The sequence below is a fragment of the Bombyx mori genome, chromosome W (assembly GCF_030269925.1).
Source record: "Bombyx mori chromosome W, ASM3026992v2".
NCBI classification, from domain to species: Eukaryota; Metazoa; Arthropoda; class Insecta; order Lepidoptera; family Bombycidae; genus Bombyx; species Bombyx mori.
The window spans coordinates 10,254,339-10,326,427 of NC_085135.1; the positions used below are offsets into that span (position 1 = coordinate 10,254,339).

Here is a 72,089-nt window from a genome sequence, read left to right on the forward strand (position 1 = left end):
GTAAATCGGATGTGACTGATCGGGTCCTTGCAGCGTCGACGGCGTAATAACTTGCGTTACACTTTGTACACTGAGACCGAGTAACACCTTTGGTACCACACCCGTAACACGAGGATACAGCTTGCGTATTTTCGTTGTCGAATTTAGTTTTTGACGCTAATTTTAAACACTCATCACGAATATGTCCGTACTTTTTGCAATAAACACAGAACAGTCTTTTAACAATCGACGTAGATGATACATTATCAGTGTTCGTGTAGCGAGGCGCGGGGACTCGAACGGTGCTCGGCGCAGCGCTGTCGTCGCGTGGCGGGCCGCCAGCGGCGCCCGAGTTGAATATTTTCCGCGGCGTCATCCGCGCGTATGTAGCTGCGAAGTCGAAGCACCGGTGGGAACTTCGCCTACGGTACTACCCGATGAACGTGGCGTCGCTCGCTGAGGATGATGAATAAATTCAGGCGGACTGGTCTCGTAGATGGAGTCCTCGATATGGCGCGTTTTCTTTAATAACGTGTCGTATGAAGTTATTTCGTCTCTTCTTAATCTTTTACGAACACGACGGTGTAGAAGGCCGTAAAGCATATCAATTTGAACTTTCTCACTAAGGTCACCAGGTGGGAGTCGAGCTAGTAGGGCTCGTGCTCTGGCAACGAAGATCTCCGTCTTCTCTCTTTGTCCTTGCGACATTTTGAAGAGCTCTAAGTAGACTCGATGGGGCGGTCTGCAATCACCGAAAGCGCTTCGTAACGATGATAAAGCGTCGTCCCAGGAAGTGATGCTAGCTTTAACGCCTTGCCACCACACGGCTGCATTTCCGGTTAGTAACATCGAGAGTCCTCGTAACGCGATGGCGTGTCCTACGTCAGCACAATCTTTGTATGATTCGACCGCGTCAAGGAAACCGTCGAGTGAGTCGCCGGGCGCTCCGCTGAACCGCGCCGTGCATGACGCGAAGTTCCCAGAATGGTGAGCGGGCGTCGAGGAAGGCGGCGATGTCGGCTCCGACGTCGGTGTTGCTGATGATTCGAGTTGAGTTTTATGCTCAAAAACTCGGTCGAGTAGGCGTTCGAATGCTGCCATTTGACTTTCTTGTAATGACGCCATGTTGTTTGCGGTAAATGTTGGCGTCGGTCCCGCGGTTGAACCAATTTCTTCTTCAACGTCTTGAAAATCGGATTGACGCCGTGACTGACGACGAGTACGTGTCGTAATTACGTAGATTCACTCCGAAATACTAGTTAAAGGGCCCGCGCTTGGGCTGCCAGTTTAATGTTAGGTGCCCGACTGGCATGAGACTCTCTGGTTGTCAGTTCCGGTATCGACCGGGGACGCGTGTATTCCGCTTCAAAGTCTGGCGCGCACTAATTGGGGGTACGAATGATGCAACAGATGCGCGGGCGCGGGTAGCGCGGGGTGGGTCGTCGCGGCACGGACCTGAGTCACATTCCCTTTGGCTGCTGTTGCCCCGCGAAACGGAACGCTGCGTTACAATGTAATAATAATCAACATCAACTTTTACAAATTTAAACCGAATTAAATTTTGTTTCAAATGTGAAGGGTAGATGACGCTGTTCTTAATTATTTCAGAATTTAAAATTAAAATCTGAAAGCCTTGAAACATCAATCCACATAAATGTAATTTAAAAACTACAGTAAGAGGCTTAAATAAAAAGCTGAACTTAACTCAGCCTTAACTAGAATTTTCTTCGGAATTCAATAGTAAAGTTCAAGTTATTTTGATGAAATCAAAACCGAAATATTCATAGCATCTTAAACAATCACCTACGAATAAATATTAGTTATTATATTATTTATTATTCGTAGACAATCACAACGGTTTTATAGTTTTGGGAAGGGATTTTTTGTAACGCCATCTCGTAAAGTATTTCGGTATTACATTACAAAACAAAATTGTTTCTCCAACAGTAACAACAGTACTTGCTTCGGCAGTACTTAAACTAAAATACTAACAGTAACAACATTAACGTTATTTAATGTATAAACCGTTCAATAAGAACTGCAAACTATCCCCTTGAAGCTACAGTTTATGTAGGAATAATGACTTTTTGGCGGGAACGCGAGGTGTGAAGTTGTGTGATTTGTTTTAATTTGTCTATTTAGTGTTTCTTCGGGTTTAAATGTGTAATAATAGTGGTTTATTAACTGTTTAATATCTGTGAAAGTGCACAAATGTGGGAAAATTAAACAAAGACGCTGTACGTAACTTCTCGGTTTCCTCCAAAAAGTCCACTGAGATCTTAGTAAACGACCACCACCATTTTACTGAGATTATATTTCATTCCATATCATCTCATCTCATTTCATTTCATCCCATTTGATTAATGTCTCAAATTAATCATCTTCATTTCATTTCACTCCATAATATCACATTTCATTTCACTCCATAATATCATTTTTCATAAAAATATGAATATAAATTAAAATAAGACATGACTTAAAGGTCTCAGTTACCAGGTCATAAAATCCATTACAAATAGGAATAATTCCAGCGCACCCTGGCGGCCGTAGATTACCATTCTCGAATATTTATAGTCTGTGGCATGTCACTTTTTACATCGAAAAAAGTCAGGATCGAAATTTTTGAGCGAGCCATAGTTTGTGGTGATAAAATTAATAATTTCAAGTAGATTAATTGTTGTAATTGATATAACTAGTTAATATGAGTAAAATAAAGTTGTGAGTGATTGATATAATATACAATTTAGGAACCAGAAGTACCGTAGAATTAAATAAAATTTCGCAACCTCAAACAACTGTTCTGCTCACAGTAAACACAGTCGGTAGTCTGGCGCTCCGTTTACAACGGGATTTTTGAACGGAACTTGGCGCCAGATTCTACCGAATCTGTGGATGAATTGAATGTGCGACTTTTTGGCGGGAACGCGAGGAGTGAAGTTGTGTGATTTGTTTTATTTTGTCTATTTAGTGTTTCTTCAGGTTTAAATGTGTAATAATGGTGGTTTATTAACTGTTTAATATCTGTGAAAGTGCACAAATGTGGGAAAATGAAACAAAGCTGCTGGACGTAACTTCTCGGGTTCCTCCAAAAAGTCCACTGAAAAAATCTCAGTAAATGACCACCATTTTACTGCGATTATATTTCATCCCATATCATCTCATTTCATTAAATTTCATCCCAGTTGATTAATGTCTCAAATTAATCATCTTCATTTCATTTCACTCCATATTATCATTTTTCATAAAATTAAGAAAATAAAGTAAAATAAGACATGACTTAAAGGTCTTAGTTACCAGGTCATAAAATCTCTTAAAAAAAATAAAAAAAATTTAATGTGCAGTCTGTATATAATTGCAACTCGTTGTTATTCGCTTAGAGCGAGACGGCACTACCAACTACTTGAATGATTGATTAATTAAAGTCTTAACTACTTAACTATTTACGATTATGAATAAGGAATCTGAACTGAATTAAAGCTAGTAATATGAAATATAAAGAGAAAACAATTATATACAATCTACACTAAACTTAAGCTAAGACCTACTTGTAAGGGCTCCGACGCGGCAGACCTGTGGAGGATTGACCTTCGGGTGTTGGTAACAGCCCCTCCTAACCCCGAAGGGTAGGGGAGGACTGGAAACAGACACGGGCGGCCAGACTCAATGGAGCTCACGAACACCAATTTTATTAAAAAATAAAATGGTTACGCAGCTTTCACAGGCTGATCGACACCTACCCGCTATTGACCAATGTTAAGAATAAAAGTGTCAATCAACTCACCTGTTCCCGGGTCCTGCGTTACGCTGCTCGGAATGTCTCCAACCCGAAGCAGCACCGCTAGAAAGAACACTCGCACTTTGGGCACACACTGACTGCACAGCACAACAAAGCAAGGGGCCACTTAGCCTGGTGTACCGGGGAAAAGAGCTCGAGAGACAACAACGGAGCGTTTTTATAACAAGGTATCGTGGTGGGACGATGTTGTTTACGACTTTTATCTTGCTCGTGTTGTTTTCGATGAATGCTTGCACCTGTTGTTTGTCGTCCTATCTTTATAAGTCATGAACTAATGGCTTATAAAAAAACACGCGCCGACACGGCCATCCTGCTCAAGACGCGTCCCTGCGTCAAAATGATATACTTCACATAAATCATCTCACTTCACTGTTACACTAAATTACTATCGAGTTCGACTTTTAGTGTCCTGGTCTCGACTCCTTTATTTGAGATACCAAGCCTCGACGCTGGCACTCAAATTTCAGATCTCAAAACCCTAGAATACCAGAAGTACCAAGCCTCGGCGCTTGTGTTCAGATTACAGGCCCGGAAGCCTTAATAATCTAGAGCTACCAAGCCTCGACGCTGGCAGCTAGATTCCAGGCTCCAAGGCCCTAAGATGTCAGAAGAGCTACCAAGCCTCGACGCTGGCACTCAAATTTCAGGTCTCAATACCCTAGAATACCAGAACAACCAAGCCTCGACGCTGGTGTTCAAACTTAGGCCTACACGCCATTACTAATATTGCAACAACCAAGCCTACACGCTGGTGTTCAAAGTCTGGCCTACACGGCATCAACAACCAAGCCCAAGCACTGGTGTTCAGACTTAGGCCTACACGCCATTACTCATATTGCAACAACCAAGCCTACACGCTGGTGTTCAATTTTCAGCGGCTTGGCTCTGCCCCTGGCATTGCGTGCGTGGGCGACGGTGACCACTCACCATCAGGTGGGCCGTATGCCCGTCTGCCTACAAAGGCAATAAAAAAATAAAAAAAAGGTCTAAACGAACATTGCATATTACCTAAATTGAGATAAATTGGGATATACTTAACTTGGGTATCGACACCATACATTGCAACAACCAAGCCTGCACGCATCTCTTCTAATGGAAATTCATACGCTGACACGGCAATCTCATTCTGTTTTCCATAGTTTGGATTACGTCATTAGGCCGTTTTTCGTCACGTGGTGATCCCACTTCTGATGTTGGAGTATCCACAGATTCGGTAGAATCTGGCGCCAAGTTCCGTTCAAAAATCCCGTTGTAAACGGAGCGCCAGACTACCCACTGTGTTTACTGTAAGCAGAACGGTTTTTTGAGGTTGCGAAATTTTATTTAATTTTACGGTACTTCTGGTTCCTAAATTGTACATTATATCAATCACTCACAACTTTATTTTACTGATATTAACTAGTTATATCAATTACAACAATTAATCTACTTGAAATTATTAATTTTATCACCACAAACTATAGCTCGCTCAAAAATTTCGATCCTGACTTTTTTCGACGTAAAAAGTGACATGCCACAGATTATAAATATTCGGGAATACATGGTAATCTACGGCCGCCAGGGTGCGCTGGAATTATTCCTACATTTGTAATGGATTTTATGACCTGGTAACTGAGACCTTTAAGTCATGTCTTATTTTAATTTATATTCATATTTTTATGAAAAATGATATTATGGAATTGTTATGTTTAAAATAAAAGTTAGTGTGTCACTGGCCGTCTTGAGTATCACTTGTCCCCATACACGCTAACACAACATTGGCGACGAGGTACCCACACCAAAAAAAATAAAATAATGTCTTTCGGAAATTTAAGTAATTTCGATCATAACACGCAAACTTGGAAGACTTGGAGATGCAGACTCACACAGTGGTTCATCGCGAACGATATTAACGTGGTGAAAGATCCAGCAGGAGTCAAAAGACGGGCCATATTGCTTAGCACACTCAGCGAATCTACCTACAAACTGGCAGCTGATCTCGTGCTGCCTAAAGAAGTTCAAGAAGTACCATACGAAGATATAGTTAGTGCCTTGGATAACCATTTCACTCCAAAATCAGTAGGATTTGGCGAGCGTCATCATTTTTATGCCGCCACACAACTACCCCAGGAGACACCATCACAGTGGGCTGCGAGGTTACGAGGTCTCACTTCTCAGTGTAACTTCAGCAATGTAGAAGAAGCATTAAGAGATCGATTCATTATGGGTATGCTGCCGGGCGTGGAGAAAGAAAAAATGTACGTGCAGGAGCTGGCCGGGCTGACCTTCGCCAGGGCTGTGGAGCTGACCGAGAGCTTGCGCAGCGCCCGCGCGGCTGCTGCTGCAAGCGCTGCTACCGAGGCTGTCGTTACAGAGCTGTACAAAATAGGCAAACGTTCTCCGACTAGTGTACCTCAAAGTGCAAAAGTAAAGTGTTCCGTGTGTGGTTTTTCGAATCACAAAGCCGCGGAGTGTCGTTTTGCGAGTTACACTTGTAGGAAGTGCAACGAAAAAGGACATTTGCGTAGAATGTGCAAAAGAATCAATTATGTTGTAAGGGAGGAGAACGATGAAGGTGACGGTGACGACGGTAAAATATGTAACATTCGATCTTTGCGAGGTGAACCATTAATCGAAGCCGTGTGTGTCAATGGTATCAGAATGAACTTTGAGATTGATAGTGGGTCAGCTGTTACCGTTATGTCCGTAGATACATATAACCAACATTTTAAAAACATTCCCTTATTAAGCACAAATAAGAAGTTATTAAGTTACTCGGGTGACGTGTTAGGTTGCGCCGGTCGCGCTCAGTTGTTAGTGGAGTGGCGGGGTCGCACGCGCCAGCTCGACGTGTACGTGGTGCGCGATGGCGGACCGCCTTTACTGGGCCGCGACTTCATCGCACAATTTGAACTGCAGCTAGCGCCCGTATATAAATGTGCCACTACCCGTGACACGTTGAAATTAATACAGGAACAATATCCCGCCGTGTTCTCGGACAAGCTAGGTAAATTCAACAAATATAAAGTTAATTTGAAATTAAAAGAAAGTGCTCATCCTATATTTTTTAAACCACGGCCGGTCGCATTTGCTCTGCGTGAAAAAGTAGAAAAAGAGATAAACCGTTTAGTGGGACTGGGAGTACTCCGACCAGTCGAGCATTCCGACTACGCGTCACCAATAGTTCCGGTATTGAAACGTGATGGTTCGGTCCGTATCTGCGCGGACTACTCTGTCACTATAAACAAGCAGTTAGTTGTAGAACAGTATCCGTTGCCTACCGTAAACGAGTTGTTTTCTAAACTATACGGGGGCCAGAAATTTACTAAATTAGATTTGTCTATGGCCTACGGACAGTTTTGTCTGGATGAAGAATCCCAAAAGTTAACTTGTATCAATACGCATAAAGGGATCTTCGCGTATACGCGTTTGGTGTTCGGGTTAGCTAGTGGGCCGTCAATTTTCCAGCGAGCCATGGATACAGTGCTAGCGGGCCTGGACGGCACGCTGTGTTTATTGGACGATGTGCTCATAACGGGTCGCAATGACTCTGAACATCTTGAGAGACTGCATCAGGTCCTACAACGGTTGCAAGACGCAGGATTTGTTCTACAAAAGTCTAAATGTCAGTTCTTTCAAGATGAGATTAATTATTTAGGGTCTACCATTAATAAAGAGGGGCTAAGGAAATCACCCGATAAAATAAAAGCGATATTAAAGGCACCGGCGCCTACGAATGTTAGTCAACTACGATCTTTCTTAGGCTTAGTAAATTATTATAGGAATTTTGTACCGAATGCATCTTGTATTCTCGGGCCATTATACGAACTTTTAAAAAAAGAAACAAAGTGGCGTTGGTCTAAGTTACATGATAAGGCGTTTAATGAAATAAAAAAAATGTTAGCATCCGATAATGTATTGGCCCATTTTAATCCTAATGCAAATATAATTCTCACTGTAGACGCGTCGCCAAATGGATTAGGTGCTATTCTATCACAGGTGAGTTCCGATGGCCAGGAAAAACCTATCTCTTTCGCTTCGCGCACGCTCAACGACGCCGAGAAAAGGTACTCACAAATCCAAAAGGAAGCAACCGCGATTATATTTGGTGTTCGTCGATTTCATCAATATTTGTACGGCAGGTCAAATCCATTTATACTAAGGACGGACCACAAACCGCTGCTCTCGATATTTGGCCCACAACGAGGCATCCCAGAAGTCTCGGCAAACAGACTTCAAAGATATGCAATTTTTCTTAGTGGTTATAATTATGTAATCGAGTACGTGAAGAGTGCAGATAATAGTGCGGACTATCTGTCTCGTGCGAGTCTACCGGCCGGCGCGGGCGCGTGCGGTGGTCGAGGCGAGGGGACGAGGCGCGGAGCGGGAGCGGTCGATGTCGATGCATTCGACAGCGCCTCTTATGTTTGCTTCGTAGTGCAAGGCGCACTCCCGATATCGGTGACTGAATTACGTAACGCAACCAGCAATGATAGCATATTACGTGAAGTCATCAAATATATTCAAAACGGATGACCTAAAAAAAATATTAACGCAGAAGTTAAGCCTTCAGGGGTCTGTCCTGGGCCCCCTGCTGTGGAACATCGGCTACGACTGGGTCCTGCGGGGCGTCATACGGGGTCCCCTGCCCGGGCTGAGCGTAATTTGTTACGCGGACGACACGTTGGTCGTGGCTCCGGGGAGGGACTACCGGGAGTCTGCCCGTCTGGCGTGCGCAGGCGTGGCACACGTCGTCACTAGGATCCGACGGTTGGGGCTCGAGGTGGCGCTCGACAAAACCCAGGCCCTGTTATTTCACGGGCCGGGACGAGCGCCGCCACTGGGTGCCCACCTCGTGATCGGAGGCGTCCGCGTCGGGGTCGGGGTGGCCGGTCTTCGGTACCTCGGCCTCGAACTGGATGGTCGGTGGAATTTCCGCGCTCACTTTGAGAAGTTGGGCCCTCGACTGATGGCGACGGCCGGCTCTTTGAGCCGGCTGCTTCCAAACGTCGGGGGTCCCGATCAGGTGGCGCGCCGCCTCTACATGGGGGTGGTGCGGTCGATGGCACTATACGGCGCGCCCGTATGGTGCCACGCCCTGACCCGCCAGAACGTCGCCGCGCTGTGACGTCCGCAGCGCGCGATCGCGGTCAGGGCGATCCGAGGATACCGCACCGTCTCCTTCGAGGCGGCGTGCTTGCTCGCTGGGGCGCCACCCTGGGACCTGGAGGCGGAGGCGCTCGCTGCCGATTACAGGTGGCGTAGCGACCTCCGATCTAGGGGGGAAGGGCGCCCCGGCGAAGGTGTAGTTCGAGCACGGAGGCTCCAATCTCGGCGGTCCGTGCTGGAGGCGTGGTCTCGCCGCTTGGCGGACCCGTCGGCCGGCATCCGTACCGTCGAGGCGGTCCGCCCGGTTCTCGCGGACTGGGTGGGCCGCGACCGCGGATGCCTCACCTTCCGGCTGACGCAAATGTTGACCGGCCATGGATGTTTTGGCCGGTACCTTTTCAAAATAGTCGGAAGGGAACCGACGGCGCAGTGCCACCACTGCGCGGACCGCGACGAGGAAGATACAGCGGAACACACGCTGGCGCGTTGCTCTGGATTCGACGAGCAACGCGCCGCCCTCGTCGCGGTCATTGGAGAGGACCTCTCGCTGCCGCGCGTCGTGGCTACGATGCTCGGCAGCGACGCGTCCTGGAAGGCGATGCTCGACTTTTGCGAGTCCACCATATCGCAGAAGGAGGCGGCGGAGCGAGAGAGGGAGAGCTCTTCCCTTTCCGCACCGATCCGTCGCCGTCGAGCCGGGGGCCGGAGGCGGGAATACGCCCGTACGTCCCGGCCCCTGTAGGTGGCGGCCTCCCCCCGGTGAAGGTCAAGGGGCGACCTGAGGGGGTGAGGCCGCGCGGCGCGCTACCAGCACTCTAGCGCGCTGCCGTGGAGTGAATAGAGCGACCGGTCGACGGTGTATCGCGTCCCGACCCGGCAGGCTGGTTCTGGTCCAGCGGGGTATTCCGGGACACCAGCGGCACCGTCTGGGCGGCCCGACGGGCTGCCGTACCGACAGTGCCGTACAGACGGCCGACGTTCCAGAGCCTTCGATTCGCCTCGAAGGCTCCGTCGGCTGGGCGTCCTTGGGGTGAGCCGCGCCGTCTGGTTGTAGTGTTGACCGTGGTAGCCCCCCTACCTCATCCGGGTTCTGACCTCGGAGGGGATCGGACGTCGGGTGTAAGAGTGCAGGGGAGTCGTTTAGTGGGTGGGTCCTAAACTCCTTGGGCCCGCGGTCTGCTCACAACACCATGCAGACCGTTGAGTCTCACATACCCCGCGCGCCCCTTTTGCGCGGGGACCTCGTAGGAGGTTCGGCCCTCTACCCGAAAAAAAAAAAAAAAAAAAAAAAAGAAGTTAAGCCTTACTACTTATGTAGATTGCAACTGTCCGTTGAAAATGGTTGCGTTATGAGGGGTCATAAAGTGGTGATACCAGGGAGTTTGCGTCACCGTATTTTAACAGAGTTGCATACCTCACACATGGGCATAGTTAAAACAAAGGCTGAAGCTCGATCTCGATGTTGGTTTCCAGGCTTAGACGACGCCCTAGAAAATATGATTAGCTCATGTGAGGTGTGTATGCAGCTATGACCGACTCCGCCACGCACTCCGGTGTGCCCGTGGGAATACCCCCACAACCCTTTTACCGTGTACACTTAGACTTTCTAGGTCCGCTGAATGGTCGGATGTACCTCGTCCTAGTAGACGCGTACTCCAAGTGGCTTGAGGTGTACGAGATGGCTTCCACAACTACTAGTGCGGTCATTGAAAGAATGTATGAGTACATGTCCAGATACGGATTGCCTCATACGGTAGTTACGGATAACGGTACTAATTTTTGTTCTCAGGAGTTTCTTAATTTTTGTACACTAAACGGTATATCTCATATGACTTCGCCGGCATACCACCCGGCAAGCAACGGACAAGCCGAAGCTTTTGTGAAAATAGTCAAAAGGGGTATCAAAACTTGTTTGTTGAGTAGTACAAATGCTAGGGAAAGCAAACTGCGACTATACAAATACGTTTTCGATTATAGAAACTCAATTCACTCAACAACAGGAATGTCTCCGGCACAGTTAGTGTTTGGTCGCAAATTACGTTCACGTTTAGATTTAATGAACCCGCGTTCGCCGCCGTCACCTTCATCTGCTTCGTTGACTGATTATGTTGCATCTAAACAGTGTACGCAAAGTAAAACAAAAGGAGGGAAAGTCAGAAATTTTGAGCAAGGCCAATTAATTATGTACAAAAAATATCTTGTTAATAATAAATATACGTGGTGTAAAGGTGTTTACGTATACATTGTAAAAGACTTTAAATCTTCAATACAACTCAAGAGGCACTCTGAACAGCTGTTTTCGTGCAAAACCAAATGTGGTGCCAGTCAAACCTGGGCGGATGACTTGAGCGGTTCTATTGCTCCAACCGTTGCTAGTCCGGCAACGGGGATGATGTCGTCGCCTTGTGATGATAGTAGCGGCATCGGACCTTACACACACGACGAAGAGAGTGCAACTGAGGAGAGGGAAGAGGAGAGCGGCCGCACAGGAATCTCTAGTGCATGTGACAACCAGCCGAATCGGGAGTCACCGGAACCGAGCCACGTAACTGTCACACGAGGAGTGCGTCGACCCGCGCAGTCTGAAGACTCTGAAGAAGGGGATCTGTTCTTCGAGGCAGAGGAGGCGAGCTTGGAGCCCCAAAAGATTAGGGAGCCCAGGTTTCCTAATCGTAACCGTCCTAGGGTTAATTATAGACAGTTTTATTAAATGTGTAGCTTGTAATTTTGTTTGTCTTAATAGTGTTAATGTGTCTTAATAGTTAATGTGTCTGGAACTGATAAGGGAGGAAATGTTATGTTTAAAGTAAAAGTTAGTGTGTCACTGGCCGTCTTGAGTATCACTTGTCCCCATACACGCTAACACAACAGGAATGAAATGAAATGAAGATGATTAATTTGATCCACAGATTCGGTAGAATCTGGCGCCAAGTTCCGTTCAAAAATCTCGTTGGAAACGGAGCGCCAGACTACCCACTGTGTTTACTGTAAGCAGAACGGTTTTTTGAGGTTGCGAAATTTTATTTAATTTTACGGTACTTCTGGTTCCTAAATTGTAGATTATATCAATCACTCATAACTTTATTTTACTGATATTAACCAGTTATATCAATTACACTTAGGAACAGTTATTTAGCGAGGCAAGACGTGTTGTTTGTGAAGAGTGTGTCGATCTTTTTCGCAGATATTGAGAACATTTGGTCGCCTTTAATTTATTATTTATCAGACAATGAAGAATTGTAACCTGTGCAAAATCCAATTCAGTGATGGTGTTCAATGCGGTACGTGCAAGAAGCATTTTGACTTCGGATGCGCTAATATTACAGAAGCTGGATATAGAAAACTGGGCCCCGAAAGAAGGGCGGCATGGAAGTGTTCTGCTTGCAGAAACCCTTCGCAAGCGGTTGCTTCACAGGCCAGCCCAGTCTCTCCAGTTCAGGGCTTAGTGACGCTAGAAATGATCCACGCTGAATTATGCGGCGTCAAAACGAAACTAAATAGTTTATCTCTGCTGCATCAGGAAGTAATAAATATACGTGAAGAACTGTCATTGCTGCGTGAGTCCGTCACTCAAAACATAGAAAAGGTATCTGAGTGTGACGCTAGGCTTATTGAGATTGAAAGCAAGCTCCCAGTGATTGAGCGTACTCAGTCGTCTGTTGAATGTCTCGAATCAGCGATGCGGAAAATGCAGGGAAAGATCGATGCTTTGGAGCAGAGAGCTAGGCTTAATAATGTCGAGATCAAGGGCGTTCCTGTAAGGAAGAACGAAAACCTTTTTACAATCGTCGAGAACATCTCCCAGAGGCTGGGCGTGTCCTTTTCCAGGGCTGACATCAACCATGTTACGAGGGTACCTACATTTGGATCGGCTGACAAACTCATCATACTAAACTTCCACAATAGGTACACAAAGGAAGATTTTGTCGCCGCTGCTCGTGCACTAAAATTTCTTAATGCCCAGGACATTGGTTTTACTGTTTCTAATCGTATCTTCGTGAATGACCACCTGACTCGTGATTCAAAGCAACTGCTCACAAAAGTGAAAACATGGGCCAAAAACAAGAATTTGAAGTACATTTGGGTTAAGTTCTGTAAGATCCATGTGCGAAGATCTGACTCGTCTCCGGTTATTATAGTACATACAGAGGCAGATTTAAACAAATTGACTTAGCTTGTGTCTTATTATTACTTTTTGTATTCTGTATTAGTTTCTATAGTAACTTTTTGTTGCAAATTCACGTGTCACTGAACGTGGGTTATGTACACTTATTAATTATAATCGTGGTCCAAATGTTTACAACACATGTTGTTATTCACTGGCCGGCGCCTCGCCTTTTGCCGCTATTGTTCTCATATCTCGTTGCTTGTCTGTTTGAGGTTGTCATTACTGACATATATTTGTCTTGCTTTCACGAATGTATTGCATATCTACTACTTATTAACGCTGATCTAGTGTGTCAGGGGTTTATTGGTATCGACTATTTTTATACTACCTACAATTTAATTTAATTTACTATTTTCACTTTTACTATTTAATGTCTAGAAATTACCACAGCGTAATATTAATTTTACTTACTATGTTATTAACGATTTTCTTACAATGGACAATGAACCAGTCCTGAATAGTATTCATATCTACTACCAAAATGTTCGTGGACTTCGGACGAAAGTTCTTGAGTTTAGCCGTAACCTGCTATTGTGTTCTTATGATGTGATTATTTTAACTGAGACTTGGTTGACTGATGGCATCTTAGATAGCGAATTATTTAATGAACATTATACAGTTTGGCGTAGGGATAGGAACAGTGACCTTACGGGTCAATCTCGGGGTGGCGGTGTTTTGATTGCGACTCGTAAAGATTTCAAAGTTAGTTTGCAGCCGTCATTTAACTCATCGGTTGAAGATTTATGGGTTACACTCATCGTTAAGTTGAAACGTGAAACTATTAAACTGCATATATGTGTATTATACTTATGCAAACAGGGTTCTAGGTTTTCTTTCTCTGAACAATTAACTAATTATCTTACGAAACTCACCAACATTGTTTTGGATAATTCACTTGATAAATTCCTACTTGTTGGTGATTTTAATCTGAGCGGCATTACGTGACTGCCGTCTAATCTTGGTTACTTTACACCTTATAATGCTCGTAGTAGTGATGAATTATTGCTTGTGGATGAAATGTATATTCACGACTTTGCTCAGTACAATGGGATAACTAATAAGGATGATAGGATTCTGGATCTAGTATTTTCAAATGAATCATTGGTTGTGAGTAAGTGTGTTGATCCAATGGTCCCGATTGATCCGTATCATGAGGCTCTTGGTATTACGTTCAAATGTATTGAACTTGTAACTCTAAGAACTGCACCGCGCACTAACTATCGATTCAATAAAGGTGATTATTTGTCAATTAATAGAGAGCTTAATAATATTGACTGGTGTGTTGAGTTTCAGTCAAGATCTTTGGAGGGCTGTACTGATTATTTTTATGAGACAGTTAACGACCTTAAAGAGAGATATGTACCATCTCGCGTGACTGGCTCTGATCATTACCCAGTCTGGTATTCAGCTGCTCTTAAAAAAGCTATCAAAGAAAAATATAAATATAAACGTAAATATTCAAACTATGGAAATAAATCTGATCTAAACTCTTTTAGTGTGCTTCGGGACAGGGTTAGAGTACTGGAAACTAATTGTTACAATGATTATATTGACTCTCTTGAAATGTCAATAGGAAATGATCCTAAAAAGTTCTGGTCTTACGTTAAATCAAAGTCTAAGTGTAATTCAATGCCAGGATCTGTCTCGTATAACAATGTGATCTCAAGTTCGGCTGAGGGAGTCTGCAGTGTGTGAAGTCATAGGATGGCCGGGTTGTGTCAGTGCATTTTCTAACTATTTCCAATCTACTTTTCTTGACTGTGATATCTCTGTTAATCTGACACCTAGAGTAGCCGATGAGCATTTTACCGCAACTTCTCACTTAAACAACATCTACTTGGACCAAGCCGAAATACATAAGTTAATTCTTAATCTTGATCTATCTAAATCAGCTGGTCCAGACCAGTTGCCTGCCAGATTTATCGTTGGTTGCTCTGATGGCATAGTTTTGCCAATATACCTTCTTTTTAAGCGTTCTTTACATGAGTGCACTGTTCCAGCAATATGGAAATCGGCCTTTATTACCCCAGTACATAAGAAAGGCTCTAAGTTCGAGGTTACCAATTACAGACCAATTTCCAAACTTTGTATTATTTCAAAAATATTTGAACGTGTTATTTATACTCAAGTATACGCGGCATTGCAAAATGTATTTAATTCAACTCAGCATGGATTTCTAAAAAATAAATCGACTGTTTCTAATTTAGTTATCTTAAATGATTATCTTACTGATGCCATGCATAGTGGTAAACAGGTTGATGTAATTTATACAGATTATAGCAAGGCGTTTGACAAAATTAACCATTCTATTCTGATTTCAAAGCTACAGAACGTAGGAATCTGTGGCGACTTATTACGTTGGTTTATATCATATCTTGAGAAGAGGTCGCAAGCAGTCGTGATCAACAATTATATTTCTGCTTGGGTACCTATTCCCAGTGGCGTGCCTCAGGGTTCGTTACTGGGGCCCTTGCTTTTTATTATTTTCATTAACGACATCAATAAGTGCTTTCAATTCTCACGCCTTCTCTGCTTCGCTGATGACATGAAAATTTTTATGAAGGTTGCTTCCATCAATGATGCCAAGTTAATGCAATTCAAATTCAAAATTCAAATTCAAAATCATTTATTTCAACTTGGATGTCATCAAAAACACACTTGTTGAATGTCAAAATGTAAAAGAAAATGTTAACTCTACCACCGGTTCCAAAAAAAAGCCACAGTCCTGAGAAGAACCGGCGAAACAAACTCAGCGGGCTTTTTTTTTTTTTGTATTTTCTCAACTATTTTCTTTTTTTTTTTTAACAAGAAAACATATTTACAGTATACAAAAAAACAAGTCAAAAAAATACAATTCAAATAAATAATAATAATAATGAAAAATGAAAAGGCCAGGAGCGAACGCCTCATTCCCACGTAGTGCCATCTAGTAAAAAATCCTTAACTTTATAATATGCCTTGTTGCACAAACGTTCCTTGACAGTTTTCTTAAATCTATGAACAGGTAGTAGTTGAACGTTTTGTGGGATCTTGTTGAAAAGCTGTACACCCAGCCCCCTGAAAGAGTTGCTTATTTTCTTAATTCGAGCCGCCGGCAACGCAAGCCTATGTTTGTTCCTAGTGTTCACATTATGCAAATCGCAGACTCTGGGGAATTCTACAATGTTTTTACGCACGTACAATAAATTTTCAAAAATGTATTGGGACGCTAAAGTTAGAATTTTGATTTCCTTAAACTTGTCCCTCAAGGATTTCCTCGGGTGCATATTATAAATAGCACGAATAGCCCTCTTCTGCAGGATGAAAATCGTTTCGACATCGGCAGCATTGCCCCATAGCAAAATGCCATAGGACATAACACTATGAAAATAACTGAAATAAACTAGACGTGCCGTATCTTCATCAGTATACGTTCGTATTTTTTTTACCGCAAACGCTGCAGAACTAAGTCTATTCGCTAACTTGCATATGTGAGGACCCCACTGCAGCCTGGAATCAACTGTTATACCAAGAAAAACTGTCGAATCAACAAGCTCCAGTGTCTCTCCACTTACAATGATATTAGTGTCTACTTGTCTAACATTAGGTGTGGTAAATTTTATACATTTTGTTTTTTTGTTATTTAATAACAGATTATTAACACTAAACCAATGTACCACGCGCGAGATAGCATCATTCACATCGTCATAATCTTCCAATTGTCGTTTAATTTTAAACAATAAGGATGTATCATCAGCGAATAATACAACCTCGTGACGGGTTTCAATAAACTTTGGTAAATCATTGATATACACAAGAAATAAGAAGGGACCCAATATGGAACCCTGAGGAACACCCATATTAAGTAAGACACCGGAAGATCTCTTTCCTTTAACGTCTACCTTTTGGATTCTTCCGGATAAATAAGATTTAATAAGTTCTAATGAAACGCCCCTAATACCATAATGGTGTAATTTCCTCAACAATGTATTATGCTCAACACAATCAAAAGCTTTAGATAAGTCGCAGAATACCCCAAGGGCATTATGCGATTCCTCCCAAGCCTGAAAAATATTTTTAATAAGATCTACACCTGCATCAATAGTCGAACGGCCTCTAGTGAATCCATATTGTTTGTTATGAAGCAGGTTATTGGAATAGAAATGGTTCAAAAGCTGTTCCAAAATAATTTTATCAAAAATTTTACTCAAAGTTGGTAGTACTGAAATGGGTCTAAAGTTAGTGGGGTCAAAAGTACTACCAGATTTAAACAGAGGTATTATTTTACTATATTTCATTAGATCAGGAAACACACCACTATCAATACAGTCATTAAATATTGTAGCAAGGTAAGGTGCGATTATATCAATAATGGATTTTATAACCTTAATTGATATTCCCCATAAATCACCAGTTTTTTTAATATTAATGAGCTTGAAATTATCAATTATGTCCTTTATAGCAATATTTGTGAACTTAAAGTTAACACTGCATTTATCAACATGATCTTGCAGTAATGATTCGGCGACGGTAGGAGATGAAATTAAAGATTTTGTAGTAGAAGCTGGGATATCAGCAAAGTAGCGCTCAAAAGCACTGGCCACTTCTTGATGAGAAGTTATTATTTTATCATTGATTTTCAAAATTGATTCAGCATTGCTGTTTCTGACATTCCCAGTCTCCCTATTAATGATATTCCAAGTCATTTTAATTTTGTCAGGTGCATTTTTTATAAATCTGATCAATCTGATTTAGATCGTCTTTGTCATTATTGTTTACTAAACAAACTTGATCTTAATCCAACTAAATGTCATGTTGTTACTTACACTCGAAAAATCAACCAAATAGCCTACAAGTATAAACTAAATGAACATGAACTAATTAAACTTAATAGTACACGTGACTTAGGTATTGTTCATGACAGCAAACTCACATTCGACGAACACGTTAACTCTATAGTGACTAAAGCCTCTAAAATGCTAGGATTTGTTATGCGTAACTCTCAACATTTTCGTAAAGCTAAAACTATTAAAATACTATAGTGTACTTTTGTTCGCAGTCACTTAGAATACGCTTCACAAGTTTGGAATCCTCGATATAATATCTATATAGAACGAATTGAAAGAATTCAGCGTAAATTTATAAAGTACCTTTGTTTTAAATTAAATATTGCCTATAACTCTAATAATTATGCTAACCTTTGTAAAAAACATCATCTACTTCCTCTTTACTTGCGGCGTGAGGTTTCCGACATTATATATTATTTAAAGATCGTTAAAGGTTTGATGGATTGCCCGGAGCTCTTATCCAAAGTTGACTTCAATGCACAGAGAATATCTTTAAGGCATCGAAATCTAATTTCTTTGCCACTAGCTTCCACTAACTATAGGCAAAACTCATTCTTTTTACGTGTTGGTGGTGACCTCAACAGACTTGGCAGGTTCTTAGATTTAGACCCATTTTATTCCTCTATCACAGGACTAAGACGTCAGCTTAGTGCCCGATTTTTCGTAAGCGATGAGGGGGCAGAGGGTGCGGGGCCATGTGCCGGTGATGTGTAGCACAACAGTTTTTAATTAATTTGTGACATTTATACATAAGTGTACATTTAAATTAGTCTGGTGTTTTCCTCCATTCCTTATGTTGTTTCTTGCTTGCTGATTGTCTTTAATTTTCTTTTGTTTCTATGGTTTTGTTTCTCTAGTGTTTTTAATTTGTTTATATTGGTGAGAACCTTTAATTGGCTTTTTGTTTCTATTATTTGTTATATTATTATACTTTGTTAGTTGGCTGTTGGTTCTCCTTGTATTAAATAAATAAATAAATAAAAATAAATAAACAACAATTACTCTACTTGAAATTATTAATTTTATCACCACAAACTATAGCTCGCTCAAAAATTTCGATCCTGACTTTTTTTCGATGTATTTTTTTTTTTAAGTGATTTTATGACCTGGTAACTAAGACCTTTAAGTAATGTCTTATTTTAATTTATATTCTTATTTTTATGAAAAATGATAATATGGAGTGAAATAAAATGAAAATGATTAATTTGAGACGTTAATCAACTGGGATGAAATTAAATGAAATGAGATGATATGGAATGAAATATAATCTTAGTAAAATGGTGGTCATTTACTAAGATTTTTTCAGTGGACTTTTTGGAGGATCCCGAGAAGTTGCGTCCAGCGGCTTTGTTTCATTTTCCCACATTTGTGCACTTTCACAGATATTAAACAGTTAATAAACCACCGTTATTACACATTTAAACCTGAAGAAACACTAAATAGACAAAATAAAACAAATCACACAACTTCACTCCTCGCGTTCCCGCCAAAAAGTCCTTTTTCGATGTAAAAAGTGACATGCCACAGACTATAAATAATTCGAGAATACATGGTAATCTACGGCCGGCAGGATGCACTGGAATTATTCCTACATTTTTAATGGATTGTATGACCTGGTAACTGAGACCTTTAAGTCATGTCTTATTTTAATTTATATTCATGTTTTTATGAAAAATGATATTATGGAATGAAATGAAAATGAAGATGATTAATTTGAGACATTAATTAACTGGGATGAAATGAGATGAGATGGGATGAGATAGGATGAGATGGAATGAGATGGGATGGGATGGGATGGGATGGGATGGGATGAAATGAGATGAGATGGGATGAGATAGGATGAGATGGAATGAGATGGGATGGGATGGGATGGGATGGTATGGGATGGATGAGATGGGATGGGATGAGATGGATCGGATGGGATGGGATGGGATGGGATGGGATGGGATGGGATGGGATGGGATGGGATGGGATGAGATGGGATGAGATGGGATGAGATGGGATGAGATGGGATGAGATGGGATGAGATGGGATGAGATGGGATGAGATGGGATGAGATGGGATGAGATGGGATGAGATGGGATGAGATGGGATGAGATGGGATGAGATGGGATGAGATGGGATGAGATGGGATGAGATGGGATGAGATGGGATGAGATGGGATGAGATGGGATGAGATGGGATGAGATGAGATGAGATGAGATGGGATGAGATGGGATGAGATGGGATGAGATGGGATGAGATGGGATGAGATGGGATAAGATGGGATGAGATGGGATGAGATGGGATGAGATGGGATGGGATGAGATGAGATGAGATGAGATGAGATGAGATGAGATGAGATGAGATGAGATGAGATGAGATGGGATGGGGTGGGATGAAATATAACCTCAGTAAAATGGTGGTCATTTACTAAGATCTCAGTGGACTTTTTGGAGGATACTGAGAAGTTACGTACAGCAGCTTTGTTCATTTTCCCACATTTGTGCACTTTCACAGATATTAAACAGTTATTAAACCACCATTATTACACATTTAAACCCGAAGGAACACTACATAGACAAAATAAAACAAATCACACAACTTTACACCTCGTGTTCCCGCCAAAAAGTCATTATTCCTACATAAACTGTAGCTTCAAGGGGATAGTTTGCAGTTCTTATTGAATGGTTTATACATTATATAATGTTAATGTTGTTACTGTTAGTATTTTAGTATATGTACTGCCGAAGCAAGTACTGTTGTTACTTTTTTTTTTTTTTTTTTTATTGCCTTTGTAGGCAGACGGGCATACGGCCCACCTGATGGTGAGTGGTTACCGTCGCCCATGGACTTCAGCAATGCCAGGGGCAGAGCCAAGCCGCTGCCTACCGCTTAATACTCTCCATAAGCCTCGTTTGAAGAAGGACATGTCATAGCGCTCGGGAAACACCGTGGAGGGGAGCTCATTCCATAGCCGGATGGTACGTGGCAAAAAAGATCTCTGGAAACGCACTGTGGATGACCGCAGTGACTCCAGGTAGTATGGATGAACTCTACTCCGGTGGCGGGCGGTTTGATGGTAAAAACGAGATGCTGGTATCATCTCGAACAATTCCTCAGAGCACTCCCCATGGAACATACGGTACAAAATACAGAGGGAACCGAAGTCCCTCCGCAGACCCAGAGGCTCCAAACGATCCGAGAGAATGGGATTATCGACAATCCGAACGGCCCTCCTCTGTATGGAGTCAAATGGAAGAAGCTGGTATTTGGGAGCCCCGGCCCAGAGATGGGAGCAGTACTCCACGCGAGGCCGGACTTGTGCTTTATAAAGCAAAAGTCTTTGTCCAGGCGTGAAGTACCGCTTCGCTCTGTTGATGACTCCCAGCATTTTGGACGCCAACTTGGCTTTGCCTTCCAAATGACTCCGAAACTGGACATCGCTCGAAATTTCGACCCCAAGTATCCCGATACTCTCGGAAGGTTGCAGGGATACTCCTTGGAATTGCGGCGCCATGACAAAGGGGTCCTTCTTCGCAGTGAACGCGCAAACTTGTGTCTTTATCGGGTTGAATTGAACCAAGTTCAATTCACCCCATTCGGAGACTCGCCCCAGAGTTCTCCACTTCAGACACAAGTTTTGATCGTCTCTCTTGCACCACGCTCCGAGAGAGACTCTGATGGCCGATATATCGCGCATCCCCCGTGCTATCATCTGCATAGCAATGCATGCCATCAATAGACAGCATGTCATTGATATACAGGATGAAAAGCGTGGGGGAGAGCACCGAACCTTGTGGAACGCCAGCGTTAATGGTCATGGTATCAGAACAGTCACCGTCTACAACGACCGTGATGCTCCGCCCATCCAAAAAGCTAGCGATCCACTTGCAGAGACCCTCGGGGATTCCGGAAGATGGTAACTTCGATAGAAGTGCCCTATGCCAGACCCTGTCGAAGGCCTTCGCGATATCAAGGCTTACAGCAAGAGCCTCGCCCTTGCTCTGCAAGGCTTCAGCCCACCTGTGAGTAAGGTATACAAGAAGATCGCCAGCTGAGCGACCGTGACGGAAACCGTACTGTCGGTCACTGATCAGCTGGCGATCTTCAAGATACTTCAGGAGTTGCGTATTTATAATTCGCTCCATCACCTTGGAAAGCAAGGAAGTTATCGCGATAGGCCTGTAGCTCGATGGGTCCGACCGGTCACCCTTCTTGGGGATAGGGTGGACGTGGGCGGTCTTCCATGAAGACGGAACCCTGTTAGTGCAATAAGAGAGGCGATACAAACGCGTTAGCGCAGGTGTCAGCTCAGGGGCGCACGTTTTCAAAACCACTGCGGGGATGCCGTCTGGCCCACTCGACTTATGGACATCCAGGAGTCGGAGCTCCCGCCTGACTGCACACTGTGTGAAGCAGATATCCGGCAGGGAGCTATCACACCGGGGGATGTTCGGTGGTGTGGCACCCCCGTCATCCACAGTCGAGTTCGAGGCGAAGAGTTTGACCAGAAGGTCAGCCTTCTCTTTCGCGCTGTGGGCCAGATTGTCATCGGACTTGCGCAGTGGTGGGAGACTAGACCTGCAGAAGTTTCCTTCTGCAGCTTTGGCGAGCGACCAAAAAGCACGGCTCCCAGAGGGATAGCTCTTCAATCGCTCGCCAACTCTAGCGACGTGCTCCGACTTCGCCTTGGCAATTACCTTCTTGTAGGACCTGGAAGCGGCGTTATATTTCCGCCTTTCCCCCGAGATGTTAGGATCCCGACGTCTCCTGGCATTATCCCATGCCACGTATGCGGACCGCTTGAGGTGTGCAGCATCCCTGCTGGCATTGTTATACCAGGGTCTGCTGCGACCCCCAACGGGCACTTCAGAGGAGGGAATAAACAATTCCATCCCCTGGAGCACCACGTCTTTAAGACGGTCCGCACAGACGTCAGGATCAGCAGAGGAAAAGCAGAACCGCCCCCATGGGTAGGATGCGTAAAATTCACGCAATCCATCCCAATCTGCTGACATATACCGCCAAACTCTTCGATACCTGGTCGTCGTTCGACGATCAGGACGAGAGAGTGGTACGGCAGCACGAATAAGGCAGTGATCAGACGATCCAAGCGGAGCGTCGACCACCACACTGTATCCGGCCGGATCTGTGGTCAGCAGAAGGTCCAACAAAGAAGGCTCGTGCCCCTCGATATCTGGGACACGGGTGGGCTGTGTCACCAGCTGGGAGAAGCCGTAGGCCAAGGCGAAATCGTAGGCAGTCCGACCCGGGAGGTCAGTGGTTCTGGACCACAACCACTCTTGGTGGTGAGCGTTAAAGTCTCCAAGAACCACCACCTCCGCAGATGGGTACTGCTCAAGCACGCGGTTAGTCCCCTCTTGCACATGCTCAAACAGAGCTGAACCTGCATCACTGCTGTGGGACCTGTACAGGCACGCGTAGATTCGGCTACGGCCCCCGTGATCTACGCGCAGCCATAAGAGGGACAGGTCCCGTTGTTCGAGGCCCCGAAGACGGCGACAACAGACATCAGCCCGGACAAATACGCACACCCCGGCTTTACGCAGGAAGTTGTGCTCCAATACGTAGCCGGGGTATTCAAGGTATGAGGTATCATCCGGAGCAGATATCTGCGTCTCCGTTAAAAAAAGCAGGGCAGGCTGCGCCGTCTCAAGGTGGTGGTGTACGGCGTCAAGGTTGCTATGTAGGCCCCTGACATTGCTGAAATCCACATTAAATGTGGAATGGGGGACCGCCTGTGAAACCCTTTTCTTTTTTTTTTCGTCTTCATGATTGTTAATTTTTGGAGAGTAGGATTAGGAGAGGTAGGATGTTGGAGGTGAGATCGAGGCAATACCTGAATGAAGCGCGGAACATAGTACGTGCTCGACCACGGGTTGCGTGAGAGACTGACGCAGGGCATGGAAGGGCCCCCAGTCCACTCTGCGTGCGATCGCCGGGATCCACTCCGGTCTCCGACTCCGGCACGACGACCGCACGACAGGATTTTACACCGGTTGGCGGGACAGCTTCCCGGGGCGGAGTTTAGTAGAGACACCCGGGTTCAGGTCCCCTACTGACCCGCGGGCGGCAGCGGGTACCGTTTCACTGGGTCTCCCTATACCCCCGTCAAACAATCACACCCCGTGAGTTCGCACGCACGTCTGCTCCGCAAGTTCCAGGCGTCACCAAGACTCAACCTCAACAAGGAAGGGGAAAGGGAAGGGATAGAACTGGCTCTCCAACCCACACGCCGGAACACAGCTAGGCTATTTGGCGGCGGACTCTAGTTGGAGGGTGGTCGCCAGCCAGTCGGACTAGGTCCTACCACTGGTTATGTTTTCGGCTCCCGTTTAGCACCACCCAGGGGTCACTTGTAGGGAATCGCGGGTTAAACCTACGGAAGCGGGAAGCACCAACCCCCAAACTTACTGTTGGAGGGACAATTTTGTTTTGTAATGTAATACCGAAATACTTCACGAGATGGCGTTACAAAAAATCCCTTCCTAAAACTATAAAACCGTTGTGATTGTCTACGAATAAATAATATTTATTCGTATAATAAATAATATAATAAATAATATTTTTTCGTAGGTGATTGTTTAAGATGTTATGAATATTTCAGTTTTGATTTCATCAAAATAACTTGATCTTTACTACTGAATTCCGAAGAAAATTCTAATTAAGGCTGAGTTAAGTTCAGCTTTTATTTAAGCCTCTTACTGTAGTTTTTAAATTACATTTATGTGGATTGATGTTTCAAAGCTTTCAGATTTCAATTTTAAAATCTCAAATAATTAAGAACAGCGTCATCTACCGTTCACATTTGAAACAGAATTTAATTCGGTTTAAAGTAAAAGTTGATGTTGATTACTATTACACTAATTAATTGAGCATTTCATTAGATTTTAAGCTGAGTGACTATTTATAATTTATTTTTATTCTATTGTCTATTTTTGTTAAGTAATAAATGAGCAAAAAATAATACTTAACAAAAAGATATGAAATCCGAACAAAAACAGTTTCACTGTAAAAAATTGGGCCAAGTCCACGTTCATAAAACTTATCTCAATAACATTTGCACTTTACAAAAAAAATAAGACTCATTTCAATAACTTTCATTCTACAAAAAGATGTGAAATACAAAAAAATACCAAGAAACCGTCATAATGTTGAAAAAATAAAAATAAAAATTGTTGAAAATTTAAAAAAAAAAAAAAAAAATTTTTTATCGTACTTGGCGCGCGTCATTGTGTGCCCCAAATTTTTTCGGAAGAATTTCAACCCGAGAAAAAAACAATTTTGCTTTAATATACAGTGAAAGCTGTAAAAAGTTACCCAGGTTGTCTTTTTCGCTCATGTTAGCGTTTTATGAGAAACTGAGACAGAACTACGGTAATTTTCAACAGCTTTCACTATATATGGGCTATTACTCGTATATGCCAAATCGACCACTTTTGCGTTCGACCCCTTTAGATTCAGCTGAAACTTTATTATTCTTTTCTACCCTTTGAAAAACATTTTTGAGAATTTTTTCAAATTTTTTGAACCCAACGTATGCATACGTATCGACTCGTCAGTATGTAGTTTGTATTTGTATAAGCGAACACGAGAGAGTGTTTAGTTCAAATCATAAATGATGAGCGGGAAATTAAAAAAAATCAAATAACATACGTATGAGATGTTGATTTTACCTAACTTTTGTAAAACTTATTATGAAATAATAATTCATTAATTACATTTATGCATTTCATAGGTACTTATAAATTTCTAAGCGTTGAAAGGATGTTCATTTATCCTGAAAAAATTTGGGGTACTTTTTTTTTTTTTTTATGATTGAAGGATTACTGGTGGCCCGGAGGCCTTTCCAGTTTCACCAGGACAGGTGGGCGAGCAAAGGCTCAGCCAGGAGGGGTGGGATTTGCTAACAGCTACCCGAGCGCCTCCGAAGGAGACCTAACAACTCAAGAGTAGCTGCTTCGCGAATGAATCTACTACCGGATCGGAATCGCGACCCGCTGAGAAGATCCGGCGAGAAACTCAGCGAGCTGATTCATGGGTTAGGTTGCACGGCGAACTCTTTGTAGAGTTCGACGAGTACGGTTACCGAGGTCCCTAAGCCTGCTCCTAGAGCTGAAGGCGTCTAGTGCAAACGTTATTGGATCTGAGGGATCCGTAAGGACGTGTCTAGGGCGTCGACGGTGACTGGCTCCTGCATGATCAGGATTCGGGGAGTAGTCAGCGGCGGCAACGATAAGGCGATTATCATGTCGCATAGCCTTATCGAAGTACCGTTCCGACGCTGACTTCATGTATTTCTGGATAGATTCGAGGCCCAGGTCGTCGTGTAGGTCAACGCTCCTCACGAACCACGGAACTCCGACGGCTAACCTGCAAAAGCGGGATTGTAGAGATTGAAGGGTGTCTATGCGTGTGCGGGCCGCGTGAGCGAACACCACACTCGCGTAAGTCATGACGGGCCTTATGCAAGTTTTGTAAAGTGTCACCTTGTTCCGAAGGGACATTTTACTCCGCTTACAGATCATGGGGTAGAGTCTACCGAGAATAAACGCGGCACGGTCACGGACTGATTTTATATGCGGGCGGAATGTCATCGATGCATCCAGGGTAACGCCCAGGTACTTGACCTTCCTGGCCCAGGGTATGGATTGACTAAAGAGAGTAATCGGGGGTGTGAGATTCCTCCTCCTAATACGGGAGGAAATCCGTGTGGAGCTTCCCCTCTGAAATAGCACCGCAGTACTTTTCGCTGGGTTGATGTCTATGCGCCATTTTCGGAACCACTGTCCTAGGGCTAGGGCTGCGCTCTGAAGCTTCTTCGCGATTAGGGACTTGTTTCTACTGGAATAGTAAACAGTCGTGTCGTCGGCGAATAAAGCTAAATGGGTCGGCGGCGACCGGGGAATATCGTTAACGAATAAGCTAAATAGGAGGGGTGAGAGGACAGAGCCTTGCGGGACTCCAGCTGTGAGAGGTCGTGGGGAGGAGCGGGTTCCTTCGACTCGATATCGAAAAGAGCGGTTCGACAAGAAGTCCCGTATGATGAGCACGAGACTATCCGGCACGCCCATGTTGAATAGTTTGAAAATCAAACCGTTGTGCCAGACTTTGTCGAACGCTTTTGCGACGTCCAAGAAGAGAGCTCCCGTGTATAACGGTTTTGGTCGATTAAGCCCCACAAGAATGTGCTCCGTGAGGCGGTGCACCTGTTGAACGCATGAGTGATTTGTACGGAATCCGAATTGTTCATCGATGAGAATGCCCTTGGATGAGACGAAGTCTCTGAGGCGTTTGTAGAGCAGACGCTCATACAGTTTGCCTAAAGACATGAGGAGGCTAAACGGGCGGTAGCTCATCGGATGATTTTTTGGTTTACCGGGTTTATGTATGCCGATAACGTCCGCTTCTTTCCACACCGCGGGAAAGATACAGTTCGCCATAGCGGCATTGAAAATAGATGCCAACATCACGATGAGTTGGACGGGTAGAAGTTTAATAACGCGGTTGGATATACCGTCGGAACCGGGAGCCTTGCGAGGACGTAGGTCTTTGATCAAGTCTTTAACTTCCATCGGGGTGACGGGTGGTAACGCGTCCGAGGGTGGCAAGGAGACTCTGCGTTCTACCTCACTGTCTACAAATTCTACATGAACAGGGTCCACGGATTGAGTGCTGGGCGTGCACTGGGTTTGCAATGTATCGGCCAGCAGCTCTGCTTTTTCATCATCATCGAACGCCGCGAGTCGGCCTGAGGGGCCTACGAGGGGGGGCATAGTTACTACCGTATCCGATTTGAGAGTACGAGCTAAGCGGTAGTAAGACCTTTGAGAGGGCGCGAGTCTTTTTAAGAAATCAGACCATCTGGCATCTCGGACTTCGGCGATGCGAGACTTTACGTCGCGTTGTAGGGCACGCATTTGAATTCGATTTTCCGCGGTAGGATACCTGTCGTAGGCGCGTATCGAGGCGTTCTTAGCTCTAAGGAGTTCCCTAATATCGTCGGACAATTTGAAGCGGTGAAGGAAGTCCTCCGCTACAACTTGTTTCGATGACCTATCTAATGTCGAGGTGATGTGTGACGTTAAGATGTCTATGGCTTCAGCGGTATCCTGAGGAGACGGGGTAGAGTCCGGGCTAAACGGGAGCGACGGTGGATCAGATTCAGCCAGGCTGATGCCCAGCGTGTGCCAATCCACCACAGTCATCGTGACGGGAACGGAATCGGGAGCGCGACCGAGCTTCATAACGACGGGACGGTGGTCTGAATCTAACTCTGAAACTACTTCGATCGAGTGTAAGCGCAGAGTTACGTTTTTTAATAACGCTATGTCGAGTATATCCGGGCGATGCGCGATATTTAGCGGGTAGTGAGTCGGGGTTAGCGGAGCGACGATATCGAAGGCGAGATCATCGACTAACGCGTCAAGCCGCCTGCCATTCGGGGTTGTAGTGTGTGAGTTCCACCTGATGTGTTTACAATTTAGGTCGCCCGCCAGAATGACAGAGCTCCCCATGCCGAGCAGCGCCTCGATATCACTGCTTAGAACGATCTTATCCGGTGGAAGATAAACGGACGCGATAACGATCGGCGCGTGTCCCGTCAGTGAGATTCGGCACACTGATGCTTCGATATTAGCGAGCGCGGGAGGATCGAGCGGAACGCAATGCAGGGCTCTTCTATAGTAAATGACGGTACCACCACCACGAGCAGAGAGCCTGTCGTTCCTGACCATGTTATAGTTCGCGATTTTAGGGTCTTAAGTAGCGCGCGGGCTTAAGTAGGGTCTCCTGCACTAAAAATATATCAATTTGATGGTCACGCAAAAAGTCAGAAACCTGATCACGTTGATTCGCGAGACCGTAAGCGTTAAAAAATCCTATCGTTACGGATAGGGGCTTTACTCTACTTATATACGCCATTGATTACCGGCGGAGTGAGGGGAGGACGTACGTATTTAATGACGCGTATACGTCATTGAGAACTGTTCTAGTCGACAATTCGTATAATACTGTTATAATTTAGTGTGTGCAGTTACAAATATAAGGTTAGGCGAGCTGCACACTACAGGCGTATTCTTGCACAACGGCGATAAAGTGTTGTGCAGTGGAGGCAGCGCGAATGGCGTCGCCCAAAGCGTTAACGCGCTCAAAGTTGATCGACTGAAAGAAGTCGATCGCTAAAGCGAGATTGTCGGACGCGGTCGGAGGGCAAGTCGCGGGAGAGGGACGAGTCGCGGGGGCGGGACGAATCGCGGAGGAGGGAGTTGTAGCCGTGTTCGTGTACGGCAGCGGTTTCGCCCAGGCCGAGACACTGGGCACCGGCGCCGGAACGAACGCTGGCTTAGCCTGCGACACAGAGGGTGCCGAGGCTTTGATGTCTGGGCCGGAAGCTCGGAGGCGGTTTTGGCGGGCGACGCGTCGATTTATTTTAGGGGCTCGGGGGCATCCGCGGTAATTTGCGGGGTGACCCTGTGTTGGACACAGGACGCAGCTAGGCGGGTCCGTCGCGGATTTTTGATCGCGAGTGCATAGGGCCGTGGCGTGATCGCCTAAGCACTTGACGCATCGGGGGCGCGCGTGACAGTTACGGGAAGAATGCCCGTATAATTGGCAGTTATGGCACTGGCTAGGTGTGCCTTTCTTGTGTGGGGTTTCGACTGCGATTCCGGAAAGGCTACAGACCGTTCGGATGTTGAATATTTGCTTACCCTCGGGGGTAGGCTGGAGGGCGACGAGAACCATATTATATGGCTCCCTTCCGCGACCTGTATGCATGCGGTGTACGGAGTTAACCGGTAGGCCTTGTTCGAGAAGGTCGGCCTTAACGAGCTCGGCATCCAACTCTTTAGGGATGCCACGTATAACGGCACGGAGTTCGCGCTCCTCCTGGAGCGTATACGTGTGGAAACTTATACGCTCCTTACGGAGGTAAGAAGAGAGGGCCCTATGGTCGTCGGGTGTTCGAACCTTAATTTGAATGCCGTTCGCGAGGTTACGGGCATTCGTGAAATTGATATTTTTGGCCTTAAGGGCCAGGGAAACTCGTTCCCAAGCTGCCTTCTCTTGAAGGATTACCGGGGGAGGGGTCTGGGTTTTATTTTGTGCCACCGGACGCGGCGACGGAGTGGCACGGGCTGGAGGCGCAACGGGAGTCTGAGGGCGGGGGCGCGACGCGTTCGCGGCTTTGCTAATTTTAGCGGCCGCGGGAGCTCGAGACTCCGCGGCACGCTTCTTACCCTTTTGCACCAGGGTGAATCCATCCGTCGATGAGGCGGGGGCGAGGTCGACCTCCATCTCCGAGTCAGAGTCGGAGGACGAGGAGGCGGGCGCAGGTGACCTACGAGTAGGTGTTTTGGAGGGTGCGACGGAGGCCGCGGATGATCGCGCTGCTGGAACGGTGACCACGGCGGACGACGCAGCAGTTTTACTCGCCAGTATAGGCGACGCGGGAACGGCGAGCTCGGCGGAGTCCACGAGAGGGCTCGCGGTGTGATCGGCCTTGAAGGCCTGAAACTCGGAAGTGAGCTTTGGGTAGCGAAGCCGGAGAAATTCCGCAAATACAGCGTCCATGATGGCTACGTGCCCAGGTGGGGCTACCCTGGGTCTTAGAAAACACTCGCCTTGCGGCGAGGCCCCAACTTCTCGGACCTGAGCGGTTCTATTGAACACAGGTGGCGATGCGGCACGATTACTACAGGACAAAGAAAAAAACACAACAAAACGGAAATAACAAAAAGAAACAAAACAATTAAACACTTCCAGGAAGACAGTTTGTCGGCAGATGTACCACGAACACAGAAATAACAAAAGGAAACAAAACAATTAAAAACTTCCAGAAAAAACACTTGGTCGGCAGATGTACCACGAAATAGCCGGAAGGGAACCGACGGCGCAGTGCCACCACTGCGCGGACCGCGACGAGTATGACACAGCGGAACACACACTGGCGCGTTGCTCTGGATTCGACGAGCAACGCGCCGCCCTCGTCGCGGTCATAGGTGAGGACCTCTCGCTGCCGCGCGTCGTGGCTACGATGCTCGGCAGCGACGCGTCCTGGAAGGCGATGCTCGACTTCTGCGAGTCCACCATCTCGCAGAAGGAGGCGGCGGAGCGAGAGAGGGAGAGCTCTTCCCTTTCCGCACCGATCCGTCGCCGTCGAGCCGGGGGCCGGAGGCGGGAATACGCCCGTACGTCCCGGCCCCTGTAGGTGGCGGCCTCCCCCCGGTGAAGGTCAAGGGGCGACCTGAGGGGGTGAGGCCGCGCGGCGCGCTACCAGCACTCTAGCGCGCTGCCGTGGAGTGAATAGAGCGACCGGTCGACGGTGTATCGCGTCCCGACCCGGCAGGCTGGTTCTGGTCCAGCGGGGTATTCCGGGACACCAGCGGCACCGTCTGGGCGGCCCGTCGGGCTGCCGTACCGAGACGGCCGACGTTTCAGAGCCTTCGATTCGCCTCGAAGGCTCCGTCGGCTGGGCGTCCTTGGGGTGAGCCGCGCCGTCTGGTTGTAGTGTTGACCGTGGTAGCCCCCCTACCTCATCCGGGTTCTGACCTCGGAGGGGATCGGACGTCGGGTGTAAGAGTGCAGAGGAGTCGTTTAGTGGGTGGGTCCTAAATTCCTTGGGCCCGCGGTCTGCTCACAACACCATGCAGATCGTTGAGTCTCACATACCCCGCGCGCCCCTTTTGCGCGGGGACCTCGTAGGAGGTTCGGCCCTCTACCCGAAAAAAAAAAAAAAAAAAACAGATGTACCACGAACACGGCCGGCCTCCGAACCGTCGAGGCGGTCCGCCCGGTTCTCGCGGACTGGGTGGGCCGCGACCGCGGATGCCTCACCTTCCGGCTAACGCAGATGCTTACCGGCCATGGTTGTTTCGGCCGGTACTTGCACAAGATAGCCGGAAGGGAACCGACGGCGCAGTGCCACCACTGCGCGGACCGCGACGAGGAAGATACAGCGGAACACACGCTGGCGCGTTGCTCTGGATTCGACGAGCAACGCGCCGCCCTCGTCGCGGTCATTGGAGAGGACCTCTCGCTGCCGCGCGTCGTGGCTACGATGCTCGGCAGCGACGCGTCCTGGAAGGCGATGCTCGACTTCTGCGAGTCCACCATATCGCAGAAGGAGGCGGCGGAGCGAGAGAGGGAGAGCTCTTCCCTTTCCGCACCGATCCGTCGCCGTCGAGCCGGGGGCCGGAGGCGGGAATACGCCCGTACGTCCCGGCCCCTGTAGGTGGCGGCCTCCCCCCGGTGAAGGTCAAGGGGCGACCTGAGGGGGTGAGGCCGCGCGGCGCGCTACCAGCACTCTAGCGCGCTGCCGTGGAGTGATTAGAGCGACCGGTCGACGGTGTATCGCGTCCCGACCCGGCAGGCTGGTTCTGGTCCAGCGGGGTATTCCGGGACACCAGCGGCACCGTCTGGGCGGCCCGACGGGCTGCCGTACCGAGACGGCCGACGTTTCAGAGCCTTCGATTCGCCTCGAAGGCTCCGTCGGCTGGGCGTCCTTGGGGTGAGCCGCGCCGTCTGGTTGTAGTGTTGACCGCGGTAGCCCCCCTACCTCATCCGGGTTCTGACCTCGGAGGGGATCGGACGTCGGGTGTAAGAGTGCAGGGGAGTCGTTTAGTGGGTGGGTCCTAAAATCCTTGGGCCCGCGGTCTGCTCACAACACCATGCAGATCGTTGAGTCTCACATACCCCGCGCGCCCCTTTTGCGCGGGGACCTCGTAGGAGGTTCGGCCCTCTACCCGAAAAAAAAAAAAAAAAAAAAAAAAAGGCCGCGCGAACAATGGCCGGGCTAACAAAAGCCGGGCGAACAAAGGCCGGGCAATCGAGTGGTCGATGAGCACGTCCGCACGTGACGGGTGCCTCTATCGGAATGATTGGGGTACTTAATGACGCGCGCCAAGTACGATAAAAAAATTTTTTTTTTTTTAATTTTCAACAATTTTTTTTTATATTTTTTCAACATTATGACGGTTTCTTGGTATTTTTTTGTATTTCACATCTTTTTGTAGAGAATGAAAGTTATTGAAATGAGTCTTATTTTTTTTGTAAAGTGCAAATGTTATTGAGATGAGTTTTATGAACGTGGACTTGGCGCAATTTTTTACAGTGAAACTGTTTTTGTTCGGATTTATCATAAGCCGCACACGTTTTTATATTTTCAGACGCCCTTTCACGAATCTCTTCAATGTCGACAACCTCGATCTCTACGTCACTGCACATCATCGACAAAGGCCTTTGTTTCGGCGTAAATTTTGTTTTATTAGATCTTTGATGTGGGAGTTCAAAATGAAACGGCTGCGTGGTAATGAACAGTGTTGTAATGTAAAAAATAAAAAATATACTAATATAATAAAACGAAATGTTGCCACTTTATGAACAATGATTGTAAAATAAGGCCGGTGCCAGACACGACATGCCCCCAGGCGTTGAAGGGACTGCTTCAACCAACAGCGTCAGGATCGGGCAGCGGGCAGATCTTGCTGAATGAGCGTCGCACCATTCCAGCAGCGGTTTTAATGGTAGCCACTCTGGTAACTCCATCAGTGCCAGGATGCACCTCGACGATACGACCCAATCTCCATTTTAGTGGCGGCAAATTCTCCTCCTTTATCAGCACAAGGGAGTCAAGTTTGAGTGACCCCTTGCTTGCACGCCATTTCGTTCTAATCTGAAGCTCGGATATGTATTCCTTGCACCAACGTGACCAAAATTGCTGGCGGAGCTGCTCAATAGGATGAAATCTCGTTAATGTGTTCGTGGAGCGATCTCGGAGCTCAGGCGACGGTAGCGAAACGAGTGGTCGCCCAATTAGGAAATGTCCAGGGGTGAGCGGCGTCAGATCCTCTGGACTCGAGGACAGTGGAGTGAGTGGTCTGGAATTCAGCAGTGCTTCGATCTGGACCAGTGTGGTATTTAATTCTTCGTACGTTAAATTACATTGTCCCAACACTCTAACTAAATGATATTTAGTGGACTTGACACCAGCTTCCGCAAGGCCAGCGAAGTGTGGCGAATAAGCCGGAATAAAATGAAAAAACACGCCATTACTAGCCATGGTATCAGTCAAACCATCACAACTCGCCTTGATAAATTTCGAAATTTCGTTATACGCGCCCACGAACGAGGTACCATTGTCAGAATAAATATTTGTCGGTTTTCCCCGACGCGAAATAAATCTCCGTAAAGCCAGAATAAAGGTATTGCTCGTTAAGTCACCCACTAATTCTAAATGTATCGCTTTGGTGGCGCAACATACAAAAACGGCAATGTAAACTTTTGTTACCTTACATCCACGCCCTTGCCGTGTAACGGCCTGTATAGGACCTGCATAATCGAGTGCAACGTTCTCAAACGGAAACCCCCCTCTAATTCTGGAACATTTAACACATTGACGGTAACAAAATTTAGCTAAATTACGACCTCCAATTGGCCAATAACTTTCACGGATGGAAGCGAGAAGTAGTTGAGGGCCTGCATGAAGTAACTCAACATGCTGATAATAAAATAACAATTTAGTAAACCTATGAGTGGACTGCAGAAGAATAGGATGCTTTTTATTTTCAGAAAAGTTAGAATTTTGTATGCGCCCTCCTACGCGAAGCAATTTATTTGCATCAAGAAAAACATTGAATTTAAGAAGAGGACTCTTACCAGGTAAGTTTTTATTATTAATTATTAATTTATATTCCGGAAATGACTCATCTTGTGATATTTTAATTATTAAGTTTAATGCTGAGTTTAGTTCAACAGCACTAATGGGACCGCGGACAGGCTGCTTTCTACAAACTTTAATAAATCTAAGAACATAGGCAACGACACGGTTTAGTCTCATGAAGCTTGAGAATCTGTCAAAATTGATAACATTTTCAGACGGTACTTGATTAGTATGAGAGTGCAATGACACAGAAGATTTAATTTCAGGCAGAGCATCCTTTTGCGTATGCTGATACGTGTTGCCAGGCCAGCTTGAAGGTGACTTCTTCAGGAAGGCTGGGCCAGACCACCACTGATCTAAATCAGACAAAACAGTAGCTGTAACACCACGAGAGAGATGATCAGCAGGATTTTGTGTTGTCGGGACATGTCTCCACTCGCAGCTTGCAGTTTTGTCCTGAATTTCAGCAATTCTATTGCGCACAAAGGTCTGTAATTTATTTGGCATCATTTTAAGCCAACAGAGAACAATTGTAGAGTCAGTCCAGAAGTAAGTGCGTGTAGCCTGTACTCGTAATGATGACATTACTTTCTCATAGAGTCGAGTCCCAACTAAAGCTGCACAGAGCTTGAGCCGAGGGATAGTCGTCGGCTTAAGTGGGGCTACGCGACTCTTAGCCATCAACAAGCGCACAGTTACTTCGTCCGACTGGTCGACACTTCGCACATACAGACAGGCGCCATATGCATTTTCTGAAGCATCTGTCATTACATGAAATTCAATGAATTTATGAGATTTACAGAGAACATGACGAGGAATTTTAATTTTATTCAACAGAGGGAGATCACGAATTACATCTACCTAAAGCATCTTAATTTCAGGGGATAACTGCTCATCCCATGACAATTTATGCAACCATAATTTTTGCAGTAACATTTTTAATACTATAACTACAGGTGCGAGGAGTCCTAATGGATCCAATATCTGCGAGATTAGTGAGAGCATGTCACGCTTAGTATAACAAGTATGATCTGAAAAAAATTTGGAAAATATAACAAATCAGACTGAGGATGCCATCCGAGCCCTAGAGTTTTGCTAGACTCTGTAGTGCCAACATTCAGATCAAGAGATGATTTGGAAAGATGACGTTCACTCATCAATGTGGACTTATTAGACTTCCACTTTCGCAAAACCATCTGAGCAGAGGCAAGAACGGCTGACACCTTCTGACGCAAATCCTGAACTTCAGACAGGTCATCCCCGCCAGTCAACAGATCGTCGACAAAGAAATCATGCAAGATTACCTCTGACACCCTCTCATTAGAACATTCAAGGCCGAGCTGACGAAGACATCGCGTTGCGAGGTAAGGAGCAGTAGCTGTGCCGTAAGTCACAGTGTTAAGCTCGTAGGCTTGAACAGGAGCAGCTGGATCATCGCGCCAGATGATGCGTTGTAAGTAACGATCGTCCGGATGAACTGAGATTTGGCTGTACATTTTCTCTACGTCAGCAGTGAGAACGTAAGTATGTTGCCTGAAACGTAATAATATTGATAACAAATCATCCTGAACTACAGGTCCTACCATCTGAATGTTGTTGAAACATACGCCAGAGGTAGTGGGACTGCTAGCATTGGAAACGACTCGCAACTTTGATGTAGTACTGCTTTCCCGTAGCACACCATGGTGAGGGATAAAATGAGCTTTATTATAATCTAAGATTGGACACTTGGCCATGTGACCTAAAAATTCATATTCTCGCATGAAATCCTTATACATAACATTCATAGCAGGCTTGCCCTTAAGTCTATGTTCTAGAGACTGTAAGCATCGCTTAGCTCTGGGCAAAGACTCGCCTAATATATCTGGAGACAACTTCAATGGAATCTTAACACAAAAACGACCATCTGTCAAACGAGAAGTGTGCTCCTTAAAATGTTCCTCACACTCCTGTTCCTCCTTGGAATATTCAGAATGTGGAGAAATCTCTTCTAACTGCCAAAAACAAGCTAACTGATTTTGAATGTCAATGATTGAATTAGTATCAGGATTATCAGTAGAAACTCTAGTAAAATTGCACTTGACATTCTGCGATAATGTCATTAAGCACTCACTGTTAAGAGGACCAGATACTAGCCACCCAAGCTTAGTTTCAAATAATATGGGGTGGTCATCAGCTAACTTCAATCGTTGACTTCCCAGGAGATCCCAAAACAGATCTGCACCAATGAGAACATCAACAGCAGCCGGTGAATGAAATTTAGGATCTGCTAAACAAATATTAGAAGGTAATTTGAGACTAGATAAATTTAAAGGACTACTAGGAACATAATCAGTAATAGTTGGCAAGACAAAGCATTTAAGACTAGTACTGAAGTCACTGTTTAAAGATTTAAGCCTCAAATAACAAATCTTGCTTATTGGAGCAACTGACTTACCTACCCCGGTGACAAAACTTTTAATGATATTAGCGGACAACTCTAACCGATGATACAACTTTTCAGTTATGAAAGAAGAAGTGCTGCCACTATCTAATATGGCACGAGCAATGTACTCACGATTATTGTTTCCATAAACCTTGATCAACGCAGTCGATAGGATAACATCAGCCTGATCACCACGAGGTGCAGCAGAGACACTCGCTGAGAGTGAAAGATTTGAACTCTGAGACTGTTGGCTTGACTGTTCATAAGGCTTGCCTAAGTTCACTGAACTATACTCCGTGGGTGCAGGTTTGTGTTTATGATCCGCAGAGTGAACTAGAGTGTTATGCTTCTTATGGCATACTTTGCACCCTGTCTTTTTACAGTGATCATTCCGATAGAGGCACCCGTCACGTGCGGACGTGCTCATCGACCACTCGATTGCCCGGCCTTTGTTCGCCCGGCTTTTGTTAGCCCGGCCATTGTTCGCGCGGCCTGTGTTCGTGGTACATCTGCCGACCAAGTGTTTTTTCTGGAAGTTTTTAATTGTTTTGTTTCCTTTTGTTATTTCTGTGTTCGTGGTACATCTGCCGACAAACTGTCTTCCTGGAAGTGTTTAATTGTTTTGTTTCTTTTTGTTATTTCCGTTTTGTTGTGTTTTTTTCTTTGTCCTGTAGTAATCGTGCCGCATCGCCACCTGTGTTCAATAGAACCGCTCAGGTCCGAGAAGTTGGGGCCTCGCCGCAAGGCGAGTGTTTTCTAAGACCCAGGGTAGCCCCACCTGGGCACGTAGCCATCATGGACGCTGTATTTGCGGAATTTCTCCGGCTTCGCTACCCAAAGCTCACTTCCGAGTTTCAGGCCTTCAAGGCCGATCACACCGCGAGCCCTCTCGTGGACTCCGCCGAGCTCGCCGTTCCCGCGTCGCCTATACTGGCGAGTAAAACTGCTGCGTCGTCCGCCGTGGTCACCGTTCCAGCAGCGCGATCATCCGCGGCCTCCGTCGCACCCTCCAAAACACCTACTCGTAGGTCACCTGCGCCCGCCTCCTCGTCCTCCGACTCTGACTCGGAGATGGAGGTCGACCTCGCCCCCGCCTCATCGACGGATGGATTCACCCTGGTGCAAAAGGGTAAGAAGCGTGCCGCGGAGTCTCGAGCTCCCGCGGCCGCTAAAATTAGCAAAGCCGCGAACGCGTCGCGCCCCCGCCCTCAGACTCCCGTTGCGCCTCCAGCCCGTGCCACTCCGTCGCCGCGTCCGGTGGCACAAAATAAAACCCAGACCCCTCCCCCGGTAATCCTTCAAGAGAAGGCAGCTTGGGAACGAGTTTCCCTGGCCCTTAAGGCCAAAAATATCAATTTCACGAATGCCCGTAACCTCGCGAACGGCATTCAAATTAAGGTTCGAACACCCGACGACCATAGGGCCCTCTCTTCTTACCTCCGTAAGGAGCGTATAAGTTTCCACACGTATACGCTCCAGGAGGAGCGCGAACTCCGTGCCGTTATACGTGGCATCCCTAAAGAGTTGGATGCCGAGCTCGTTAAGGCCGACCTTCTCGAACAAGGCCTACCGGTTAACTCCGTACACCGCATGCATACAGGTCGCGGAAGGGAGCCATATAATATGGTTCTCGTCGCCCTCCAGCCTACCCCCGAGGGTAAGCAAATATTCAACATCCGAACGGTCTGTAGCCTTTCCGGAATCGCAGTCGAAACCCCACACAAGAAAGGCACACCTAGCCAGTGCCATAACTGCCAATTATACGGGCATTCTTCCCGTAACTGTCACGCGTGCCCCCGATGCGTCAAGTGCTTAGGCGATCACGCCACGGCCCTATGCACTCGCGATCAAAAATCCGCGACGGACCCGCCTAGCTGCGTCCTGTGTCGAACACAGGGTCACCCCGCAAATTACCGCGGATGCCCCCGAGCCCCTAAAATAAATCGACGCGTCGCCCGCCAAAACCGCCTCCGACCTTCCGGCCCAGACATCAAAGCCTCGGCACCCTCTGTGTCGCAGGCTAAGCCAGCGTTCGTTCCGGCGCCGGTGCCCAGTGTCTCGGCCTGGGCGAAACCGCTGCCGTACACGAACACGGCTACAACTCCCTCCTCCGCGATTCGTCCCGCCCCCGCGACTCGTCCCTCTCCCGCGACTTGCCCTCCGACCGCGTCCGACAATCTCGCTTTAGCGATCGACTTCTTTCAGTCGATCAACTTTGAGCGCGTTAACGCTTTGGGCGACGCCATTCGCGCTGCCTCTACTGCACAACACTTTATCGCCGTTGTGCAAGAATACGCCGACGTATACGCGTCATTAAATACGTACGTCCTCCCCTCACTCCGCCGGTAATCAATGGCGTATATAAGTAGAGTAAAGCCCCTATCCGTAACGATAGGATTTTTTAACGCTTACGGTCTCGCGAATCAACGTGATCAGGTTTCTGACTTTTTGCGTGACCATCAAATTGATATATTTTTAGTGCAGGAGACCCTACTTAAGCCCGCGCGCCGTGACCCTAAAATCGCGAACTATAACATGGTCAGGAACGACAGGCTCTCTGCTCGTGGTGGTGGTACCGTCATTTACTATAGAAGAGCCCTGCATTGCGTTCCGCTCGATCCTCCCGCGCTCGCTAATATCGAAGCATCAGTGTGCCGAATCTCACTGACGGGACACGCGCCGATCGTTATCGCGTCCGTTTATCTTCCACCGGATAAGATCGTTCTAAGCAGTGATATCGAGGCGCTGCTCGGCATGGGGAGCTCTGTCATTCTGGCGGGCGACCTAAATTGTAAACACATCAGGTGGAACTCACACACTACAACCCCGAATGGCAGGCGGCTTGACGCGTTAGTCGATGATCTCGCCTTCGATATCGTCGCTCCGCTAACCCCGACTCACTACCCGCTAAATATCGCGCATCGCCCGGATATACTCGACATAGCGTTATTAAAAAACGTAACTCTGCGCTTACACTCGATCGAAGTAGTTTCAGAGTTAGATTCAGACCACCGTCCCGTCGTTATGAAGCTCGGTCGCGCTCCCGATTCCGTTCCCGTCACGATGACTGTGGTGGATTGGCACACGCTGGGCATCAGCCTGGCTGAATCTGATCCACCGTCGCTCCCGTTTAGCCCGGACTCTACCCCGTCTCCTCAGGATACCGCTGAAGCCATAGACATCTTAACGTCACACATCACCTCGACATTAGATAGGTCATCGAAACAAGTTGTAGCGGAGGACTTCCTTCACCGCTTCAAATTGTCCGACGATATTAGGGAACTCCTTAGAGCTAAGAACGCCTCGATACGCGCCTACGACAGGTATCCTACCGCGGAAAATCGAATTCGAATGCGTGCCCTACAACGCGACGTAAAGTCTCGCATCGCCGAAGTCCGAGATGCCAGATGGTCTGATTTCTTAGAAGGACTCGCGCCCTCTCAAAGGTCTTACTACCGCTTAGCTCGTACTCTCAAATCGGATACGGTAGTAACTATGCCCCCCCTCGTAGGCCCCTCAGGCCGACTCGCGGCGTTCGATGATGATGAAAAAGCAGAGCTGCTGGCCGATACATTGCAAACCCAGTGCACGCCCAGCACTCAATCCGTGGACCCTGTTCATGTAGAATTTGTAGACAGTGAGGTAGAACGCAGAGTCTCCTTGCCACCCTCGGACGCGTTACCACCCGTCACCCCGATGGAAGTTAAAGACTTGATCAAAGACCTACGTCCTCGCAAGGCTCCCGGTTCCGACGGTATATCCAACAGCGTTATTAAACTTCTACCCGTCCAACTCATCGTGATGTTGGCATCTATTTTCAATGCCGCTATGGCGAACTGTATCTTTCCCGCGGTGTGGAAAGAAGCGGACGTTATCGGCATACATAAACCCGGTAAACCAAAAAATCATCCGACGAGCTACCGCCCGATTAGCCTCCTCATGTCTCTAGGCAAACTGTATGAGCGTCTGCTCTACAAACGCCTCAGAGACTTCGTCTCATCCAAGGGCATTCTCATCGATGAACAATTCGGATTCCGTACAAATCACTCATGCGTTCAACAGGTGCACCGCCTCACGGAGCACATTCTTGTGGGGCTTAATCGACCAAAACCGTTATACACGGGAGCTCTCTTCTTCGACGTCGCAAAAGCGTTCGACAAAGTCTGGCACAACGGTTTGATTTTCAAACTATTCAACATGGGTGTGCCGGATAGTCTCGTGCTCATCATACGGGACTTCTTGTCGAACCGCTCTTTTCGATATCGAGTCGAGGGAACCCGCTCCTCCCCACGACCTCTCACAGCTGGAGTCCCGGAAGGCTCTGTCCTCTCACCCCTCCTATTTAGCTTATTCGTTAACGATATTCCCCGGTCGCCGCCGACCCATTTAGCTTTATTCGCCGACGACACGACTGTTTACTATTCCAGTAGAAACAAGTCCCTAATCGCGAAGAAGCTTCAGAGCGCAGCCCTAGCCCTAGGACAGTGGTTCCGAAAATGGCGCATAGACATCAACCCAGCGAAAAGTACTGCGGTGCTATTTCAGAGGGGAAGCTCCACACGGATTTCCTCCCGTATTAGGAGGAGGAATCTCACACCCCCGATTACCTCTTTAGTCAATCCATACCCTGGGCCAGGAAGGTCAAGTACCTGGGCGTTACCCTGGATGCATCGATGACATTCCGCCCGCATATAAAATCAGTCCGTGACCGTGCCGCGTTTATTCTCGGTAGACTCTACGCAATGATCTGTAAGCGGAGTAAAATGTCCCTTCGGAACAAGGTGACACTTTACAAAACTTGCATAAGGCCCGTCATGACTTACGCGAGTGTGGTGTTCGCTCACGCGGCCCGCACACACATAGACACCCTTCAATCTCTACAATCCCGCTTTTGCAGGTTAGCCGTCGGAGCTCCGTGGTTCGTGAGGAACGTTGACCTACACGACGACCTGGGCCTCGAATCTATACAGAAATACATGAAGTCAGCGTCGGAACGGTACTTCGATAAGGCTATGCGTCATGATAATCGCTTTATCGTAGCCGCCGCTGACTACTCCCCGAATCCTGATCATGCAGGAGCCAGTCACCGTCGACGCCCTAGACACGTCCTTACGGATCCCTCAGATCCAATAACCTTTGCACTAGACGCCTTCAGCTCTAGGAGCAGGCTTAGGGACCTCGGTAACCGTACTCGTCGAACTCGACAAAGAGTTCGCCGTGCAACCTAACCCATGAATCAGCTCGCTGAGTTTCTCGCCGGATCTTCTCAGCGGGTCGCGATTCCGATCCGGTAGTAGATTCATTCGCGAAGCAGCTACTGTTGAGTTGTTAGGTCTCCTTTGGAGGCGCTCGGGTAGCTGTTAGCAAATCCCACCCCTCCTGGCTAAGCCTTTGCTCGCCCACCTGTCCTGGTGAAACTGGAAAGGCCTCCGGGCCACCAGTAATCCTTCAATCATAAAAAAAAAAAAAAAACTACAGTGATTGGCATAATGACCTGCACTGAAACAGTTAAAACAAATCTTAAAACTGGGTAATAATAATAAACGTTCATTAGTGCTTAATGCTAGAAATTGAGGACAAACATTTAACCGGTGTTCACCGTTACACTTAGGTCAAAGCTTGCCTAGTCCGGGAACATTGTTGTTCCTCTGACCGATATGGTCAGACATGGACACTAAAGTTTTAATTTTAGAATTAGATTTAGGAGCTGTATTCATATTATTATGAACTGTAGATGAAGACATTTCAAGAGTCTCATTTAAATCAGCCCTAATTTTAATAAAATTGAGAAATTGGTCAAAAGTTATTTGAGATCCTTTGTCTAACTGACCTTTATGTTCTTCCCATTCACGATAAGTCTTAGAATCTAACTTATGAGTCATAATGTGGATGAGTAGAGTATCCCAATGTTTAGTTGGTTCTCCAAGGGAATCTAAAGCACGTAAGTTTTTATTCATTTGGTCTATGAGGCGCTTTAAACTAAATGATGATTCCCTACCTATTGGTTGAATATTAAATAAAGCAGATACATGATTTTGAATCAATAATCTCTTATTGTTAAACCGATCACAGAGAATGTTCCATGCAACTTTATAATTAGCCGCTGAAAACTCAATGGATTGTATGACTAATGCAGCGGTACCCTCCAATGAAGATCTGAGATAGTGAAACTTATTTATACTATCAATTTCTTCATTTGAATGAATAAGACTAGTGAATGTATCGTGAAATTCTAACCAGTTATTATAGGAGCCACTAAACCTTGGTAACTGAATTGTAGGTAATTTAACAAACTTATGTGTTGAAGAGTTAGAACAAACATCATCATCATCAGACCCTTCTGACTTTTTAGCAATAGATAGGATACTCTGAGCTTTACCGAGACATTTGTAATAAATAGATTCAAATTCTAACTTTTCTTGCAGCTTACTTTCTGTTCGATTCGAACCCAGCGACCTCGTGGCAGCCTAGGGCTACGGAAACCAGCACGAGGTGCGCGTCGAACATGTGCCGCGATTCGCGGCGCCGTATGTACTATTTTAACAAAATATCATGCAATCACTCACCGGAACCGATGCCTTCGTCTTCTCACGCCGTATCACTTAGGGAGAAGGGTATAGGGCAGGAATGAATAAGGATTAGCGATGATACACAACTTTAGCGTAGACCGTCAATATACAGGTACCGTCCCGTTCGAGAAGCAAGACAAAGTGACAGATGTCAAATCGCGACGGCACCGTCAAATCGCGACCCGTGTTGCCGTGGTAAGAATTCAAAAACTAACGGATTGGTTTCGAACAGTCACCCGCCCGGACAGGTCCCCTACCTGTCCCTAATCAACTGGCAGCCGGGACAACGTTGTGACCGCTCGTTTGAGAACCGAGTCCCCGACCAGAACCTCTGCAGACCGAGGGGTCCCATCCTTACCGGGAAACAGATTAACAATGCGCCCCCTTTTTTTTTTTTTTTTTTTTTTCTCGGGCCGGGGGCCGAACCTCCTACGAGGTCCCCGCGCCTAGGGGGCGCGCGGGGTATGTGAGACTCAACGATCTGCAGGTGTTGAGAGCAGATCGCGGGCCCAAGGATTTTAGGGCCCACCCACTAAACGACTCCCCTGCACTCTTACACCCGACGTCCGATCTCCGTCCGGGGTCAGAACCCGTTCAGAGTAGGGGGGTTCCCGCGGTCAACACTACAACCAGACACGCGGCGCCACCCCGAGGACGCCCGACCGACGGGTCGTCGAGGCGATAGTCGACGACCAACGACGTCAGTCTCCGCGGTACGGCGGCCCTACCAGGCCGCCCGGGCGGTGCCGCTGGTGTTCCGGGATACCCCGCTGGGCCAGAACCAGCCTGCCGGGTCGGAACGCGATACACCGCCGACCGGGTTGCTCTTCAACAGTATGTTCGGCGACGACAGCGACGACGAAAATGCGGACCGCATCGCAGTCCGCAGCCGCCGATGCGCCGTCCCGTCCTCCTGGTGCCAGCGCGCTAGAGTGACGGTAGCGTGCGGCGCAGCCTCAACCCCCTTAGGTCGCCCCGTGACCATCACCGGGAGGAGACTGCCTCCTCATAGGGGCTGGAGCTGGACAAACGCCCTCCTCCGACCCCCGGCCCGACGGCGGCGGCACGGCGCCGAGAGGGAAGAAGAGCTCTCCCTCTCCCGTTCCGCCGCCTCCTTCTGCGAGATGGTGGACTCGCAGAAGTCGAGCATCGCCTGCCAGGACTCGTCGCTGCCGAGCATCGTAGCCACGACGGTTGGAAGCGACAAGTCCGGTCCTATTTTTGCAACGAGGACGCGGCGCTGCTCCGCGAAAGCGGGGCAGTACGCGAGCGTGTGCTCCGCCGTGTCCTCGTTGCAGCCACTGCAGTGGTGGCACTTCGGCGTCGGCTCCCTCCGGGCGACGAGGTGCAGGTAGCGACCGAAACAGCCGTGTCCCGTGAGCACCTGCGTCGCTCGGAAGGTGAGACGTCCTCGGTCGCGATTCACCCAGTCCGAGAGGACCGGGCGGATCGCCTCGACGGTCCGTCGCCCATAGGCGGGGTCCGCCAGGCGGCGAGACCACGCCTCGAGCACGGCACGCCGAGATTGAAGCTTCCGCGCTCGAACTTCCACCGCGCCAGGACGCGGCTCCCCCCTGGAGCGGAGATCGCATCGCCACGCGTAATCCGCAGCGAGCGCCTCCGCTTCCAGGTCCCAGGGAGGCGTCCCAGCTAGCACGCACGCCGCCTCGAACGAGACGGTGCGGTATCCACGAACCGCCCTGACCGCAATCGCGCGCTGCGGACGTCGCAACGCCGCAACGTTGTCGCGGGTCAGGGCGTGGCACCACACGGGAGCCCCGTACAGTGCCATCGACCGCACCACCCCCGTGTAGAGGCGGCGCACCACCACGTCAGGCCCCCCGACGTTCGGCAACAGCCGACTCAGCGAGCCGGCGGCCGCCATCAATCGGGGACCTAATCTCTCAAAGTGAGTGCGGAAGCTCCAACGACCGTCCAGTACGAGACCGAGGTACCGTAATCCGGTCGCCTCGATCTCGACGCGAACGCCTCCGATCACAAGGTGGGCCCCCTGAGGCGGCGCTCTACGGGCCCCGTGAAACAACAGGGCCTGGGATTTATCGAGCGCCACCTCCAGACCCAGCCTTCGGATCCTGCCGATGACGAAGGCCACCCCCGCGCAGGAAAGACGGGCAGACTCTCGCAAGTCCCTCCCCCGGGCCACGACCAAAGTGTCGTCCGCGTAACAAACTACGCTCAGACCCGGAAGAGGAGCACTTAGGGCGCTACGCAGGACCCAGTCGTAGCCGATGTTCCACAAGAGAGGGCCAAGGACCGACCCCTGTGGAACACCGCGTTGGACGGGGAAGCGGAGCACCGCCCCACCGTGCCCGGTGCACACGACCGACCTGTCCTCGAGGTAGGACCCGATCAGCCGACGGAGATACGCAGGGGCGCCGTGATACTCCAGCGCCCCTGCGATCACCGACCAGGGCAAGGTGTTGAACGCGTTGGCGATGTCAAGGGACACCGCCAGTGCAACCCCGCCCCGGCCGACAGCCTCATCAGAGAGGGCACGCACGCGCATCACCGCGTCGATGGTCGAGCGGCCCTCCCTGAATCCGAACTGCTCCGCTGACAGATCGGGACCCACCCCCGTCAGATGCTGGACGATGCGGGCGGCCACCACCCGCTCGAGCAATTTTCCCGCCTCGTCCAGCAGCACGATGGGACGATATCCCGCAGGTGAGTCCGCGGGGCGTCCCTCCTTCCTTAGCAGAACAAGTCTGCCCGTCTTCCACTGCTTCGGAAACCGTCCCGACTCGAGGCAGGCTTCATAGAGCCGCACGAGTCGGTCCCCAAGGGCACCGAAGGCCAAATCCCAGACCCGGCCGTGAACACCGTCAGGGCCGGGGGCCGCGTCCTTCCTCCGCATCCTCGACACGGCCGCACGAATCTCCTCCTCCGAGATGCTCGGAGGGACCACCTCAGCAGGGGCATCACCGCTCACGCTACTGCGTGGTGGCGCGCCCATGGAAGGGGGCTCGAAGCCCCTCTCCATCCGCGGGAACAGCCCGGAGACAATTTCCCGCAGCTGCTGAGGCTGGAGACGTTCCGTCACCGGGAGCGCCCACGGCCGCAATTTCTTGCGGACCGTTTGGTACAGGCGCCCCCAAGGATCTTGGTCAAGCGTCTCCAGGAGCGTCTTCATGCTCTGAGACTTGGCCTCGCCGATGGCCCGCCGCAGTGCCTCCTGCTTCTGACGGCAGTCGGCATGCAGGCGGGTCGCCACCTCCGCGAAGTCCGCATTGCGAAGGCGGCGACGGCGGTGGCGGGCGCTTCGGCGGCGCGCCCGCACGCACTCCTCTCGGAGGAGCGCGATCTCGGGCGTCCACCAATACGCACCGCCACGCGGAGCGCGACCGCTGACCCGGGGCATCGCAGCATCGCAGACGCGACGCATCGTACCCCGGAACCATTCGGCCTCCAACTCCACGTCCACTAGACGCGCGGGCATCGGCGCCCACGCGGCCACTGTGGCCGCCTCCACCGCAAGCACCTTGTTCAGGCGCTTCAGTGCCCATCGCGGGAATGATCGGAGAGCACTACGCGGGAGCTCCTCCTCACCGCGGGCGTCTTCGTCCGGCGCGTTCAACAAGGTGGAAACGGAGAGCTCAAATCGGACGAACCGATGGTCCGAGAGCGTCTCCGCCCCCTCGAGAACACGCCAGCCACGGACACGGCGTGCGGCGGACGGAGACGCGAACGACACGTCCACGTGTGATTCCCCGTTCCACCGCACGCAGGTCGCGACCGAACCTCTGTTCAGAAGACAGAGGCCGGTCGCGAAAGCCCACTCCGACAGGAACTCGCCGCGCGAGTCCGTGCGGGGAGAACCCCACGCCGTACATTTAGCGTTGAGGTCCCCCGCCAGTATCACCGGGCGAGACTCGAAGCGATGAACCAACGCCTCGAGCCCGCCCAGGAACCGCTCGAACTCAGCGAGACTCCTGTTCGGAGAGAAGTACACCCCGATCACGACGGTTTCGTTGACCCTAACGACGACGTACACGGATCCCCTGGCCACCTTCCAAGGGGGGGTAACGCCGCAGACTGTCGCATCACGATCGCCACGGAGCCATCAACATCTCCGGCCCAGGAATCCTCCCGGTCGGGAGGTACGAAGTATGGCTCCGCAACGATCGCGATGTCGATGAACCACTCCGCCATGGTGTGGACGAGGAGATCCTGCGCCCTGGCGGAGTGGTTCACGTTCGCTTGAAGGAAGCGATGGACGTGATCCATTATTGAGGTGTCACGTCCATCGCTCCCTCGTCTTCCGTCCCGCCTTGCGGCCCGACGGCCGCGGCAGGAACTGACCGGCCGGCTGTATCACAGGCAGCCGGCCCTTCCTCTATATTTTTCTTCTTTTTTCCGCCACGCCTCCTCTTTGTGGAGGAGGGTGCGGAAAGACAGGACGGGCCCCCGGCCCGATGATCGGCCCGCCGCTTCGCCGCGTCGCATAGCACGCAGTGCGGTGCGGCGGCTGTGCAGGAGCCCGCCTTGTGACCGGGCTGGCCGCAGCGGAAACAAAGACCGCTGCGGTCCACAGCCGACGGGCACCTGGCGAGGCCGTGCCCGGTGCCGAAACACCGGAGGCATCGCCAGGGGCGGGCCTTCTGTAGCTGCACGTGGGCTATCACCCAGCCTACGCGTAGCCTCCCTGGTGAGTCGGCGGGCCGACCTTGTGGAGGCGTAGCCAGGAGTGTGGCTGCCTGCATAGGGCAACGCGCCCACACAGTGAAGGCTCCAGAGTAAGAGCTTCGCAGCTCTCCTACCTTCACCTGCGTAAGGGCGCAATTGCCCTGCGATGCAATGGCGGCGGCCACTTCCTCCTTAGTGGCGCATTCATCCAGGCCCGTCACTTTGACTTCCGCCATCTTGACGGGCCTGTCAATACGCACCACTTCTGGGTCCGGCAGGATTTCGCGGAGCCGGGCTGCTAGCTTGTCAGCGACCGCGTTGGTATTGGCAGCAGGACACTCCAGCAGCCGGGCTCCGTTGGCGGTGTGCCGGACTCGGAGGCCACCCTCCACGCCTATGGCATCCACGTCGACGTTAGCGCGCGCCCGGGCCATCACCTCCCCATAGGTGAGGCCATTTTCTTTGGCAGCCGGCAGCAGCTTCAATACGACAGCTGCCGACCGCGGTGCGCGCGGTTTTCTTGCCTTGCCCTTTCTCTTTCCCTCAGTCGCTGCTCGACCCACCACCTGGGGAGCGTTGACCGTCGGGACGGGACGGGGGCTAGGCACGTCCTGCGCCTTCTTTCGACCTCGCTTCACTACCGTCGTCCATGCTGCGTCCATGTTGGATGAGGCAGGAGGTAGTGGACGGGCCTGTGGGCGTTGCGTCGGCTGGGCGGCATTCACACACCCCTTTGGATTTTTGCGGCTTCTACCAGGCCCAGCCTTCGCAGGCTGGGGCGGGGCAGAAGCAGCAGCCTGGGGCCTCGTGGGCTGAACCGGCGTTCGCCGTCCAAAGGGCTTGTTCGACGCGGCCATTTTGGTCGACGCGCGTGCCGAAGGTGCCACACCCACCCTGGTACTTGCAGCCCTTGTGGGTGCCAGTGCAGCTAAGGCATCGCACGGTGACGGCGCAGACGCCTGGCGCTCGTGCGCCAACGGAGGCCTCGCGCGTTCAACCTTGGAAGCGCGGGCCTCGAGGATCGCAATTCGTTTCTTCAGATCCTCTATTTCTTTGTCCTTCTCGCTTTCCGGGGACGGGGGCGGCGGAGAGGCCAATCTACCCTGCTGTCCCAAGAAGCCGTCAAGGGCTGCACGCAGTTCGGCCATCTCCTCCCGCACCCGCACGCCCTCCGCTCGAAGCTCTGAATTTTCTGTCAGCAGTCGTTCCAATTGCGACCGCAGACAGGTAACTTCCTCCGTGCTAGTGCGCTGTAGAAATCCGTCCAATAGCTTCTCCACGGCGGCGGCCACGCACTTCAGTGCCCGCACGTATGTGCCCTTCAAGGAGCCTGATTTGGCCGCCACCATGGAAACAATTTCCAACGAAATTTCGAATGCCTTCCGCGGGTCCGTTGAATCCACTTCTGTGAGGGAGCGGGTCAGTCGCTCAACCTCACCTTCCCTCACTAGACCAGCTGCTTTACGGCAGAAGGCCCCGGTCCGCACCGAGGTGGTGACGGCCGGTTCTCCGTAGGTCACCGTAAGGTCTTCTCGATCGCGTTCTTTGGCAGATGACGCTGTAGCGTCCGCTGAACAATCCTCAACTGCCAAAAATTTAGCAGGCGCGGGCTCAATCTCCGAGGAGTCGGAAGGAGCGGGAGCCGCTGGTCGTTTGACCGTCTTCCGCTTCCTCCGAGTCCTCGGATCAGCCTGATTCCGGCTCACAAATCGTCCGGTACTGTCCCGAGCAAACACTGGTGACTCTCGACCACTCGAAACGCAGCCCCTTGCAGAGCTTCGCGCTGAGCGCAGTGAGAGCGCACTGTCGCAGCGTTCGGGGTGCACGAATGGGACCCTCTCCCTTTCGCGGCTCGTGCTACCGCCCTCTTCTTCGTGGCAGTTGTTGCCCCCCCCAGAATACGAGGGGCAGCGTGCCTCTGATTGCTCAGAGGCACGGAGGGATTCTCCTCCCGCCAAGCGGGAGGTACCCTCCTGGGGTACTATCTCTTGACAACTGTCCATTTCATATTTTTCCTTTATTATTTAACCAGGGGTGAGGTCCCCTGGGATCGGGTGATGCCCTTGGGACTGGACTCCCTCCAGCCATTCATCCCCTCACCGGGCATCAGAGCTTGGGATTGGGGTATTTTTTATAGAGGTTTGCGTCCTCGCGGCCCCGTGCCTTGGGGCAGCGGCCACCGTCCCCCACATAGTGGGGATTACGGGTTGGCCGGCAGTCTACCGAGTGCACAGGGCAACTCAGCAGACAGCCGCCCGACGCTCGATACGAGCTACCACGGAGCCACGCCGGTGAACCGGTACCCCCCATATCTGAGGGGCGCTCCCCTGTAGCCGAAGCCGGGGACATGGCAACCAGCGGCCAGCAGTCGCAGAAATGCAACGCCGGCTCACTTCCACGACAACGGGGCACAGGGTGCCACCGCTCACGGCATGCCGGCAAACCGGTGCCATCGGAAGCTGCACTCTCCAGAAGGAGCACTCTTCACTTAGTGAAGAGTGTGGAGGGCGCCGATCTTCCGCTCCTCCTAGTGCTGATTTGGTCCGCGTCATCCGATCTCTTTCGTTGCAAAGCCTAACTAAACTATCCTAATCCTAAACCTTAACCTAATCCTAAACCTAGGACCTTAACCTACATCTAAACCTAATCCTAAGCCTAGGACCTAAACCTAAGAATCCTTGCAACGAAAAAGATCGGACGATACCTCTGGGAATGTCGCCCAGAGGATCCCGTGATCCGCCACCTACGGACGCGCCTGGTGGAAGTCCAGCATCTCCCTCGCAGACGAGACCCGCAGCACGCAATGATTGCGTGCTGCGGGTCCCGTCCAGATCCCGGGAACAATGCGCCCCCTACGCCAACGCAGTGGCGGCAGGTTAGCATCCTTAACCAACACAAGGTCACCGACGTGAGGGGGACTGGTTCTATCCGTCCACTTAAAGCGCTGCTGGAGCAGATGTAAATACTCAAGGGACCAACGTTTCCAAAAATCTTGGGACATCTGCTGCAACATCTGGTATCGCCTCAACCGTCCAGGCTTGATATCCGAGAGGGGATACTCCGGCAACGCATTGAGTGGCTGTCCTATCAAGAAACGGCCTGGAGTTAACGACTCCAAGTCATTCGGGTCTGAACTGAGCGGGCACAACGGCCGTGAATTAAGTACCGCTTCAATTTTACAAAATACCGTGGTTAACTCCTCAAAGGTGAGCGAGGTTTGCCCTATCACGCGCATCAAGTGAGTCTTAGCCGATTTTACTACTGCCTCGAAAATTCCACCCCAGTGGGGGCATCCTGGATGACTGAAGGTCCACCGAATACCGCGACGAGAGAGGGCCGTTTCAATATCCACCTGGTTATTGTTCAAGAAATTTACTACATCCCGCAAGTAACGGTCCGCACCTACAAAATTCGTTCCGTTATCGGAGCGTATCAATTCGGGTAAGCCTCGACGGGACACAAATCTATCCAAGCTCGCAATAAAGGCTTCAGTTGTAAGGTCGGCAACAACTTCAAGATGTACAGCTTTGGTTGAAAGGCAGACAAAGACGCACAGATAAGCCTTAATTAACCTTACATTCCGCAAACGTGAAGCCTTGATCATGAAAGGCCCAGCGAAGTCCGTACCAACTCCAGAAAACGGCCTCATCTTCTTCACTCTGTCTGGAGGCAGATCTCCCATCTGAGGCTGCATCGTAGACGCCTTAAGCCGATAACAGGGTAAACACCGGAAAAGGACGCTCCGAACCGTACGACGCCCCGACAGAATCCAAAATTCCCTCTGGAGGGATGCCAACAGCGCATTGCAACCGGAATGCGAATTTGCGATGTGGCGATCCATCACCAACAGGTGAACTAACTGGCTCTTCTTGGGCAGTAAAAGAGGATGGCGCGCCGAATAAGGTAAATTGGAGTTACTTAATCTACCCCTACTCGAATCAACCCCTGGCCGTCTACAAAGGGGCTAAGACGAGCGATAGCTCCACGAAGCTTAGGGCGCTCAGTCCTTAGCGCCTTCAATTCTGAATGAAAGCTGGTGGCTTGCACAACTTCAATTAATTTCAGCAGCGCCTTTTTCCGCTCGATGGGACACACAACAGGTGTCATATTGCGTTGAGACACCGACAAACGACAATTCCGAATAAACTTCAAAATCCAGGCGGTAACCTTAACCAGCTTGTCCAATGAGCTATAACGGTTGATGAGCAGATCCAAATCCAACCCCTGAATCACTCCTCGATCCTCGAACTGCGCCGGTGCAGCCACGAGACCTGGAGGAACTTCTATGCGAGAGGGAGGCCACTGAGAAGCCTTCTTGGTGAGCCACTGGGGACCCCACCATAACTGATGATCAACTATTTCCGATGCTAAGCATCCCCGAGAAGCGCAGTCCGCCGGATTGAGCTCACCAGGCACGTGTCTCCATGTTAGAGGGACCTCAGAACCTTGAATCTGGGAGACACGGTTGGCCACGAAAACTTCAAGTGTATGAACCGAAGCCTTCAACCAGCACAACACTATCTGGCTGTCTGTCCAAGCATAGACAGTGTTTTCTAAATCAATAACCGACCGTAAACTAGTAGCTGTATGGTTTAACAACCTAGTCAACAGAGCGGCACCAGACAACTCGAGCTTCGGAATCGTCATGCGTGTCCGAAGCGGAGCGACCTTACTCTTAACTAACACCAACCGTATATCAACCCTTCCAGTTGAAGAAACCGTTCGCAAGTATACCGCAGCTGCGAATCCGCGTTCCGAGGCATCCGAAAACCCGTGGAGAGACGCCTTGTATTTGCCCGCAGGAACCAGCTTCCGAGGTATTGACACGTGGTTAATATCAGGAAGAGACGAGAAAAAGTTCAACCAATCCTTCAATAGGTCACCAGCAATCCCCTCGTCCCATGACAGGTTAGCAGACCACAGTCGCTGCATGAAGCACTTTAAGAGAAAAGTGACAGGAGCGATCCAACCGTTTGGATCGAAGGTTCGAGCAATTGTGGAAAGCACCGTTCGCTTAGACCATACCTTTGGATTTTCCAACTCCACCCGATAGGTAAATTCGTCTTGAATCGGACGATATTGAATCCCTAGGACCGACAGCATGTTAGGGTTATCGACATTCTCGAAAAGATGGGGATCCTGTTGAAACTCCGTTGGCAAACCAGTCAACAACTCAGGACAGTTAGACAGCCATTTTCTCAACTCGTACCCGCCCCTGCTCAAAAGGCGGATCAGTTCATCCTTGCGTGATAAGGCCTCTTCGACACTGTCGGCGCCCGTACATACGTCATCGACATATAGGTCCCGTTCCAAAATGTCCGCAGCACGAGGGTAGTGCAACCGTTCCCTCACTGCCAGCTCCCGCAAAGAACGAACCGCCAAATATGGACTCGACCGCAACCCGTAAGTGTTCGTGTTCAGTTCATAAATTGTTATGGGCTCATCTGAGCTTTCACGCCAGAAAATGAGTTGATACCGCCTATCTTCCGGATGAATCACCGTTTGCCTGAACATCATACGGATGTCTGCCACGAAAACGATTTGGTGCCTGCGGAAGCTCGTCAGTATGTCTGAAATGTCCCGGTTCAGCTTTGGACCCGAATGGAGACACTGATTTAACGAGACGCCGGAGGAGGTCGTGACCGAACCGTCAAACACGACCCTAATTTTACCGTTAGGAGTTTTCAAAACCGCATGATGAGGCAGGAAACAGTGCTCCGTAGCACTCCAATCTACCTTGGAAACCGACATGTGACCTAAGGATTCATACTCCCGCATAAACTCTACATATTTCTGCCGGAACACCGCGTCGTGCCTCATGCGTCTCTCCATTGACAAAAGTCTAGTCTCTGCTGCCTTCCTCGAACTGCCTAGCAGTGGGCGATTCGCCCGAAAAGGAAGTCTTAACAAGAACCGGCCCGAATAGAGACGACCCGTATTATTCTGGTAAAACAGCTCACATTCCTCCTCATCCGGGTTAACTCGATAAGCTGTAGGAGGTTCTTCTAGTTCCCAAAACCGTTGGACTACTTCCGAAAGTGTAGACCCGACCAGAAAATTGTCCGATTTCCTCGCAGCGACCGGCCGGAACGCAGGACCCAACAATACATGCCCTAATTTTGTGTCCATTGCAACCAAACCCTCCGCATGAAGAACGCGCTTCCCAGTCAGGAGCAGCTTCCCTAGTACATCCGCCCCAAGTAGTACGTCTACTGGCCCCGGTGTGTCAAACTTGGGGTCCGCTAGCCGTTAGTCTGAAGTCAATGACCGTATGTAACTGTTTACCTTCACCGGAGGGTGACGACCTATCACCTCAGGCATCACCAAAGCTGAGACTCTAAACTGTAAGCGAGGGTTAGGATTCGATGAGAAAATAAATGAAGTGTGACCGATCACGTCCGAAATTCTAACATTGCCCACTCCACGAATAGAATAAGAAGACTTGTAAATAGGATTGCCCAACCGTACTGCAAGGTTGCTCGACATAATACTGCCCTGTGCGCCGGAATCCAATAGAGCTCGAGCAAACACAGTGTTGCCATCCGAATCCAACACCCGAACAGAAGCGGTAGGAAGTAAAACAGCTTCTGGGGCTGGGGCAACACTGCAGTGAGCGGCAATTTCCTAGCGGGGACCCGGGCCCCCGCTATCCCGGTCGGCGCGCGACGGAAGGTCGTAGCGTGCCAGCGGATCCCACGCTCCCACATAAGGCCCTCGTTTCCCGTCCCGCCTCATATACCTTCGCGTACGATGGCCAAACGGGCCAAACACTGGAGGGAGTCGCTCCAGCGTCGGCCGCTCCCTCAGCGGAGGGGAAAACCGTACTTCTGAGGGAGGGGGAGACGAGTGAGCAGGGCTACTCGATCCAGCAGGCGAACACGGCCCCGCACGGGGGGACAACGTGGCCACCCCGGCGTAGCTAGTGGGCATCCGCTGGCACCCGCCCGCAGTACCTAACCCGGCGCCTCCCTGCGAAGCCTCTTTCCGAGGGTCCACGACGCCGAATTGGCGAGGGCTACGACCGGTGCGCTCACCGGTCGGCGAGGCTGGATGACTGCGTCCGGATGACCTCGGAGTGGCGGCAGACTCCAGACACAGGATGGCATGGTGCCGACCGTCGCAATTAGGGCACAATTGTGGCTGTGTACAGACGCTCGCCGTGTGCGGCCCAAAACAAAAAAAGCACCATCGCCGCTGGGCAATGATGTTGCGTCTACCCCTGATGCGCGTCGACCGGAACCTCGGACAGGCGGCTACGTCGTGCCCGCTCTCATGACAGAAGGCACACCGTGGGCCTCCCACCGCTGCCATGAGCGCAGTCAGTCGTTGAGACGGCCCCCTCTTATCCCCTCCCCCTCCCCTCTGAGCAACCGAAACGGCGTGGCCGGAAGCCGGCACACGCGACCCAGAGGAGGAGGGTGGTGGCATAATCTCGTGTCGGCGACTTTCGGCTTCTAAAAACGCCAGCAGACTGGCCAGGGTAGGCAGTTCGTCCCTACCTGCGTTGTCCTGCTGCTCGAATCGAGTGAGCACCTCAACCGGCAGCCTACCTGCAACAATATAAAAGAGCAGATATTACCATTGGTCTACTGGTAGACCCAAATTACCCAAGGCCTTAGTGGCCACCGTAACTGGATTCAGTACCTCGGCTCTGATATCGGAAGCCCGAGAAAGTTTGGGTATCGCAAACAGCCTGGCCAGCTGAGCGTCTACCAACCGTCGTTGATTTTGATATCGGTCGAACAGGATCTGGCGTGCGACCGCATAATTGTCGTTGGTGATAGGCAAGTGTGCCACCAATTCACCAGGTTCACCTCGCAGCGCACCCCGAAACTGAGCCATCTTATAAGAGGCAGTCAAGTCCGACCGACCATGGACCAGGCTGTCAAACAAATTGATAAAGCCGACCCACTCGTTCAGATCACCGTGGAAGATCGGCAGGTCGATGGAGGGGAGGCGTGATATGACGCCTGACGAAGTTCCCGAACCTCCATTACCACCGGATGACGACTGCTTCTTAACATCGGCCACCCGTTGCAGAATGGCATCAGCGTACTCCTGACACTGGTCCACGTCAAGACCGATGGCATGGATCACCTCCTTCTCCACTTCGGACCCCAAAGCAACGAGGTCAGACAACCGATCGTACACTACCTCCAACCGTTCGTGCACCTGAGACGCCCTATCGAGCAATGCCGCATCCCTATCTGTTCTGTCAACCAAAGCATGAGCTGATGCGAACCATCGGAGCTCACTAGTCACCTTCCCGCGAATGTAGGACACCGACATGTTACTTGCAGTTTACAACCAGACCAAAAAACAATTCAAAAAAAAAAAAAAAATTCAAAAAAAAAAAAAAAAATTAAAATTCAAATAACAAAAAAAAATAACAAAGGAATTATTTAAAGGAGTGTACGAGTGAGCCCACCAAAATATTCCTACTCCTAAGTATTTAGGTAACCTAGACCTCACCACTGTACCAAGGACACCCCAACAAATAAGAACAAACTTAAAATTAAAAGTTATAAGATAGAAAATTGCTGATACCAGGTTTTGAGTTGCAAACTAAACTCAAGCACACCTGGCCTCTAGACTATAACTAGAAGCTAGTCACCAAGCAGGACCCAATCAACAATTTACTATCACAAAGTATTCACACCGTTCAACGGGTAAGTCAAATAACAAAATTAAAATTAAAAATTAATTATATGATAGCAAATTGCTGATAAAAATTTGTGAATTAATTTTCAAACACTGATGGCCTCAGGACTATACCAAAGCCAGTCACCAAGCAGGGCCCACAGTCAGCAATCCACTACCACAAATTCAAACAAGTAATTTAAATTTAGAACAAATTAAAACAAATAACAAAAAATATATATAATAGCAAATTGCTGGTATAAGTTTTGAAATGACACTCATACACCGTTGGCCTCTGGACTATAACTAAGCTAGTCTCCAAACAGGGCCCAACCAGCAATCTACTACTACAAGTTCAACAAGTACTCCAGTTATATTCAATTACAAATGTGTTGCAGCTCAATTATACTAAAATATAAGTAGGAAGTGAGCTACAATCATACACAAATTAATAATGAATTATAAACCCAAACTGTAATAACATTCAGATTGTTACACACAATTATGCTTAAATAGATGTGGTAATCTACTGCTATGATGAGCAGAATTAACATAAATCTGTAGTAATAGTATGAAAATAGCTGACCACTGTAGCAGCTGTGTGCTAGGTCATAAACTCAGCCAGCACAGCTGTCCAACTCACGTACAATTAGTCAGCTATGCGCAGTGGAAGCTAATAAATCAGTCTTACTATTACTAACTATTACTACTCACTAATTTTCGTAACCAGGTGGATAGAAACACACTAAACGACCTGACCTAGGTCAGCAGAATGATAGTTTAAACAGAACCGAACCCTATGCCTACACTACTTCTGCTGACTAGTAACAAAATTAAGTGAGGTTAGACGTAAAAATGTTTACAATTCGTGGTAATTACTATAGATTTCACAAATCTAACCACGCTCTGCTACCAGAAATTGTTCGATTCGAACCCAGCGACCTCGTGGCAGCCTAGGGCTACGGAAACCAGCACGAGGTGCGCGTCGAACATGTGCCGCGATTCGCGGCGCCGTATGTACTATTTTAACAAAATATCATGCAATCACTCACCGGAACCGATGCCTTCGTCTTCTCACGCCGTATCACTTAGGGAGAAGGGTATAGGGCAGGAATGGATAAGGATTAGCGATGATACACAACTTTAGCGTAGACCGTCAATATACAGGTACCGTCCCGTTCGAGAAGCAAGACAAAGTGACAGATGTCAAATCGCGACGGCACCGTCAAATCGCGACCCGTGTTGCCGTGGTAAGAATTCAAAAACTAACGGATTGGTTTCGAACACTTTCAATGTTATCTGTACTGCACTCCAGTGACAACTGTACCTTGTCGTATTCGGCGTATATTGATTCGATCTTACCACAGCGAAGCTGCAACTCGTTCAAATCCCCCAGGCTCAGCGACGACGCGTCCAAGTCGTTCACATAGTTGGAGAAAGCGGTCAATCTCCCTTTATAGCTCGCTCGTTTTCTAATGAGATCCTTATCCTCTGGCATTATAGAATGCTGGTGTCAGTTCCTTGTTCGACGAATGCCCTTATAATTACACTTAATACTAAATCTGAGTGTTGGGTGCACTTTCGTCTTTAAACCACGTTTGAGTTCCGATACTCCGCTTTTCACTTGATCACTTGCTGGTTCTTCTCTTTTTTTTTTTATTATTTATTTGGCTCTGAAGGCCATGTTTCGGCGTAAATTTTGTTTTATTAGATCTTTGATGTGGGAGTTCAAAATGAAACGGCTGCGTGGTAATGAACAGTGTTGTAATGTAAAAAATAAAAAATATACTAATATAATAAAACGAAATGTTGCCACTTTATGAACAATGAATGACAGCCTTGTCACTTTACCTATCAAAAGCTCTAGAGGAGAAGGTTTTGTCACTCGGTTCATAGTACAATTTATTGCTAATTGAACGTCACCTAAATTGAACGTCACCTAAAGAGTCTTGCCACGACTTATTTATTATCATTAGTCTCGATTGTAGTTAAGATTGATTTTAAGACGGACATAACACGTTCTACCTAACCGTTAGCGCGAGACGAACCTGTCGCCAAATGATGTAAGTTTATGTTCTTACTCACACAAAAATCTCGAAATTCATTGCTAGCAAAACATCTACCTTGATCGGCTATTATCCGGGTAGGGGCCCCAAAAAGAGCTACGCCTTTAGGAGGACATTGTTTTGATTATTACTTAAATGATAAAATGTTGTTTTGATAAATATCACAAAATGTAGGGTAGACTCCGTAACGCCGCAGTATAAAATAGCGGTACGTGGACAGAGTCGTGGCATTCCGTGTCAGACAGTCATTCAGTCCGTATCGGACGGTCTGTCCGTCTCAGTCAGTGAGTCTCTGGCAGTCAGTCAGTCAGTCGGTCTGTCGGTATGTGGAACGAAACTGTCGGTTTACGTGTGTGTTGAGTTTCAATAATTATTATTCAAAAAGTTTTATTGACTAAACTGAGTTCAATCGAATACGAGTGATGACGGAAACTACCGCTTAGCCATCCCTGCCGCCGCGCCAACATCAGAAGCGGGATCAGGACTCTACTCTCACTGTACGTGACGTGTTCGAAGTACAGCGGAAAAACATGATGCAGATCAGAATACCAGTAACGGTATCTAAGATCACGGGTCAGAAATTCATCGAGAACAGACAGATGCCGATCCAAGTGCTTGGTGCGCTACGGTTGATATGTACCTCGATGAACGTCTACTGGATGGTGCATAGCTCATTGTAGTCTTCAGTGGGGCCCTGAAAGGCGGTGCCTTATCATGTTGTCGCGGCTTTCACACGTAAGTGTCACATAGAGGCATTTGCGACTTATTTCTTGCTCGTTATGCGAAATTCTTGCTGCGACGCTTATCAATTTAAGCAATGGTAAGCCACAAAAGCGTGAATGCAGCATACGCAAGTCGTGTAATAACGTTTGCTACCTCGATGGAAGATCTGAGCCACGAAGAAATCGTCACATCTTACGTTCTGGCTCATGTTGCCCAGTTGACTCTCGACTTTATCACATGGCATTTACTAGCGGAAATACGACACGTAACAAGCTATTGCAAGAAATTAAGGCAAGTGCAAGTCTCAAGTGAAAGTTCGATCGCAATAATGGATCTGCCATGACGAGTGGGTAGTTCCGACACGAATCGTCTTAAGCCAATGACTACTGCTAGAGCTATATGCCACTAGTGCAGTAAACCAGGACATGAGACTGTGAATTGTCGCTGAAACTTTAGAATCTGCTAGATTTAATACCAATACACTAACGTTCGATGACTTCGTGCTCCAGCAAGCAAGTTTCCGTGGGGAAGAAAATTGACACATTTGAAGTTTTACTGTAAGCAGAACGGTTTTTTGAGGTTGCGAAATTTTATTTAATTCTACGGTACTTCTGGTTCCTAAATTGTATATCCGAACAAAAACAGTTTCACTGTAAAAAATTGCGCCAAGTCCACGTTTATAAAACTCATATCAATGGCATCTGCACTTTACAAAAAAAATAAGACTTCAATAACTTTCATTCTCTACAAAAAGATGTGAAATACAAAAAAATACCAAGAAACCGTCATAATGTCGAAAAAATTTTTCGTAAAAAAAATTATCGTACTTGACGCACTTATTAGAAATTAACGCCATCTAGCGTATACGTGGCGCAGTGTGGAGAAATAAAATAATTTTAAAACACTAAGTAGTTCTCTCACTCGACGCTGCATGGCGTGACTGTGCGATCTTGTCTGTGGTTCGAAGGTGAGATTAGCACAGCACTATTAGGCAGAATCTTCGAGAACCGTCAGACTATTGCTATAAAAGGACAAGTCACTTTGTCCGAGTCCTTTTTCGATCAACATCTTTCGAGCTGCAGTGAAAGTTTTCTTACGCATTTACCTGAGTCAATTAAATAGTTCCTTGGTGTCTTGTATTAAACCAGGGTAAGTGTTTCATAATTTATTCTCCACACTGTGTCCACAAACTATAACTAATTAGAATCTAACATCACTGTCTTATCGTGTAGGTCCTAATAACTGGTACATTATATGTACATCAGTTAGGGTGCGGAGAGTGACCTTTAGATCACCTTCGAGATCCCGCAGTACCTTTCTGCGTGGACGCTGCCGGAAGCGAGGTGCTCTGGCTAAGCGATCCAAGAAAGAGTACTTGACTACGGTAGACCAAGAACACACCTGCTCGGATCCAGATCTAATTTCGTTGATAACTTTCTCGTGTGTTCGGTATACCTACCGACACACATGTAACATTGTACCTGACCGCTAATTTAATCTTTGTAAATTATTATAACAATTGTAACTGTGTTATTTGTATTGAATAAACACAAGTGTTTTAATGTAATTGTTTTTATTTATTGGCGTGATTCTCCCAGAGCGGTAAGTGGTGGCGCCCTGAGATCTTCCTCACAGAGTCTCCTGTTCACCGGTTGTCTACCGGTGGTGACGTGTCTAGAAGTGGTGCGACTCGGCCCCGTGTCTCTCGACCCATAGACCACCTTTTGAGGAGTGACGCGACTGGGCCTCATGTAACATCTGCATACCAGAGACACCCTTAGACACAGACACGTTTTAAGAATTGGCGCCCAACGTGGGGCCAATAAAATTTTTAGTGTGTAGGTAGTTTTGAAAATTTTCTCGTTCGTGTTTCTTGTTTGTGCATTTTAATAATTTTGTAAATTGTGTGTGTTCTTGTTGTGTAGCGCGTATGGGGACAAGTGATACTCAAGACGGCCAGTGACACACTAACATTTTTTCAAACATAACATTTCCTCCCTTAACAATTCAAGACGTATAGGTAACAATAAACTAAACTAAACTAAAACTAATACATAATAACTAAACAATTACATCCTATAACAATTTTAGTAAAACTGTCTATAATTAACTTTAGGACGGTTACGTTTAGGAAACCTGGGCTCCCTAATATTTTGAGGCTCCAAGCTCGCCTCCTCAGCCTCGAAGAACAGATCTCCCTCTACATACTCTTCAGACTGTGCGGGTCGACGCACTCCTCGCGTGACAGTCACGTGGCTCGGTTCCGGCGACTCCCGATTCGGCTGATAGTCACATGCACAAGAGAGCGCTGTACGGCGGCTCTCCTCATTCCCCTCCTCACTCGCACTCTCTCCGTCGTGTGTGTGAAGTTCGATCCCGCTACTATCTTCACAAGGCGACGACATCGACTCCGGCGCCGGACTAGCAGAGGTTGGAGAAATCGAACTGCCCAAGTCAAAATCCCAGGGTTGAGTGGCACCATGCTTAGTTTTGCATGAAAAGAGCTGCTCAGAGTGCCTCTTCAACTGTATTGAAGATTTAAAGTCTTTTACAATGTATACGTTTTTACCGATTCTCTTTACTATCACACCTTTACACCACGTATATTTATTATTACCAAGATATTTTTTGTACATAATTACTTGACCTTGCTCGAAATTTCTAACTTCCCCTCCTTTTGTTTTACTTTGCGTACACTGTTTAGTTGCAACATAATCAGTTAATGAAGCAGATGAAGGTTCATTAAATCTAAGCGTGATCTTAATTTGCGACCAAACACTAACTGTGCCGGAGACATTCCTGTTGTCGAGTGAATTGAGTTTCTATAATCGAAAACGTATTTGTATAGTCGCAGTTTATTTTCCCTAGCATTTGTACTACTCAACAAACAAGATTTGATTCCCTTTTTTGCAATTTTCACATAAGCTTCGGCTTGCCCGTTGCTTGCCGGATGGTATGCTGGCGAAGTTATGTGAGATATACCGTTTAGTGTACAAAAACTAAGAAACTCCTGAGAACAAAAATTAGTACCGTTATCCGTAACTACCGTATGAGGTAGTCCGTATCTGGACATGTACTCATACATTCTTTAAATGACTGCACTAGTAGTTGTGGAAGCCATCTCGTACACCTCAAGCCACTTGGAGTACGCGTCTACTAGGACGAGGTACATCCGACCATTCAGTGGACCTAGAAAGTCTAGGTGTACACTGTAAAAGGGTTGCGGGGGGTATTCCCACGGGCACACCGGAGTGCGCGGCGGAGTCGGTCGTAGCTGCATACACACTTCACATGAGCTAATCATATTTTCTAGGGCGTCGTCTAAGCCTGGAAACCAACATCGAGATCGAGCTTCAGCCTTTGTTTTAACTATGCCCATGTGTGAGGTATGTAACTCTGTTAAAACGCGGTGACGCAAACTCCCGGGTATCACCACTTTATGACCCCTCATAACGCAACCATTTTCAACGGACAGTTGCAATCTACATAAGTAGTAAGGCTTAATTTCTGCGCTAATAATTTTTTTAGGCCACCCCTTTTCAATATACTTAATGACTTCACGTAATATGCTATCATTGCCAGTTGCGTTACGTAATTCAGTCACCGAAATCGGGAGTGCGCCTTGCACTACGAAGCAAACATAGGAGGCGCCGTCGAACACATCGACATCGACCGCTCCCGCTCCGCGCCTGGTCCCCCCGCCTCGACCACCGCACGCGCCCGCGCCGGCCGGTAGACTCGCACGAGACAGATAGTCCGCACTATTATTTGCACTCTTCACGTACTCGATTACATAATTATAACCACTAAGAAAAATTGCATATCTTTGAAGTCTGTTTGCCGAGACTTCTGGGATGCCTCGTTGTGGGCCAAATATCGAGAGAAGCGGTTTGTGGTCCGTCCTTAGTATAAATGGATTTGACCTGCCGTACAAATATTGATGAAATCGACGAACACCGAATATAATCGCAGTTGCTTCCTTTTGGATTTGTGAGTACCTTTTCTCGGCGTCGTTAAGCGTGCGCGAAGCGAAAGAGATAGGTTTTTCTTGGCCATCGGAACTCACCTGTGATAGGATAGCACCTAATCCATTGGGTGACGCGTCTACAGTTAGAATTATAGTTGCATTATGATTAAAATGGGCCAATACATTATCGGATGCTAACAATTTCTTTATTTCATTAAACGCCTTATCGTGTAACTTAGACCAACGCCACTTTGTTTCTTTTTTTAAAAGTTCGTACAATGGCCCGAGAATACAAGATGCATTCGGTACAAAATTCCTATAATAATTAACTAAGCCTAAGAAAGATCGCAGTTGGCTAACATTCGTAGGCGCCGGGGCCTTTAATATTGCTTCCACTTTATCGGGTGATTTCCTTAGCCCCTCTTTATTAATGGTAGACCCTAAATAATTAATCTAATCTTGAAAGAACTGACATTTAGACTTCTGTAAAACAAATCCTGCGTCTTGCAACCGTTGTAGGACCTGATGCAGTCTCTCAAGATGTTCAGAGTCATTGCGACCCGTTATAAGCACATCGTCCAATAAACACAGCGTGCCGTCCAGGCCCGCTAGCACTGTATCCATGGCTCGCTGGAAAATTGATGGCCCACTAGCTAACCCGAACACCAAACGCGTATACGCGAAGATCCCTTTATGCGTATTGATACAAGTTAATTTTTGGGATTCTTCATCCAGACAAAACTGTCCGTAGGCCATAGACAAATCTAATTTACTAAATTTCTGGCCTCCGTATAATTTAGAAAACAACTCGTTTACGGTAGGCAACGGATACTGTTCTACAACTAACTGCTTGTTTATAGTAACAGAGTAGTCCGCGCAGATACGGACCGAACCGTCACGTTTCAGTACTGGGACTATTGGTGACGCGTAGTCGGAATGCTCGACTGGTCGGAGTACTCCCAGTCCCACCAAACGGTTTATCTCTTTTTCTACTTTTTCACGCAGAGCAAATGCGACCGGTCGTGGTTTAAAAAATATAGGATGAGCACTTTCTTTCAATCTCAAATTAACTTTATATTTGTTAAATTGACCTAGCTTGTCCGAGAACACAGCGGGATATTGTTCCTGAATTAATTTCAACGTGTCTCGGGTAGTGGCACATTTATATACGGGCGTTAGCTGCAGTTGAAATTGCGCGATGAAGTCGCGGCCCAGTAAAGGCGGTCCAGCGCACCGTCGCGCGCCACGTACACGTCGAGCTGGCGCGCGCGACCCCGCCACTCCACTAACAACTGAGCGCGACCGGCGCAACCTAACACGTCTCCCGAGTAACTTAATAACTTCTTATTTGTGCTTAATAAGGGAATGTTTTTAAAATGTTGGTTATATGTATCTACGGACATAACGGTAACAGCTGACCCACTATCAATCTCAAAGTTCATTCTGATACCATTGACACACACGGCTTCGATTAATGGTTCATCTCGCAAAGATCGAATGTTATAAATTTTACCGTCGTCATCGTCACCTTCATCGTTCTCCTCCGTTACAACATAATTGACTCTTTTGCACATTCTACGCAAATGCCCTTTTTCGTTGAATTTCCTACATGTGTAACTCGCAAAACGACACTCCGCGGCTTTGTGATTCGAATAACCACACACGGAACACTTCACTTTTGCGCTTTGAGGTACACTAGTCGGAGAACGTTTGCCTATTTTGTACAGCTCTGTAACGACAGCCTCAGTAGCAGCGCTTGCAGCAGCAGACGAGCGGGTGCTGCGCAAGCTCTCGGTCAACTCCACAGCCCTGGCGAAGGTCAGCCGGGCCAGCTCCTGCACGTACATTTTTTCTTTTTCCACGCCCGGCAGCATACCCATAATGAATCGATCTCTTAATGCCTCTTCTACATTGCTGAAGTCACATTGAGCAGTGAGACCTCGTAACCTCGCAGCCCACTGTGATGGTGACTCCTGGGGTAGTTGTGTGGCGGCATAAAAATGATGACGCTCGCCAAAACCCACTGATTTTGGAGTGAAATGGTTGTCCAAAGCACTTACTATATCTTCGTATGGTACTTCTTGAACTTCTTTAGGCAACACGAGATCAGCTGTCAGTTTGTAGGTAGATTCGCCGAGTGTGCTAAGCAATATGGCCCGTCTTTTGACTCCTGCTGGATCTTTCACTGCGTTAATATCGTTCGCAATGAACCACTGTGTGAGTCTGCATCTCCAAGTCTTCCAAGTTTGCGTATTATGGTCGAAATTACTTAAATTTCCGAAAGACATTTTTTATATTTTTTTTAGTGTGGGTACCTCGTCGCCAATGTTGTGTAGCGCGTATGGGGACAAGTGATACTCAAGACGGCCAGTGACACACTAACATTTATTTCAAACATAACAGTTCTCAATTTAAAAATGAGTCAATTGTCGCGTATTTATCTGTAATGCAACAGATGTTTTCTAGACTTAATCGTGACGTCTCAGAAGAACAAAAATTAGAAATTTTGCTTCATAACATTCGACCTGAATACATCAAAGACCTTGCAATGATAGATATCACTACGATATCTCAATTAAAATTACTCCTTAAGAGATTAGAGTTTATTTATTTATTTATTTATTTAGACACACCAACAGCAATACACACAAAACATTCAAGCTTAAAATTAACATGTATAAAATTAAGTACTAGTATGTAAGCCAGTTACAGGCATGTACAGCAATCTCCTATAACACACTATGACATGTTACAGCAATATTTGAAAACAACACGAAAACAAGAGCTAACCACACACACTACTAACTTTACAGATTACTAAATAAGAAATAATGCACATATTTATATAGTAAAAAATTATAAACAAAAATTATAAAACTATAAAAAATTTAAAAATTTAAAAAGTCGAGCGCGCCAATGCAAAAAATATAAGTACACAGAACAGACTGCGCAATGTAATCAGAATGACATTCTTAATAAAATGGCGGTTGAGGATAGACTGACTATTTATTGTCAAAGTTATATACAGACAGATGATGACAGATGGCGCTAGTAATCATTTACATTTTGTTACAATATTAACACCTCCGCTTAACAAAATCATAAATACTTCGTAACAGGTAATATACCAAGCTTTTTTGTGAAATATTTATGCTTTAAAGACCCCAAACTTTTTGTAAAAATATCTGCTGGCATTTCAGCAGTTTCTAAATAATCAACTTTAATAAACTTGTTTGCAACTACTTCTCTCAGAAAATGGTATCTTATGTCTATATGTTTAGATCTTCTATGGTATACTGGGTTCAAAATAAGTTTTTGTGCGCTTTGGCAATCATTATATAATGTAATTGTTTCTGAATTTCCTAAAATTTCAAACAATAATCTTTTTAAATAGATAGCCTCTTTACTGGCTTCTGACATGGAAATATACTCTGCTTCTGTTGAGGACAGAGCTACATTTCTCTGTTTCCTACATTCAAAAGAAATAACTGTACCAGACAATTTAAAACAAAAACCAGAAAAAGATTTTCTATCATTTGAATCTGAACCCCAATCTGCATCAACATATCCTTCTATATAAGAATTATCCTTAGAAAAAACAAGACCATAATTTTTAGTACCTTTTAAATACTTTAAAATTCTTTTTAAATGTTTCCAATGAGTTTCATTATATGAATTATTAAACTGGCTCAAATAACATACACTGTAAGCTATGTCTGGTCTGGTTAATACAGCTAAATACATTAAGTTACCTATCAATTGTCTATATGGAATATTTTTATTACATAAACTATTCTCAGATTTTTCCAATCTTAAATTTATCTCCATAGGAGTTTCTATAGTTTTACAATGTGACATGTTAAACTTTTTTAACAAGCTTTCTATATACTGTTCTTGGTCAACAGTTATAACATTTTTATACATATTCACTCTTAAGCCTAAACATTGCTTTATTTGACCCAAATCTTTAATTTTAAATTTACTACTCAAATCTTGTATTAACTGATTAGTTGCAATTTTACAGTTAGAAAAAACAAAAAAATCATCAACAAACAATGCTATTATAACTTTAGCATTTCCTTCAGACTTCGTAAACAAACACGGTTCATACTTAGATTTTAAATATCCTAAAGACTCTAAGTAATCATTAACTCTCTGATACCAAGCACGAGATGATTGCTTAAGTCCATAGATGGCACGTTTAAGCTTTAATACTTTGTCATCATTATCATTACAATCTCTATAAAGGACAGGTTTTTGCATATACACAGATTCATTCAAAAAACCATTTAGAAAGGCTGTAGTGACATCAAGATGACGTATATCTAAACCTAGTTTTACTGCTATAGAAAATAACAATCTTAATGTAGTATAACGTAGCACAGGTGAAAAAGTTTCATGATAATCTATGCCAGCTTTCTGTGAAAAGCCTTTTGCCACTAATCTAGCACGATAACGCACATTACCGACACTATCATACTTCTTTTTAAATACCCATTTGCACTGCACTACTGTAGAGTCACGAGGCTTATCCACAAGTTCCCATGCATCATTTTTCTTAAATGATTCTAATTCCTCCTCCATGCTTGATCTCCAAAACTTACTTTCAGGTCCATTTAAAGCTTCCTTGAGTGAAATATCCATTATATTTTGATCATCTGATTCTGCAATACATAAGTGGCTATAGCTAAATCTATCAGGTATTTTTCTCACTCGCTTGTTTGGAATATCCTGATTCAAGTCTAATAATGAAGGTTCTGGTTCTGATGCTGTTTCAGAAAAACTGTCATATGAGTCACTTACTGAAGAAGCTTCTGGAATATATGTGATATCATTATCGTCACATTCAGTGTCTGTACTTTCTGTAGTTCTACTTTCGTCTCCTTCTCTCTGTTCCTCCGCTGGAGCCTTGCACTCAATAGGAATTTCCATTGTATTTTCGGTTTTTTCCATTATTATAATGTCTCTGCTAGTTGTGACAGAGTTATTTTCTGGGTTATAAACCCTATAGCCTTTTACATTGTCTGCATAGCCTACCAAAATAAGTTCTTTAGCCTTCATATCCCATTTTAAGCGCTTTTCTTTTGGTATGTGCATCATAACCTTACTTCCAAAAATACGTACATGACTTAAGTCAGGTTTTTTCTTTGTCCAGGCTTCATATGGAGTCATGTTGTTTAATCCAGTAACAACTGATCGATTCCTTAAGTATACAGAGGTATTTATGGCTTCTGCCCAAAACTTTTTATGTAAACCAGCATCAAAAATTAGACATCTAGCCTTTTCAACTAATGACCTATTCATCCTTTCACACACACCATTTTGCTGTGGTGTGTAAGCATTACTTTTCTGGTGAATTATTCCGTGTTGTTTTAGATATCTTTCAAAGTCTTGACTGCAGTACTCACCGCCATTGTCTGTTCTTAGAATTTTAATTTTCCGATCTGTCTGTTTTTCTACAAGTGACTGGAATTCTTTGAAAAACTTAAATACCTCTGACTTTGTTTTCATGAAGTATACAAAAACCATTCTGCTGTAGTCATCCACAAATAAGACATAGTATCTGGAACCTCCAATGGACACATTTTCCATCGGACCACACACATCTGAGTGTATCAATTCTAAAATATCTTGGGTATTAGTTGAACTAGGCTGAAAAGGTAGTCTAGCCTGCTTCCCCTTACAGCAAACAGTACACTTAGATTTGTCAACATCAGCTTTATTTGTGTATGAAATTCCTGTCGTAGCTCCATTCTTCATTTTGTTCAAGCTGGTACTGTTGATATGCCCTAATCGTCGATGCCAAGTTTCACTCGACACTTTAGCTGTGGCTGCGAATAACTGTTCTGATTTCTTAGTATATAATCTGTACACACCATCTACTAATTCTGCCTTTCCAACTAGAGTTCTCTGTTGATTGTAAATATAGCAAAATTTCTCTTTAAAGATTACCTTATTGCCATTCTCAATTAACTGACTCACTGAAAGCAAGTTTGTTGTTAAACTCGGTATGCACAATACATTTGAAACTGTGATGTCATATTCTACACCATTCACAACTGTGATTATGTTTACATCACCAGAACACACTACCGGGACGGATGTTTTGTTCGCAACAATTATTTCTTTAATTTCATGTTCAAATGATGGACTCTCAACGTATTCTTTCTTTGCTGTCATGTGTTTGCTGGCCCCGCTATCTATGTACCAACTATCGCAGTTGAAATTTCCACTTAAGAAAATAGCACTAAAGGCGTTGGATTGTTTTCTTTTTTCGGCTTCTAAACTCGGACACTGATTTTTATAATGACCATTTTGCTTACATTTATAGCATTTTATAACCTTTTTTTTTACATTTGTCGTATTTGATGTTCGTTTCTCGCCTTTTGTATTGAAATTTTGATCTACCCTCGTTTTTGGTTTCGACCATAGTGCAACTTCCGGATCATGGTCACCGATCTCGGAACTCATATCAAGTAATTTTGTTTTAATTACGTCAGAGTTTATGGCAATCCCGGAATGCTCTATTGCCATGATCATTGGGGCAAACTTTTCTGGCAGCCCCGCCAACAGCAATGATCCCACCCATTCCTCGTTTATTTCAAATCCCGTTCCACTTAATTTCTGCGCTGTATCGATTATCTGCGTCACGTATGACGTCATCGAACTGCAATTATCTCGCCGGATTGAAATTAAATTTCTCAATAGACTAATTCTTCGTGAAAAGCCACTATCATCGAATAATTGCCTTAGTTTATCCCACAATTCTTTCGACGATTTAACGGTTTTGACATGTACGTACAACGACGGGTCGATAGTCATGATCAATTTGGCTTTAGTTTTTTCGTCATCCGCGCTTGCTATTTCTTTCCCCGGTTCTGGCTTGATGCAATGCTTCATGCCTTCGAGTACTAAAAAATTTTCTGCAGCGAAACACCACTCTGAATAATTATCGCGTCCTTTTAGTTTCGGCACATTGATAAGGTAGTTGGTAGCCATTTTGACGAATAGTTTTTACACAAATACACTGCGATAATCAATACGATCAGTCCAGTTCACAACTAAATCTCACTGAATACTGTCTTTTAACACTTGCTTTACTGCAAAATCTTGTTAAAACGACTCAATACTGGGATTTTTTTTGATTTTCTGCGATTTTCTGGGCCCGTAACCTAATAAAATGGCGGTTGAGGATAGACTGACTATTTATTGTCAAAGTTATATACAGACAGATGATGACAGATGGCGCTAGTAATCATTTACATTTTGTTACAATATTAACAATTCTCTCATCAACTATAAGCAAAGGAACTTGGATACTAGTTTGTTTTTGAGACCAGGACACGTGTCGTTAAAAATGTCAATGCCGTCAATTAATGCACATATTTGGTTAAATTCACTGCAAATCTTTGATAAAGGGGAATATCTAAGGAGGTTTGTTCTACTTGCGGGAATATGGAAAATTTCAGTAATAGGATGCCGTGGGCAGTGGTATGGAACGCTAAAGTTGATTTTCTGAAGTAAGTGGCTACAATCTATGCTTCCGGAAATTAGTTTTTTTAGAAACATGATATTAATTATTCTACGACGGTTGCCGAGCGATATCATTTTAAAATGTTTAAGACGTAGATCATATGTGGTACGGTAAGATATGCTAGAAGAATGGAATGCCAAGTGCCTAGTGAATGCACGCTGTACGCTCTCAATACGCTGCGAGTAAGCAGCGTAATGGGGACCCCAAACTACTGATGCGAACTCAAGTTGACTGCGAACCAGCGAGTTATATAATATTATTTTAGTGTTTGAGGACATAAATCCCTTAGTATTTCTTTTTAGGAATCCCAGCATTCTGGCAGCTTTAATAACAATTGTATCAATATGTGCTTTGAATGTTAATTTGTTATCCATCATCACGCCCAAATCTCGAATTTCATTGACTTGCTGCAGAATGTCACCATTCAGTACATAACAGGATGTCATAGGGATTAGCTTTTTAGAGAATTTTATGTAATAGGACTTTTTTGTATTTAATGTCATTCCATTTAAATTACACCATACATTTATTCTATCTAGATCACATTGTATAAGTTCTGAGTCTGTTGGTAAAGTAACTGTTCTGTATATTTTTAAATCGTCAGCAAAAAGACAAAATTGACTGTCGCGTATTTCTGAAGTTATATCATTAATAAAAGCCGAAAACAATACAGGACCGAGATGGGAGCCTTGTGGTACGCCTGAAATGGCTATGTAGTCCTGTGATTTATGACCATTCACCACTACAAACTGGAGTCTTTTTGCAAGATACGAACGAAACCATTCCAACAACGACCCACCAATCCCAAAGCCTCGTAATTTATTTATTAAACGAGAATGACAGACCTTATCGAAGGCACTGGAAAAGTCCATATAAATTGTATCTACTTCCAGACCTCTATCAATTTCTCGGCAGAGGTAAGACGTAAATGAGACTAAATTAGTTTCAACAGAGTGGCCTTTTCTAAACCCGTGTTGATGTTCAGAAATAAAGTTATTTAG

General features: G+C 47.1%; 2 protein-coding genes across 2 annotated transcripts; one reads left to right on the forward strand and one right to left on the reverse strand.

Annotated features, from left to right (window-relative positions):
* Window positions 1–5,569: 5,569 nt before the first annotated feature.
* On the forward strand, window positions 5,570–10,966 carry LOC134201759 (uncharacterized protein K02A2.6-like). Its single transcript, XM_062677010.1, has 6 exons — window positions 5,570–6,761; window positions 6,885–7,379; window positions 7,716–7,821; window positions 8,014–8,228; window positions 10,390–10,616; window positions 10,841–10,966. The coding sequence occupies exons 1-6, from the start codon at window positions 5,570–5,572 to the stop codon at window positions 10,964–10,966; spliced, it is 2,361 nt and encodes a 786-aa protein (XP_062532994.1).
* A 23,307-nt stretch (window positions 10,967–34,273) lies between these two features.
* On the reverse strand, window positions 34,274–36,622 carry LOC134201760 (uncharacterized). Its single transcript, XM_062677011.1, has 4 exons — window positions 35,674–36,622; window positions 35,109–35,281; window positions 34,816–35,009; window positions 34,274–34,358 (listed from the first exon to the last, which is right to left on the reverse strand). The coding sequence occupies exons 1-4, from the start codon at window positions 36,620–36,622 to the stop codon at window positions 34,274–34,276; spliced, it is 1,401 nt and encodes a 466-aa protein (XP_062532995.1).
* Between the last annotated feature and the right edge of the window lie 35,467 nt (window positions 36,623–72,089).

Excerpts from the sequence above, each read along its gene's own strand:
- LOC134201759 (XM_062677010.1), top strand. The coding sequence starts at position 5,570 with ATGTCTTTCGGAAATTTAAGTAATTTCGATCATAACACGCAAACTTGG. Across the intron at positions 6,762-6,884 it reads CGTGTTCTCGGACAAGCTAG|TGGGACTGGGAGTACTCCGA; the intron begins GTAAATTCAACA and ends TAAACCGTTTAG. Across the intron at positions 7,380-7,715 it reads TGTTCTACAAAAGTCTAAAT|ACGCGTCGCCAAATGGATTA; the intron begins GTCAGTTCTTTC and ends TTCTCACTGTAG.
- LOC134201760 (XM_062677011.1), bottom strand. The coding sequence starts at position 36,622 with ATGACATTATCGCAGAATGTCAAGTGCAATTTTACTAGAGTTTCTACT. Across the intron at positions 35,010-35,108 it reads GGACTCGACTCTATGAGAAA|ACCTTTGTGCGCAATAGAAT; the intron begins GTAATGTCATCA and ends AATAAATTACAG. Across the intron at positions 34,359-34,815 it reads TCAAGCTGGCCTGGCAACAC|CATGTTGAGTTACTTCATGC; the intron begins GTATCAGCATAC and ends TTTTATTATCAG.